This window comes from Nycticebus coucang, chromosome 5 (assembly GCF_027406575.1).
Source record: "Nycticebus coucang isolate mNycCou1 chromosome 5, mNycCou1.pri, whole genome shotgun sequence".
In the NCBI taxonomy this organism is placed as follows: Eukaryota; Metazoa; Chordata; class Mammalia; order Primates; family Lorisidae; genus Nycticebus; species Nycticebus coucang.
Window position 1 is genome coordinate 94,064,516 of NC_069784.1, and position 72,089 is coordinate 94,136,604.

At 36.7% G+C, this 72,089-nt stretch overlaps 1 protein-coding gene across 1 annotated transcript; it reads left to right on the plus strand.

Moving 5' to 3' along the window:
• The first annotated feature begins 1,173 nt into the window (after positions 1–1,173).
• On the plus strand, positions 1,174–59,030 carry RFX6 (regulatory factor X6). The gene is made up of 19 exons (XM_053591943.1): positions 1,174–1,427; positions 1,712–1,868; positions 4,427–4,550; positions 6,269–6,330; positions 17,097–17,174; positions 18,550–18,577; positions 36,977–37,084; positions 41,369–41,446; positions 41,563–41,676; positions 43,279–43,328; positions 45,374–45,533; positions 46,395–46,539; positions 48,578–48,687; positions 49,290–49,407; positions 50,739–50,861; positions 52,185–52,382; positions 53,452–53,964; positions 54,820–55,032; positions 58,200–59,030. Exons 1-19 carry the CDS (start codon positions 1,223–1,225, stop codon positions 58,373–58,375), a joined length of 2,760 nt encoding a protein of 919 aa, XP_053447918.1. The 5' UTR covers positions 1,174–1,222; the 3' UTR covers positions 58,376–59,030.
• Positions 59,031–72,089: the final 13,059 nt, after the last annotated feature.

Below are 72,089 nucleotides of genomic sequence, written 5' to 3' on the forward strand. Positions count from 1 at the left end.
AACAGTGGTACTAAAAATGAGAGAGGTTCAAATACACCTATAATTCTAGCTGCTTACGCTTTATTACTTAGAAGCATTCCCGTAATTCACCCTTCAGTCACTCACCACTTGGGGGTCCCATTTTGTTTTTTTCTATGTTAAATTTCAATGTAATGTAGTTTAACATTGCATTATAGTTCGAGTGATTTCTTTATTCCAAGAGAAGCGTTGTCGATTGTGATGAGGCAATATGAATTTAAGTTTTTCCGGGGAAGGTACCAGGCACATATCTTTGGCATATCTGTCAAAAGACCAGAGGATGGCAGGCAGGCAAGGTGGTGTAGCAGTCGGGTAACACGAACCCAGAGGCTTCACTGCCTGCTCCTGCTTTTAAGAAAGTGCAGATTATCGTTTTCCACGACTCGCGATTCTCTTGTCATTTTGGATTAGAAACTTATTGCAATTTCATTTTTTTTCACGTAAACGGACGTCCATTGAACTCCTGCTAGGCATAAGAGATGAGGGATCACCAGGGATGCGTATAACTTACAAAATACTATAGATGGGAGGGAGTGGATCTTTCCTGCGAGCTCAGAGGCAATGTGGGCCTGTGAGCAGAGCAGGGTGCGATGAAACCGGGTTCTTTCCTCAATCTAGTGAGAAGAGCCCTCAGTAATTCCTCAGATTATTCCGGTAATAAAAAGCCGGCCCAGGTCGTGCAAAGACCCAGCGGGACTCTGGGGATCCCCTTTCCCTGTCCCGGGCGTGCAGAGTCCAGGCTGCCCGGCCAGGCACCTCGATTCTGTCTCCCGAGAGTAGGAATGGGGCGGGTTGGAAGGCTTTCTCCCCAGCAGAGGAGCGCGAAGCTTCTCCACCTTCTCCACCTTGGTCGCGGCTTTGCTGTGGGAACTGTCCTTCGCCCCCTGGAGCAAAGCGAGAGGACGGGAGAGGACGCGGGAGGCCAGACCGCCAGGCTCAGGGGCGACCAGGGCAGCTCGGGGAGAGAGTCGGCCCGGACGCGGACAGGGAGGGACGCAGACCCCTCGGCCAGCCGGGTCCGGGCCGTGGGCTCTGGACCTGAGCTGAGTCCGCTCCAGGGCGCCCGGCGAGTCCCCAGCCGGCAGCCTCCTCCCCCCACCTGCGACCGCAGGTCCCGCCCCGCCCCGCCCCGCCCCGCCCCGGCTCCGCGCTCAGCTGGGGAGCCGGCCGCGCCGCGGGTGCCCAGGTCTCGGTGGCCGGGAGGATGGCCAAGGTCCCGGAGCTGGAAGACACCTTCCTGCAAGCACAGCCTTCGCCCCAACTCTCTTCCGAGAGCCGGGGAGCGTGCTGCCTGCAGCTCCTGGGCAAGGGCTTGCTGGTCTACCCGGCGGCCGAGGTGCAGCCCGGGGGAGAGCAGCGCGGCGGGGACACCGGGGACGGCCCCGAACCCCGGGCGGGCGTGAAATCAGGTGAGGGCTCTGCCGCGTCTGGCCGTGTGATTGGGGCGAGGATGTAGTCTGCGCAGGGCAGCCGGTAATAAAAACAACACATCCCAAACGCACTTACAGGGTATGGAGAGCGTTCTTTCCGAATTCCTGGGGAAAATGCCCAGCAGAGACTGTTAACTGTAAGGGGTTTGCTCAGCTGTCCCCCCACCCCAGTAGGCTGCCCCTCTGAAGTTTCGGTGCTGAGAAGCTGCTTAGGTAATTTTTATGTTCTGTTTTTCTTTGTCATCCCTTCAACTGGCCATCAGAAATGCATCTAAACAATGCCAACTTTTCTTCTGAAGAAGAGGATGCGGACAATCAGGACGGCAAACCCAAAGCAGCGGATCAACACCCCTCTCAGAAGAAAACCATCACGCAGATCATGAAGGATAAAAAGAAGCAGACGCAGCTCACGCTGCAGTGGTACGAGCGCCCCGGGGCGGCGGGGGCGGCCAGGGCTGTGCTTCCCAACCGGTTTCTCCTCGAACTCTGTGGTGAAGTTTACAACATCGATCAGGACTTAATCCAGATTTTTTTCACTGAATATAGAAAATATAGAGGCATATTTAAAATATTGATGAAAAACAATCTGCAATACAAATAAAACAACATCGCTTTGTTCATTATTCACCAAACTGTAAGCAGCGATGAATGTTCTCATGCGTTACTTAACGTGCAGTTTGGTCCTTTTATTAGTTTTTGTGTTTGTAAAGTAGGATTCTTAAAGAACAATTTGAAAAGAGGGAGCATGTTAACGCTGGCTTTATCCGTAAGATGGCAAATTAAAAATAGTGTATTTGCCACAAGATAAAATGCATTTGAAATAGAAGATATGGGACAATCAGCTAAGATATCACTACTGACTTACACAGATGTTCAACTGTTCCTATGGCACCTGTCCTATGCGATTATTTTAGTGAAATCACAAATTGAATGTTCTAAAAAATCCTTCAAAACGAGGAGCCTATCAGTAGTATTTCAAATAGAACTTGTAATATTTAAAAGAAAGAGAAAGCTAAACACATAATACTAAACTTCCCTCTTTCTTCCTAGAAAGAAAGAGGAACATAAATTTACTCCCAAATTCTAAGTAATAAACAAATTAATATAAAGAGCTACTTAATTACTGATTAATGGCAAAAACTATGTGCAAAGTATAATCTAAACCTTAGAATAATAGTACAATGAAAAATTTATGCTCCAAAAATTAGTAATTTATTTGTATTTAAACATTAAACCCCTATTTGAATCTATTATTTTTTGTGATTATATGATTGAACCTTTCAAATATATGAACTATAAACCAATGTTCCTCTAAAGGTACAGTTTAACTATTGAAGTTAATGTCTTGTTACTGGTTAAAAATACACAAAAGCAGTAAATAATTGAGTGAACTATCTGGAATATTTAGGATACAACTCTTTTCATTAGGATAATTGGGGCAAAAGTGTTTTGATTTCAGGTATATTTATTGAGATGTTTTGAATGATCACTTTCATTGTTTTCCATTCAGATTGAGTCAGTGGAGACAACTTTGGGTTTTTAGTTTATAAATCTTTACACATGAAGACTAAAGAAAAATACCTCAAATTAACAGTTTAGTTATTTCTAAGATTTTGAAGATAAAAATAATGCCTACAACAATGTCACAATAGCTAGATGAAAAGTGGACATTGTATGCATGTAATTAAAATACAATTTTAAAAAGGTAAATTTTTCTTGTAATAATTTTTATATTTTTGAAACTGGAAAACATTGTCTTTTTTTTGTTTAAATTTTCCACACTCTCTTCTAGGTAATGAGTGTTATGGATTAAAAAAAAACTGAATTATTTGTATTTTCCTTTAAGATTATAGATTACCTTGGGAGTTAAAAACTAGAACTGATAACCAAAAGTAAAAAAGCTGGATGATTAATTCCAATTTTCACTGTCAACCAGGTGTTTGATTTTCTGTATGCAAATTAGTTTCATAAAAATATTTATAAAATATTTTGCATTTACATGTATTTTACACCGTATCTTACTGGCTTTTGATCTTTGTGTCTTCTTCATAGAAATGCTTTACCTCCTTTAGCTTTAATCTTGTGCACATTGGGAACATGTTAAATCAGAAGTCTTGAAGGGTTTCATCAATTTCAATCTAAATGCATACTTTATGTTGCATTCTAATTATGATCTTACTATGTATAAAACTGGTGTAAATTTTAGTCAAAATTACCAACTGGACTGTTGGAAAAACTGAGACTAGAATCTAGACAGTCTGATTTGTAGATTGCTATTCATGTCGTAGCAACACAAATATGTAATTACAAATCAAATAGAATTACTCTAAAATGTCAAAGTTGACATACTTATTTTTATAATATAGAGCTGCAGATTTATAAGTTGTTTGGAGGCATCGATAGAGATGGAAACATTATATTTCAAGTGTATAGGATGTCACAGATAATTACAGTACTGATCACAGTAAAAGGTGTAGAAATAGAAATAGCTGAGCAATAGATGAGGCTTAAGTAAAATGTTTATCCTTTTGTATTTTGCAAGTAAATGCGTTATCATCCTTTCCCAGCTATGGAAGGTTCAGAACTAGTTTGTGAATGAAAGTGAGAGAATATAAGCATTTGCCAGCCCTTTAGGGTCTAGCATGTTCTTTAAAAAAATATATATTTGTATTTATGTATATCATGCATAGATCAAACCATAAGGCACAATGAGGTTTAGACAGAAGTAAAACATAGTATTTGTGATGTGCACCAGGCAAAAATGGCAGGAATGAACGAGCAGGTTCTTGATTTTCTAACATTAATCCCTGTGATCTGATTTTTAAAAAACATTCAGAAAAAAGGAAGTGCCCTCATGTTTACCTATTGACTCATTTCCATAGAGTCTATATTCAAAATGGGTGTTAAGTCAGTGAGGAAGGGGAAAGTAAAAGAGAAATGAAGAAAAAATTGGCCTAATTTTTGGCCTTTCTTCTTAGGCTGGAAGAGAATTACATTGTATGTGAAGGGGTTTGCTTGCCACGGTGCATCCTTTATGCCCACTATTTAGATTTCTGCAGGAAAGAGAAATTGGAGCCAGCCTGCGCTGCTACCTTTGGAAAGGTAAGTGGGCACATATTGGCCATATTGACTTTCAACTAAAGTCTTGTTGGGTAGACAACATGAAAACAAAGTCATCTGATCAAGTTCTCTTAGAGAATATGAAGACATTTGCTTTATAGACATAAATGAAATCTCTCAAGGACTGTGTTTGAAACTACGCTATGTTTATACCTTGATTTTGAGTATCAGAACCCTGGCTATCGGAAGATCTAATGTGAACTTAAAGCAAGCTGCATTTACCATTTACCTTCAAAGAGGGAATATGTTAAAATAATAAATGAATTAAAGAGTAGGGCATGGTGCATTGAGACGCAAAGTTAAATGGAGGTGGCGAGTCTGTTGTTAATGCTATTAGTAGTTATGATTGTTTAGGCAGAGCAAATATATGAGTTTTTTTTTTTGTTTGTTTGGTTTTTTTTTTTTTGTTTTTGGCCAGGGCTAGGTTTGAACCTGCCACCTCCGGCATATGGGACCGGTGCCCTACTCCTTGAGCCACAGGTGCCACCCAATATATGAGTTTTTAATAGTTTTTTTATTCTATTACTTAAACAATTCTACTAATTCTCCATTTTGCTTGGAGTATGTTTACATCCCCAAATCCATATTTTATGATGAGATTAGTTAAATTTCTTTGATTTAAAAACATTTCTTTCTACCCAATATACATGGTTAGAGTAGGAATCTATAGAACTAATGTTACTATACTTAATTATGTTGTCATCCTTTTGAGAATTAGGGAACAATACCAATCTTTTGGAAAAGACTTATCCTTTGAGATTCTTGTCATGCTCTGTTGTCTGAGAACCTAGAACATCCCAGAAAAACTGTAGGAAGCTTGAATCTCAAATATTGTATTTCTCATAAACTGAAATCCAAATTCTAACCTGTAGAGGGACTCATTGTCCAGAAAATAATGAATGCTATGGTCCAACTCCCCAAATTAAAAATAAAATTTATTTATTTATTTTGAAGACTTCCTCTGTTATGGAGGCAGTATGATATTGTGCAGGGTAATCACATGATTTAGATGCTGGCCTAAACTGTGACTAATTTGTTGTGAGACCTTCTGAAAAGCACTTACTCTCTTTAAGATTCAGTTCACTCATTCTATAAGAGGAGGAGGTTGGATAAGACAACTTTAGGTGTCCATGTTGGCATTACCACTTTGTGAGAATTATTCCAATGAGTCCTAACCGTTTGGGGTCATGAAACACTGTGAAAAGCTGACAAAAACTGTAGACCCAATCCCCAAGAAATTAATGTATACATAAATTTTGCCATGGAGCTCTCCGAAGTTCATGTACTGCTCTCCTGAGATCCAGGTTGAAACTCCTGTTTTATGTAGAAGACATTTTTTATTTCTAATCAGATCCTAATTTCAGCAAATTTTGAAGAAAGGAACATACAAGAAAAATTTTTATAACACTACCCTGGAGATCTAGTGAGGTAGAGGAAGTTTCATATGTCTTTTCAGTGTTGAGAATAGGCATTTAGTTGTGGGTAAATTTCTTTATAGGTTATGAAAAAACCCAAGTATTCCCACTTACTATGCAAATAAAGTAATAATTGCTTTGGTAGTAACATCAAGCAGAAGCAGCCATTGGTGTGATCTGCCTTGAAAATTGAGACAGGGCAGTAGAATACTCCCATCAAAAAGTACTTTCCTGCCTCTGCTGATATACATATGTATAACTAAAGTGATTGTCTTTCTTTTTTAGACAATTCGCCAGAAATTTCCTCTCCTAACAACACGACGGCTTGGAACAAGAGGCCATTCAAAGTAAGATACATCAGTGAATGCATATCAAATTTTGCCTTTGTACTTGAGGATTGACACAGATGAAAAATGAGTATTGTTTTTGTCAGTGAATGGAAACACTTATTCTCTTCTTGATGAAACAGGTTCTCACCAACTGTGAGAATGAAAAAGAAAGAATGTAGAATCATGTCTAAAAATTTGGCTCAAAGGAGTAGGGCACCAGCCCCATATGCCGGAGGTGGCAGTTTCAAACCCAGCCCTGGCCAGAAACTGCCAAAAAAAAAAATAAATAAAAATAAATAAATAAATAAAATAAGTAGCAAAATTTATGCTCCCCAAATCATAATATATGGTTCTTTCTGATGAGGTAACTTTAAGCCATTACTGAAGTCCCCAGTGTCAGGAAGGAGAAATGTATATGAGACTCGCTGTTGTGACTAGGCAGACTCTACAACCCTCCTGAAGAGCAAGGTCAAAATTAGGGAGGTAAGAGCTGGGAGTAGGAGGGAGGAAGGAAGCAAGCGCCTTCGCATCCTTCAATTTCTTCCGCATGTTTTCTTTCCCAGCCAACAATCTCTTAATATCCCCTCTTTTTTCTTTAAGACAAATGACATGCACAAATGCCCTCTTTCATCATCTCTTAATATAAATATAAACATAAAATAAGCAGTGAAATATTCCCCTTCTTGGTATCTTCAGCATTTCTTCTCTCTTACAGCAATCTCAGTCTCCTGAGAACCCCTAGTTCCATGTCCTCGTTCATCAGTTGTTTCTTCTGTCCTCTGTGGGGTCAGTTTCTCTTTTCCTTCTGCCTACAGTATATCCAGATCTCTTTCACATCAAGAGAAAAAATCATCTCAGACCTGTTAATGTGATGTCTTCATGGGTGCTCTGTTCTTTTCCTTCTCTTTGCTGTTTGTTGAAAAACTAGCTAGTTGCTCACTTCCTCCAATGCCAATCACATCCCTCTAATCTAATCCATTTCTTTACCTGGGCAGAAAGACAATGGCTCCTTTTCACTGTTAAGCATCTTTCCTGTCTCTTGCCTATCTGTTGGTAATGTCCCTTTAAAACAAATCAGCAAACTTTCCCTGCTATTTCTCTGGGGCGCACTGCCCAGGTCCTCTTCCCGGTTCTCCACCACTCCTTTTCTACTTCCTTCACTGTCTACTTCCAGCCTGACATCTAGTCCAGCACTGTCCAATGGAAGCCACATATACAATTCAAAAATTTCTAGTTGCCACATTTTAAAAAGTAACAAAGAGCAGGTAAAATTATTTTTCATGTTTTATTTAACACAATTTATCTGAAACATTATCGTTTCACCCTGTAATCAATATACAAATTATTAATGAGATATTTTGCATTCTTTTTTTCATACTAAGGTTTTGAATTCCAGTATGGATTTACGCTTCTAGCTCAGTTCAGACTAGCCACGTTTCACATGATCAGTCCCATGTTCAGCCTAGTGGCTACCCCATTGGCTATTGGCTAGCTCAGCTTGAGACACTTGCCAAAAAATAGGTCCTACCTTTTGAATTCTCTTGAGTTTATTTCTCCTCATTCTTACTTTCATAACCTGGCCTTGACTCTTTCTGGTTCATTCAATACAATTTTTCCAAACTGACCTTTTAAAGCTCAGATTCAATTACATTTCTCCCATGTTCAGAAACTTCCACCGGCTGGTAATTCTAACGATTAAAGGCAAACTTTTCTCACCTTGGCATACAGGTTCATTTTCATTTCGTCCTAACTCATTTTACTGTCATATCATCTACTTATCACTTTTCATCATGTGGCCTATTCTCTCAGCAAGTTATTATCCCAGTACCCTTTGCTTCACCCCCAGCTGTCAGTTTTGTTTACGTCGCCTTCCTCCACTAAGAATGCCTTCTTCTCTATACATATGTTGAAACTGTACCCATTTGAATGAATGTCTCATGAACTTCTTCTTCCTTTCTTAGCCTATTGGTTGATTGTAGGCTCTTTCTCTTCACCTTGATAACAGTCTTCTAGGTCTATCCTAATGGGAAATTAATTTATCCTCTCCCCTAAGCAGATAGTATTTTGAGGATAAAAAATTTATCTCTTTCACTTTTATATCTTTTCTGTTAGATACATAATACATTATCAATTAATGCTTATTTAATTAATTTCTATTAATGCTAGCAGTATTATAGCTTGGGAAGGAGGAATATAAGGTCATCTTGAAATAGTCTAAATTAGTCCTTTCCTTCTAACCAAGTAAGCTTTATTTCAAAGTTGACTCAATTTAACTGACTGGTTTCTACTGAATTTGATTCCTACTGAATTGCCCAGCTAGGGGAGCGATCAGATAGTGTTTAAAGTAAATAGATGGGGGAAAGAGGCAAAGCAATGCAGAGAAATCCTCTTGACAGGATCTATAAGAGGGTGGGCTGGCAGGCTGCAGAGAAAGTCAATTAATCCTAGAAGGAGCCTTTAGGATTAGGGATGAATCATTAACTCTGTCCATTGTGACAAAGTGAGGTTCTAGTACTTAGGCTTGATATAACATGTGGTGACTTCTGGCAATTTATCTGAATCTAAGAGCCATAGATGGGCTCAAGGGCAAAGCATTATCATTTTGAATTTTTTCTGCCTTGCTGATGTGCCATTTTCTTTTTATGACATGACTATTAATTTTATTGTAGTATTTTTATATCATGGGCTAAAAATTAATTTTCTATATTTAAACCAAGTATGTTGAAAGATATTACAATGTAGCTGTAAAGTTTGTGTCTCTTGTAAATGGTAAAATTTTGTTGTAATTATTCTTAGGTAGTTTTCTGCCTTTATTTCCAAGAAATATTTTTGAATTTTATTTTGGAAGATAGTATATCAAAAAGCACCATAGTCTAGAGGTTAGGCACACAGAGATTAAAGTTGACCAAATCTAAGCAGGAATCCAATACTTCCATATATAGTTGTGTGACACTGGATGGATTATTTAGCTTTTCATCACTAAAGTGGGTGTACAATATCTTATAAGATTGTTGTGAAAGTTGAATGAGCTGAAGCATAGGCATGAATGATTGAGGCATGATCCTTAATAATATGAAATTAATGGCTTAATGAATAAAAAAACTACAGTATTTATTGAGTTCTACACACACAGACATACACACCCATTATCTCTAATCCTTGTAATAATAATACAAGATAAAAATTACTGTTTTGCAAATGAGGAAATTGCACTTCACAAGGTATTATCTTGCTCAAGGCACACAGATACTACACAATGACAGTGTTGGCATTTAATTCAAGATTTATCAGACTCTAGAGTTTATGCTTTATTCACTAGTAAAATTTGAAAAGCCTATTTTTTCCAATATCAATCAAATCAACAAAATGACTGCTTAGTTGAACTTTTGACTTTTTGAAGTATGTTTTATTAAGATTATTTTTACTGATCTAACAATTCTTAAGATGTATTAATATATTAGTATCTTATTCAAAGACTTAACTGTACTTTATCAAATCTCAACCATAAGTCATTTTTTTGAGATATTTATATTTTATATAAAAGAAAATTTGCAGCACAAACATAACTTTGCTTTTTAAAAATTTTGTCCTAAACATTTCTCTGTTATTATACTATCTTCACAAGCATCATTTGTAATGGCTGTTTAATATTTCATAAATTTACAGTTTATGAAAAATATTTTTATGTCTATAGAAATGCAAATGATTGAATGAAACACAGAATTATAAATGAAGTAAGTATATCTTGAAGAATCAGGAAATCCTACTTCCTCCCAATCTTTTTTTTTTTTTTTTATTGTTTGGGGTTCATTGAGGTACAAAGAATTAGGTTACAATGATTGCGTTTGTTAGGTAAAGTCCCTCTTATGATTGTGTCCCACCCCAAAGAGGTGTGCCATACACTGTGATCTCCCATCTCCCTCCCTTTTCTTTCTCCTAGTATTAATTATTAATTCTTCAAAACTTATTTTTTGTCATTGTACAGTTCAGTGTAGCACTTTGAACATACTGTTGCTAAATATTTACTTACTATTATGAAACATTCATTGAATTATTTAAAAATATAAATAAATTTTCTATTTTTTTTTTGGCCAGGGCTGAGTTTGAACCCGCCACCTCTGGCATATGGGACCGGCACCCTACTCCTTGAGCCACAGGCGCAGCCCATAAATTTTCTATTTTTTTTAGCTTCCTTGAATTCCACATTAAAATTTAGCAATATTATGTTCTGATGATGGTTACTTTAAAAAATAAGTACTCAATGTTTTCCAAATTCTCACAGGAGACCTAGAGTGTGTCCAATCATTTCACTTGAGACTGTCAAACAGAGTTCATTATAGATCATGACAGACTCAAAACGTTCTTCTGTATTATGGGTACATAGCATCCCTGTTTCTAAAACTATTCTTAGATGTCTTTGGGGTTCATGTTTCCCTCCTGATTTTACTGGTCCACGTATGAGATCTAGAGTTTGGAAAATGTTGATCTATGTGACAAAAAGATTGTTAGTAGGGTCTAAAAATTATGAGTGAAATTAGTTTTAAATTCTCTTTTTCTATGTTCTGAAGTGATTGAGTTAATCCTCAGTGATCAGTCCTCGTAACTCAACTCTGTATGGGTTGCTACTTCTTTTCCTCATTAAAAAGTGAAAGATGAAAAAAGTTTATTAAATAAAACTAGCCCCAAATTTATCTAATCATCTATTTAAAAGGGAGAGATAAAGTTTTCAAAACAGATACATTAAAAAAAATGTTTGTACAGAATTTTTGTGTATGTCCAGATATCAAACCCTGTCAAAAAGTAGAAATAATTACAAATAAAGTAATTTGTTTCAAGAAGCAAATCCAGTGTTCCACACAGGAAACCACTGTTAACAATGGTTATGGGAAAAAATCTCTGACGATAAACATGGGGGGTCAGAACGCCTTACTTGACTGTCTAATATGTGGACAAAGCCAGTCAGTTTGCAGGTGGCATTAGCAGCTCAACTTTCTATCTATTCCTTCACTCTCACCATCCCCTCCCTGCCCCCCAAACCAGCAATCCCAGTGCAGAGTCTGCACATTCTCAATACCAAGACAAAAAACTGACTTCATTTTCAAGCTGCTTCTTTTTTTGCCCCTTTGATTTCCCATTAATTGTTCTATTCTCTGGACTCCTTTTATTTAGTTAATTTTTCTTATATTAAATGTGTTTACTCATGTACCCCAAACAGTAACACAGCGTGTTTCAATTAAAAAGAACCCTTGAGCAAAAATGTGTTACAGTCAGACGAAGAAGCAGAGTGTATCATTATCTCGCAGGCTCTGTAAGATTTTTAAGTTTAGCCCTTGAATAAATAAAAATAGAGCGAAATTCTATAGGTACAATGGAGGCAGGAAGAGTGCTTCTTGCATATTTTATGATTATGAATTTATTATATTGAGGATAATCTGTATGTATATTGACATACAAAGCATTTGAGATGCAAAAAATTGTAAGGATACCTGTGGTCAAGGAACTTTCACTATGAATATTAATTATTTTATAAGCATTTTACAGAGGTCTCTTTGCTTAGCCCTAGAATACAGTGGTAAGCAAAAAGAGCCTGTCGACTTCCCTTGCTCAGAATACCTTACCCTCATGAGGGAGAACACAGTTGAGCCCACAAACAGATTTCACGCACATGGTAGACTGATTTGAAGTTACATTTTAATTTGTTTTAGACTTCGGTCAGCCAAATCTTAGTTTTCAGACATGACAGACAAAAGCTATTATCTTATTTATTAGTAGTGATTTAGTGGGTTAATAAAACTGATATGGCAGCTGCTCTTATCGTGGCAAGTTATTGCAAGTCCCTGAACAGCTTAATCCCATCATTTCCTTATCAGTTATCATTTGTGTAGTGTAAACTAACATCAGGGCTACTAGCTCAGTGGGAACATATGTTTCAGCAACTCTGTATAAGGGCTGCAATGGAAAAGAAGAAATATAGGTGCAGGTATAAATTTCTCAGCAAATGAAGAAAATATCAGACACAAAGTAAATCTTTTGTAGTATGAAAGAAGAGCAATGATTTTATTTGTCCTATTCAAGATCTCTTATATTTTATAACATATTAACTTTAAAATGTAACCACAAACATTAATTAATAATTCTTTTCTATTCATGAATTATAGATGAGATCTGTTTTTTGATATGAGGCTAGAGATAGGTGATGTTAATGGATGGACACAGTTCTGTTAGATAATCATAACGGTTATTTGCAAACATTTTCTTGGAGAAATTAGCTAATTATCCTCAGGATTTTTGAGCATGTATCATATATTTTCTTTTTAAAAAATGAGTAGCAGTTATAGAAGAAAAGTGGGAAATGTTTTTATTTAGAATAACCTACAGGATAAGCATTAGGCAGTGGTATACAGATTAAAATAACTAGTTGTCCCATGGTGAGACAAACGTGACTTTATACGTAATATGCATCAGCATATATTCTTGTTATGTTAGAATATTCATGATAAATTTTCCCTGGCAAGATTTACTTTAGAGAAGTCTATTAACAACAACATAATGCTATAAAATGTGGCAAGTAAGATGAAAAATCCATGTATACTTTCCATGAACTCACTCTCCCCAGTTTTATGAGGTTTATCTTTAGCTGTTAGGAAGACAGAGAGCCTCTCATTTATTATCTCTTCTCTCTGTTTTCAAAGTCACTAAATCACCACACAGATGACAACATGTACCTAGTTAGACTAAAAGGAAATTTAAAGGGGAAAGATGATTATATTGGATCCAGAAGAAACTGGACATGAAATGTGCAATCGCATTACAATGGTCATGGCTAAGTTGAGATTTGTGTTGACAGCAACTGTCTTTCTACTTAAATACACAGATCTTATGCCCTTTATACATACTGGTTAAGAACCAAGGTAAAAAGCACAAGGTATTTATAAATCACAGGTAATCCTGATAGTAATAGATAAGTCTATAGAGTACCTGTGTAGGCTTAAAGGAGTTAGTAGACTTCCTCACATCATGTTGGATAAGAGATTCTTTAACCTTACCAAATTTTAAATTGTGCAGATATATGTAAGTATATGACACCATATGCATACCTGTAATTGACAAATTCTTTTTATAGTTTTCTTTATGGCACAGTTACTTTTTTCACCTTTTTCTTATTATTTATTTATTTAACTAATGTTTATTGATTTCCTATAATAAGGGGCTAATATTTTAGGAGATGTCTTTGTTTATATTTGAAATGTCAAATATGAAGCATCCAGATCAGTGGTGTAGGTTTTAATGATTCATGTTAGTTGTCCATGCTTACTGGTTACTCTTGCCAAACTAGAATAGGGAGTTTATGTATGAATGCAAACATATTTGAATTATATTTCACTTTAGCTTTTATTGCAAGTAAAAATGAAGTACAAAATTAGATCCATATTTTGCATCTTGAGTGTGAAGGCAGAGAGTGTTCTGCTGAGACATGGGTTTGAATTTTGCTTTCAAACCTATAGCTTTTTTTGCATAATTTTTTTTTAAAAATCACATAATTTTTGAACCTCTGTTTTGAAATTGGGATAATACTCTCCTTGTCAATTTCTGTGGAGATTTGAGATCATGTGTGCATACAGTTTTTGTGTTGTAATAGGTGCTTTATAAATGGTAATTGTATTATGACCTACTATTACCTGCATTAATTATACCACATACTAATTTGGTGTTACAATTCTTTCTTTGCATTCTTTTTTCCTCTCTGAGACTATCAACCCTTCAGACCAAGTCATTTTCCTCAGTTGCCAATTTGTGTTTGGGTTGATTTATGTTTTACCTGGAAATAAAATACATATATTACTTAAAAAGGATTTTTTGTACAATATTCTTCCATTGTAATAGAGCCCTTTCTTCTCAAGCATCCCTTGCTTTATTTCTTGTATTATACAGAAATTTCCTTTGGTGTCTTATTTCTAAAATCTAATAAAGGAAATATTAATATTCATTTCAGACTCTTAGGTTCAATAACAAATTTTACTAATACACTTGGTTGACTGTCATCTGAATCTGCTAATTTGTTCGTGGTTAAGTCTTTTCCTTATCCATTGCTATCTTCTAGTAAGATCTTTATGACTTAAATAAGCTTCCTTCTGTTTGTTACTATTAGAGATGACTCGGTTTGATATTTTGCGGTGTCCATAAATTTCATACTCCTATAATTTCTCCCTTTGTTCCAATGTACCTAACAGGTCCTTTTTCCTTGTCTATGATAGGATTTTTTTCCATATTGTAAAAATGGAATTTTTTATATAAAGCTTCTCTGTTCGTGTTAACAGACTAATATTATTCTTCCACCAAAACTGAGGACTTGAGAACTTCTTCCCAGCCCGACACAATAAAAAAAACTTCATTTACTTTGATCACCCCATATCACTCTTTCTCAAATATAATAAATCTTTCTGAAAATGTGTGCTATTAATATATGCATTTTTAATATTTATTTATTGAGACCGAGTCTCACCATGTCACCCTTAGTAGAATGGCGTGGCATCACAGCTCACAGCAACCTCATATTCTTGGGCTTAAGCGATTCTCTTGCCTCAGTCTCCCAAGCAACTGGGACTACAGGTGCCTGCCATGACGCCTGGCTATTTTCTTATTGAAGTTGTCATTGTTGTTTGGCAGGTCCGGACTGGGTTAGAACCCACCAGCTCCCGTGTATGTGGCTGGCACCTTAGTCACTGAGCTACAAGTGACGAGCCTATACACATTTTTTAATATTTAAAAATCCTTTTCTCTCTAACCCTGAATCAATAGTGGCAACTTTGCTGCCCATAGTCCTGCCCTCAGAACCTGACGAAAGAGAAGCCATCTCCAGGTGCTTTAGAGATCTCTGCTCTGGCTGTCTTTCAGCTGGTTCCCTCCCCATGAGGAAGGAATCCATAGCCTGAGTGAATGTGCCTGCCTCAAAACCACATGCCCCTTTTAGGGTCCCTGGTCCCCTGGAGTTCCTTATCCAGATAGCCCCAAGACTTCTTTTTTCCTGAGCCTACGTACAATATGTCCCCAATCCCTCCTCAGGAGACCATACACCTCCACTATGGCACACAGTCCTAGACTGGTGAGTGCCCAGGGAATGGCTGTTTTGGGTGGTGTGAATAGATCTTGGATGTACATTCCCCTCACAATGAACAAAGGAGCAAGGTCTGAGAATTGGGGGAGGTGGGTCTTCCCCCTTACAATGTTACCACATAGAGCTCCAGTATCTGAGAATTCTAAATTTAAATATGCCTACCAGGTCATTATGGAGGTAAGTTATTAATGTAGGAGAATAAGAAAGACTATTTAGCAGTTTGTTAGCTCTCTCTATACTATATGTTTTTCAAATATTTAAATACGTGGTAAGTAGGCTTCTATTTGTACTCTTGTCCTAGGCTCTGACAATGTTTAGGGGTGGAACTGCTTGGTCAAGTCCTTTCTTTATTACTGAGGTCCAAAAAGGGGCTTGGCACTGAGATCCTTCATTGTCTTTTTTACTTTAAACTCAGATAGTGATGCTAACACAGGACATCTTCAAGTATTGTTAGGCTGGAGTCCACTAGAAACCCTTTAATTTTCTTTTGTTTCATTTCTTTCCAGATCTTAGATAAATACAAATTAACAGGGTAAGGAAACAGTAGGTAGAGTTGCTTCATGGGGGAGAAAGAGGGAGAGAGTGGGGAGTGACCAGAGAAAGAGGACGTTCGAGGATTCCAGCCACTCTCACTAAATGCAACTTGTCCCACTAGCTTTTGTACCAGTGTGTGTACTTGGGTCTGTAATATGTCAGCAGTCTCCGGTGGCTCTCATCTTTAATCCTAGCACTCTGGGAGGCTGAGCAGGTGGATTGCCTGAGCTCAGGAGTTCGAGACCAGCCTGAGTAAGAGCAAGACCCTGTCTCTACTAAAAATAGAAAAACCAGCCAGGTGTGGTGGAATGTGTACCTGTAGTCCCAGCTACTTGAGAGGCTGATGCAAAAGGATTGCATGAAACCCAAGAGTTTGAAGTTGCTATGAGCTATAATGCCATGACACTCTACCCAGGGTGGCCTTTGTCTAAAAAAACCCCCAAAAGTCTGCAGTTTAGGAGAATGAGCTGTAATTTGCCAATGGCTGAGATGTTACATTTGCAGCTCATGATCCATTGGTATATTTACAACAAATGACTGATAATACCGCTACTTTCCATGTGTTGTGTTTCTACTGATTTGTGACATCACTCTTTTTTCCACTATTGCACAGCTGTTTTAAGTGAAAATGGTGATGAAATGGGTGTTTCATTCCTCATGAGGGTCATGTGTTCATACACAGTCTCAGCATGACATCACTGTCTTCCTTATTCATAATGTCACACTGCCTTCTCCATTCAATAGATAAACTATCAGAAAAATACCATTTTCTTATTCTGTTGACTAAATTTAGGTTGAACTGAGCAATTTGTGAATTGATGCAATCAATATACTTAGAGCTAATGCCTTGGGGGACTTGAAAGCAAATTTTTTAGTGATATAAGGGGATTAGCAGTAAGTGAGTCTCCTATCTTTTTCAAGCTTAGAGCCAGAAATAAATCCAAAGGTAGAATTAGTGACTCTCAAAGAGGGATTTAGCACATTAAGATGCTACCAACCTAAAAAGTACTGGGAAAGGAAAGTCAGCAAGGGGTTGCAGTTCTTGCTTGTGTTTACTTCAGTTATATCTGAGCCTTTTTCCCCCCTTCAGAAATCTCCTTCATTAACACAGGGCTGGTTCCTGTCTGTGTTCTAGGTATCATTACTATGGGATTGGCATCAAAGAGAGCAGTGCATATTACCACTCCGTTTATTCTGGAAAAGGCCTAACGAGGTAGAGTTACACCATCTTCAACGCAAATTCTCTGAATTTCTTTAAATATGCATGATGTCTATTGAATAAAATGACTTCCTAATCTTCCTTACGAAAATGTTTTAAGTGTCAGACTTGAACATTGACTTTGTATGGGCATTTATATAGTTTAGAAGACTGGGAAAATTACGTGATTTGTAATAATTAATGAGAAATTGGTGGTAAATAGGTGTCCTAGAGAGATAAAGAGGAGCAATCAAGGAAGCAGGATTTCCTTGGCATTTATATTTACACACAAGGCTGATTTTCAGGCTGGATACAATAAAATGAAGGTGGGAAATGTAAATGTAATTTTTTTCTAAGAGACAATCTGTTTTAAGGATCTATGTGCTTGACTAGTACCTTACCAAGTACTTTGATATCCCTTATAAGAATATCCTACTGACCTGTTTGAGTCTCTATGAAAAGAAAAACATAGGTGAAAGTAAAAAGCACATTTCTTTAAGCTGCTGTAATTAATTAATTAAGAAATTAAGCTCCTGTAATAATTAATATCAAGAGAAGGTTGTTTCTAAGTAAAGTGACGTCCAATGAAACCAGTGATAATATATAATTTTTTTAAAGCTGAAATTCTGAATAATTAAATCGACACCTGAGATTGCTTTATGTTATTATTTATCGATAACTGCCCTTAGCTGAAGAATAAATTGTTTTTAAAAGTAAAGTGTCTTATGGAAAACTATAGTCACCCGAGTCACACTAAGGTAAATTCAGATCTTCAAAGGAGCATAATGGCTACTTATTATCTATCACCCACTATAGAGTGTAAATACAGGCTGGAACACACAGAACTGTTTAATATCAAGTGTTCTTTGCTTGCCTCAAATCTCACCTTATTTTCCTAAATATAACTCATTTTACTTTTCCTTAAAGGATTTTTTTGTTTGTTTGTTTTAAAGACAGTGTCTGACTTTATTGCCCTTGGTAGAGTACTGTGGTGTCACAGCTCACAGCAACCTCCAATTCCTGGGCTTAGGCAATTCTCTTGCCTCAGCCTCCTGAGTAGCCCCCGCTACAGGCACCCGCCACAATGCCCGGCTTTTTTTTTTGTTGTTGTTGTTGCAGTTTGGCCAAGGTTGGGTTTGAACCCACCATCCTCAGTATATGGGGCCGACGCCCTACCCACTGAGCCATAGGCGCTGCCCTAAAAGACTTATTTTTTTTAGTAAGTTGAGAAAGATGCTTGAGTTTCTTTGAAAAAACAAACACATTTCTACAGTTTATTTTGCTGATTATGGTATCAAGTTGCTATTTTTTTGGGGGGGTCCTTTGCATATCCATGAATATTGTAACTATAATTTTTTTAACTAATGGGAAATGTACTGATTTTTTAAAGGTTTTCCGGAAGCAAGCTGAAGAATGAGGTAAGAATTATTTTCATCTCTATTTTATATCTGCTGTGTCTTACAAGATGAGCAATATGTATTAATCTTCTTTGTCGGCATATATAGAAATAAATGTTATTTATTAGGAACCCCTTGAATAACTGAGGACTTTAGATACAGCTAAATTATATTTGGGGTAACAACTGAGTCTTTACCAAAGAACTTCCAGTTAACCTAGGAGAGGTAAATTTTTAGTTATTCTTACCAAATAGCATGTACCTAGGAGATTGCAAAAAGAAAAAAAAAAAAAAGGACTACCATTTGTCTAAAAGTTTCCACATAAATGCAATAGAACCTCTGTAAGTTGATCATCCGAGGGACTGTAACAAATTGGTCAACCTACGGAGGTGGTCAACCTAACAAACTAGGCCTGTTGTCCTGATACATACAAGTAGTCATGTCTGGTCTATGAAAATTAGGTCTTTGAGGTGGTCAACTATGGAGGTTCTGCTGTATAAACAAAAAGCTTAAGATACAGAAAGACTTGATATTTGGACTGTAGCCATTTAGACAAAACATTATGTAATTATCAAAAAGCCCAAATGCTTTGCTACACCATGGCTCACTTTGCTACTTTGTACACACACGTGCGTGCGCCCGCACACACAAACACACACAATCTTTCACCCTAGGCTTCCTCTCCACCTCTCCTAAAAGAACAGGTCAGCAAACTGACCTTATCTAAATGAGTTAAACTACCATTAGGGACGGCATGGCTAATTAGGCAAATGATAAGGCCTTCATTATCCTCAAGTTAACTAATCATTTTAAAAGGTGCCACAGAAGGAAGGGCACATGACAATGTGCGGTGGGGTAATTCTGGACTTGGGGTAAAATGTAACTCCATTAGTTTGGTGAAATGATGCAAGCATGTTATCTTAAATACTACAAAGCCCCCAACTTCTGAATGACCATTTCTTTCCACCAGTGCTTTTTTAATACAGTTAATGGCTAATTACATAATGAAAATCCTCCAGATTGTTCATTTTTATCAATGAAATAATGGCTCTTTATTAGGTAAACAATTGTGAAACTGCAAAAATATTGACTTACAAATACACTTCGGTTGACTAAAGTTTATGTCAATAGAGAATTCCAGTCGTTTCTCTCAGTTGTTCTTTCTACTAGTTTGATGAGGCCTTAGGACTAGCAAGCCATCAGTGGATGTGTCATGAGTGCAGCAAGCCTTGCTTTAAGGAATAAAAGTGTTTCCCAAATCTACTTTTTTGTCCTTAGAAGAGTACACTACAAACTTAGTTCTAGATTTTATTAATAAAATTAAAATAAAATATTCTAGTTAGGCAACGTAGCCTATGAATTTTCTACAGATATCTATCTGAAGTAATAATAGTATATCGTTATTCTGAGAATTATAGAAATTGACATAAATGAGGGCTTTCTAAAAGCTTAGAACTACTCTAAATGCTTTAAAAATAATAATAAACATTTTCATAACAAAGTTGAAATGTAAAAATAGTTTGTGTTCAGGGTGACCACAGTTCGCTCAGGACATGAGACTTTCTGTGCAAACATACATATACTTCAGGTCTTCTGAACATTAATAACTGTGAGGTAGGAAGAATAGGTGTTAACATGCTAATTTACAACCAAGAAAAATGAGGGTGAGAAATGTATTTGCTTTTTTAAAATGTCAGAGGGAGGTTCTGTTTTTTAAAACCCACGTTCAAAATATTAATGAGCAGACCATGGTATTACACATCCCAGGGGATAAAGTAGTGAAAGGGCACATTTGGTCCTGCCCTCACAGGGCTTTTCAGTACACCAGGAAAACGTATCTGGAACAAGTAATTACAAGGAGTGTCACGGGAGGTGACCGAGTTTAGAGGTTAAGGATATTCCCCACAGGAGGTGATGTTAAGGAAAGAACTGAGAATAAGTGGGAGTTTGGAGGAGGAGGAGGGAGAATGTGAATGATCCCGACAGAGGGAATGGCATAGGCAGGTTTCTCAGCCTCGGTTCCATGCAAGTTTGGGTCCAGATAATTCCGTTTGTTGGAAATGTCCTGTGTTTGTAGGAAGCTTGGTAGTATCACTATCTCCTTAGCTTCTGCCACTCGGATTTCAGGAGCACACCCTCTCCTTTGTTGTGAGAACTGAAATGTCTCTGACATGGCCAGATATTAACACTGCCGTGCGTGAAGGGAAGCAAGAGGGGCATCATGTTGTAGAGAGAAATAAAAGGAACTTGGGCAGCGCCTGTGGCTCAAGGAGTAGGGCACTGGCCCCATATACTGAGGGTGGCAGGTTCAAGTCCAGCCCCGGCCAAAACTGCAAAAAAAGAAAAACAGAAATAAAAGGAACTTGGCATAGTTTTAGCATGAGAGAAACAGTAGACCTATATAACAGGTAAGGGCGGGATTGTGCATGACCTTATTAGGTTAAGAATTCTGGAATGGCAACTACTGAAGGGGAATGATGTCGCCAGACTTCTGTCTTATAAAACTGGTCCTGTCGTGATGTAGAGAGTCAGTTTGAAGAATGTTAGAAAAGAAGCCAGTGCATCCTTTGGAGGCTATACAGGTAGTCTGGGGAAAAGAAAATCTGGACTAGAATAATTAACCCAGGGATGGAGAGAGGTAACTGGTTTCAGTGAAGAAATATCAGAGGAGACGCAGGTAGAGGAGTAGGAGATAATGAGCTTGGTCTGAGACCTGGCATTTTCGACGTGTTTGTCACATATCCCTGCACATGTGAAGGGGGCAGCTGGATACGTGCGACTGGAAAAGAGGACTTGGAGACTGAGTTTGATGGCGATTGAAACCACAGTAAGATGGACACAAAGACTGGGGGAAAGCTAGTGTGACGAGAAGAGGTTACCAGGAAAAAGTTGTGAAAAGTGGGAAAGAGGAAGAGGAAAATTCAGAGAGGCAAAAAGAGAACAATACAGTGTCACAGAACCCAAGAAAAAAAAAATGTCCAGCAGGAGGGAACGCTCACTACCCTCACTGCTAAAAATTGTAAAATTTAAATGGCAGGAGCCAGTGGACATACAAATGGTGATGAAGGTCATCGAGATAAGGAGGGCAAAGGATCTATGCGATTCGTTAAGTGGAGATAATTTATGATTTCAGACAGAACATATTTAGTGGTGAGCTGGGGGTTGATTGGTTTGTGAAATGAGTGGGACGTGGCACTGAAGGTAGGACATTTAGTCCAGCTGAGGGCAATACTCCAAAAAGGGCTGGTGTTTAATTCTGAACGGTGATTAATGTTCTGATGTTGATAAAACAGATTCAGTAAAGAGCAGAGTCTGCAGGTATAAAAGTAGTGAAAGCTGAGAGCACAAGGCGAGTGAGGAGCTGGGAGGGGAGAGCTTCGAAAGGAAGAAATTGGTTCTGGAGGGAAGGAGCACTTCTTCCATTAAAGCCAGTGAGAGGAAAGGGTAATTCCGTCCCAAGTATGTTTGTAGACTATGTGGCAGGAAGTCGAGGGAGCTTCTGTCTGGTGGTTTGGGGATTTCTCTCCAGGGATAGTAGTTTAGGCCATTTTCTGTGAGTGAAAATTAAGGCAGGAAAGCAGGAGTTTGAAGGGCTTAAAGAAATCTTCATCTATTCTCAGTCAGGATTCCCAGAGAACTTGTGTCCCTAGTGCCCCTAGGTACTCATTGTATGGAAGGAACAACTCTTGTATGCGTGGAGAATGGTACTAGCTAGGTGCTATCCTTGAAAGAGTTGAGAAAATGGTTGCTCAAGTCACGTCCTGTACAACTTAAGTTTCTTATAGATCTTCTATTGCGGGGCGTGGGAACAGTCTTTGTGGAAGACAAGAAAGGCAGAAAATTGTAAAATTCAAATGGTGGGAGCCAGCAGACATACAAAATATTCAGGAAGAGGGTGGCACCTGTGGCTCAGTAGGTAGGGTGCCGGCTCCATATACCGAGGGTGGCAGGTTCGAACCCAGCCCCGGCCAAACTGCAACAAAATGATAGCCAGGCATGTGGTGGGTGCCTGTAGTCCCAGCTACTTGGGAGGCTGAGGCAAGAGAATCGCCTAAGCCCAGGAGTTGGAGGTTGCTGTGAGCTGTGTGATGGCCACAGCACTCTACCCAGGGTGACAAAGTTAGACTCTGTCACTACAAAAAAAAAAAAAAACAAAAAAACCCCAAAATTCAGGAAGAATCATAATAAGGTAAGAATACTAATGGACTAACCATTTGGAAAAAAATACAGGTGTAAAAGAAAATTTTAAATGCGAAGACACACCATATGTCTGGATAGGTATGCTAAATATTATAAATATGCCAATTCTTCCTAATTTAAGTTAGACATGTTATGTTGTAATAAAATTTGAATGAGTTATTAATTTTTGGAAATGGTCAAAATGGTTATAAGCTTAATCCAGAAGAATATACAAGAAGGAACAGTTGGAAACGTGAACCAGGAGAGCCAAGAGCACTTCTTGTCTGGCAGATGTCAAAATACCATGACACAATGACACCGTCTCAGTTGTAGATGAAACAAGGATTAGGTACCTGAAAAAGACCCTAGTTTATAAGGATTTCCTGTATTATCAGGGAGACATTACAACCAATCAAGAAAGAAAAAATTTTTTTTCAATGAGTTGTCTTAAGATTTTTTCTGGAGGAAGGCAGAGTACTAAACAAATAAGTAAAATTCTCTGGGTATTAAAAAAATGGACTGTTTTGAAAAAAAGTTTCCTCACCTTATATCTTATATGAATTTCATATGAACAGTTAAATATAAAAAGATACTTAGGAGGAAATATATGTACCTTCCTCGTTTCTGGATGGGGTAATTCATTTTCTAAGCATGAAAACAATGTACAAAATTTCAAAGGAAAAAGAACAGCACAGACTATTAGAAACTTCATATCAAAAGCTTTAGATACAAAATTGGAAGTCAGAGGAAAAACTGGGGAGAATATCTTCAGCACATACAGCAATGAAATAATATCTCTACTACCTGGAAAAAATCCTAAAATGTATGAGAAAAATATGAAGATCACAATAAAGAGTAAAAAATATCTGTAGGTGATTCTCATATGGAAAAAAGGCTCATATAATAAAAATTAAGATAACATTTTACGTTATAAAAGTTAGCAGATATTAAAAAATTCTGAAGCTGGTGAAGGTATGGTGAGATAGGCTCTTTCATATTCTGCTGGTGAAGGCAGAATGAACCTTCTGGAAAACAGCTCCATGATTTATGTTAACAATGTCCTACTAATTCTACTTTTGTATAAATCTCATAAAAAACAAAAAATGTGAACAAAAATTATGCACAAAATTGTTATTGACTACAGTGAAAAACTATGTATAACTTAACTGACATATTATGACTAATAATAAATGACTACATAGTTGATATACTTTTATAGGAGGGAATACGGTTTCAGTTATTAAAGGCTCTTTTAATGACATGGAGAAATGTTAAGTCTGAAAAGACCCAGACATAGAAGGAAATATATGTATATATGGCCTCAAATATGTAAAAGAAACTGGATATTTATAAATTATGAAGAGATGGCCCCTGACTTAGAATGGTTCAGTTTAATGATTTTTCAATTCTATGGTGGCGCAAAAGTGATAGACATTCAGCAGAAACTGAACTTCGAGTACCCATGAATCATTCAGTTTTTCACTTTCAGTATTCAATAAATTACACGAGATATTCAACACATTGTTATAGTTTTATTAATGCATTTTTTGACTTAGAATCTTTTCAATCTACAATAAGTTTACTGGGACGAAACCCCACCATAAGTTAAGGAGCATCTGTATAAATGAAAGAAAGTTAGTATCTAAAACTGTATTGTGCAACATGGTGGCCACTAGTTACACAAGGCTATTAATTAAATAAATAATTCAGTTTCTCAGTCACAGCATCTACATTTCAAATGCTTAAAAGCCATATGTGGCAGTAGCTACTGTATTGAACAGTCAATATATAGAACATTTTCATTGTCACAGAAAGAAATAGTAGAACACCATTCTATAATATGTAAAGATCTCAGCTCGGGAATGAAAAGACAACCCAATGGAAATATAGCAATGTATGTGAACAGGCAATTCATACAAGGTACAGAAAAAGAATGACAATAAACAATACTGGTGTTCTTGGTGCACGTTCTGATTTATCAGAGTCTATAACAGTCACAACGTATCTCGAACATCATCCCTGCCAATACAAAGTGCTCAATCTAAAGGAAATGCAAATTAAAACCTTCACGAGTAATTATTTCAAAATTAATATATTCGCAATAATTAAAAAATCTAACGATATATTACTGGCAAGAATGTGGAACAAAGGAGCTCTCACAAACAGTGGAAGGGACGGTATCTAATCAAGTTGAAGAAGCACACACTCATGTTATGACAGCTTCCCTAGAGAAGCCTCCACCCTGGGCCCAAGGAGGCATACATGCAGATATTCACTGCAGCACGATTTATAGTTGCAGAATACTGGAAAATAATCTAAATGCTCATTATAATATAATGGGAAAATAAACTTTATATATTTTTATAGTAAAACTATACTGTGGGCGGCACCTGTGGCTCAAAGGGGTAGGGTGCCGCCCCATATACCCAAGGTGGCCGGTTCAAACTCGGTCCCATCCCAAAACTGCAGAAAACAAAATAAAGAAAATAAATAAATAAAATACTATACTGCCTTAGAAATGTGTGAATTGCAGCTATTAGAATAAACTTAGAGTTATTTCAAATGTAAAGTTCAGTGAAAAAAAGAAGAACATTGAGCATACAAGAATACATACTGTCTGGTACCAGTTTTAAAGCAATAACATAGATTATTTAGGAATATTTACAGCAAGGCAAATTTTTACAGGTTAGAACAGGAATGATGTAAACCAAATCCAGAACATACCTTGTTTTTTGTGGACAGAAAGGAAATGAGATTAGGCAGGGATACAAAGGCTGCTTTTAATATTTAAAATGTGTCGCATCTTAATGAGGATGGTAAGTACGTGGGTGTTTCTTATTTTTTGTCTATATCTTTTTTTTTTGGCCGGGCCTGGGTTTGAACCCACCACCTCCGGTATATAGGACAAGCACCCTACTCCTTTGAGACACAGGCGCTGCCCAAGTTTTAAATAGTTCAAAATAGAAAAACAATAAAAGCTAACAACAACAAAAGCAAAACTAAATAATAGTGAGAGGACGGTAAGAGCCATTACCACTGAATAATAATTTGATTGTTTTAAATTCATTATTCATAAATGTAGTTAGTGGTTGAAATGTCAGAAATGTCTTAGAGATTGTCTCAGAATCTTTTAAACTACAGGAATAAAACAAATGAACAAAGCCTAAATCTAATTCTTTGCCTTGATCAAAGAAAGCTTTCTTTTTCTGTAAATCTTCTAGTGTGGACCAGATTTTAAGGAGCTAGTTATTTCAGAGAATGGATCCCTTGATTTCATACATTTCAACCAGGAAGTTTTCTTGCTAGCCAGAGTTTTCTTCCCCTTAACTTCAACCATTCACGGCCAGTCGAACAACTTTGTGCTGAGATAAATATCAAATCCTCCCTTCTTGGCATATGCTTTTCAAATATTTGTAGACTGTTATCGTGCTTTCCTCTGTCATCACTTAGCCAAGCTGTGCAGCTTCACTCCTTTCATCTTCCTTCATAAATCAGACCCTCTTGCCTTCTAATCATATTTGTTTCTTTTTTGTAGGGTCCTTCTTGCTTTCTCTTAGAAATGAGATTCTTAATACCTCACCCAAGAGTACCAAAGTCATCGGCTGAGAACGAAAAATACGAAACAAACCCAGACCTCTGTCGCTGGCCTATGATCTGGTGCCTCTTTTAGTACAAGTGTAATAGCACACACTAGTGGAATTAAAATGAGCGTATTTTATTTTTGTGCAGGTGGTCAATCCTTCCTCTCTTTGTGTGTTACACATGCTGGACAGTCTATTATTATTTGATTTGTGCAATTTAGGATATCTTTGTACATTGTTAAAATACCCAAAGAAATTTAATTTTTAAAATTTTTACTTCTTGTTGATGTACAACATATATTGCCAGCTCTGATCACAGAAAACCATTATTTATAAATATAAGAGCTTTTTAAGAGTATTAAAATATATGTACTTTATTTCTTAATATGTGTTACCTTAGCATCCTAAGATCTTTGGGAAATGTATTATTTGCAACACTTCCCAACACACACAATCACATACATATCCACCTTGTAGCTGAAAAGAAAGAAGTTCCTTGTCACCCACTCAGTCACTTTCTCTTTCTTACTTCTCAAAAAGTCACCACTCTCCAGGGTTTGATGTTATGCATTCCTTTGTTTTTTCCTAAAGCTTCCTAAAGGATATACTGAATATTCTATTATTGTATTATTGTAATATCCTTTTATCCATTATATGTAATATTACATTACATTGTAATATTAAGGCAATATATTGTATTATTCAGTATATCCTTAAGCAATGTATTGTTTATTATTTGCCCAGTTTTATACCACGTCAAGTGTCTTCATTTTTTGACTTCATGTTTTTATTCAGCATTAGGTTCTGTGATTCCACGATGCTAATATATGAAGTTCTAGTTTCTTCATTTGTACTGCTGTATAGTATTCTATTATATGAAAATATCACAGTGCATTTATTCATTACATTGGGTCTGTATTTTTTTCCCTTCAAAAATAATTTTGACATGAGCATTCTCCAGGTATATATCTATAAAAGTGAAATTCCAGACCCTATATGCTCTGGTTTAACATTTCTAGTAAGGTCAAGTTATTAATAGTTTCCAAAGTGGTTGTATCCACTTAGGTCTCTCTAACTTTGTTTTAGTTTTTGCCAATCTTGTGGTTTTCATTTGAAAATTGTTATTCATAATTAGTTCACTTGAATATCTTTTGGATTTTCACTGTTCAATTCTCTTCTGTGAAATGTTTGTTCAGATCACATGATTTTTTTTTTTAATTCCACTATTGGGAGTTCTTTATGTATTCTGGATACTAATCTTTCATAGGTTATGTATTGTAAATACCTTCTTTCTGTTTGTGACATGACACAACACTCTATAGTGTCTTTTGATGAAGGTAATTTTTTTATGGTTGGTGCTTCTGGTAATTTGTTTTTAAAATTTTTTACATATTCCAAGATCATAAACATATTTTTATAAATTATTCTAAAAGTATAAAGTTGCTCTTAACATTTAAGTCATTTTATTTGTAATTATTTTATTTTCATATTATTAAGGTAGTAAAATGTACTGACAAAATTTACTATCTTAATCATTTTTAAGTTTACAGTGCATTCATGTCATTGTAAAATCGTTACCCTCATCAATCTGCAGAACTCTTTTTATCTTGCAGAACTGAGATTGAACAATAACTCCCCATCTCCCTCTCTTCAGTCCCCAGCAACTACTATTCTACTTTCTGTATCTATGATGTTCACTACTCTTGGGCTTCGCTCATTACAGTATTTGTCTTGTTGTGATGGCTTATTTCAGTTAGGATGATGTCCTCAATGTTCACCCACATTGTAACATATGTCAGAATTTCCTCCCTTTTTAAGGTTGAATAATATTCCATTGTATGTATTCACAGTACTACATTTTCTTTATCCATTCATCTGTCAATGGACTGTTTTTCCATTCATCTGACAATGGACATGTGGGTTGCTTTCATGTTTAAGCTATTGTGAATAATGATGCTTTAATTTTTTAGGGGTATATACCCATAAGAAGAATTAATGGATCAGATAGTAATTCTGTCTTTCATTTGGGGGGGGGAACCACAATTCTGTTTTGTACAGAGTCTATACCATTTTACAGTCCTACCTCCAGTCCACAAGGGTTTTCCACATCTTTGCCAATGCTTCTTATTTTCTGAGTGTGTGTTTCTGTGTATGTCTGTGTGTTTATAGTTAACCATCCTAAGAGGTGTGAGGTAGTGTCTCATTGTGGATTTGATTTTCATTTCCCTAATTATTAGTAACTTTGAGTATCTTTTCATGTACTTATTGGCCATTCACATACCTTCTCTGGAGAAATGCTTATCAAGTCCTTTGCTCATTTTTGAATCAAGTTGTTTGGGTTTTTTGTTGTTGAGTTTTAGAAGTTTTTTAATATATCCTAGATATTAATCTCTTATCAGATACATGACTTACAAACATTTTCTCCCACTCCATAAAGGAAATGTACTATATTTATTATTGCACTTTTATTCTGTTTATTATTCTTATATACATATATGTAACTTTTATGCACAAAAGTGTTTCATTTTTATGAAGTCCAATGTCTATTTTTTCTTTTGTTACACACATTGTAAAATCATAGCTAATAAATCATAGCCAAATGCAATGTTGTGATTTTTTTACTCTATATTTTCTTCTAAGTTTTACAGATTTATCTCTTCAATTTAGGTTTTTTTTTTTTGTAGAGACAGAGTCTCACTGTACCGCCCTCGGGTAGAGTGCCGTGGCGTCACACGGCTCACAGCAACCTCTAACTCTTGGGCTTACGCGATTCTCTTGCCTCAGCCTCCCGAGCAGCTGGGACTACAGGCGCCCGCCACAACGCCCGGCTATTTTTTGGTTGCAGTTTGGCCGGGGCTGGGTTTGAACCCGCCACCCTCGGCATATGGGGCCGGCGCCCTACTCACTGAGCCACAGCGATCTATTTTGGGTTAGTTTTTGCATGTGATCTTAAGTAAGGGTCTGACTCAATTAATTTTGCATGTGGATATCCAGTTTTCCCAGCACCATTTATTGAAGAGCCTGTCATTCATCATTAAATGATCTTGGAAAACTTATCAAAAATCATTTGACTGTAGATGGAGGAAGGATTGTTTTTGACTTCTTCATCTATTCTATTTGTCTTTTTATGCCCATTTTTATGAATGTACCTTGCTGTTTTCATTATTGTAGCTTCATAGTAAGTTTTGAAATCAGGATGTGTTAATCTTCTGACTTCGTTTTTCTTGTGCAAGATTGTTTGGCTGTTTAGGGTCTCTTGAGAATTCTATATGAATTTTTTTTTTTTTGAGACAGAGTCTCACTGTGTCACCCTCATAGAGTGCTGTGGCGTCACAGCTCACAGCAACCCACAGCAAACTCTTGGGCCTAAGCAATTCTCTTGCATCAGCCTCCCAAGTAGCTGGTACACAGGCGCCTGCCACAACACCCAGTTTATATGAATTTTTAGATGGATTTTTCCACTTATGCAAAAAGTAACATTGGGATTTTTCACACTGAATCTACAGAACACTTTGGATAGTATTGATATCTTTTTTTTTTGAGACAGAGCTTCAAGCTGCTGCCCTGCACAGAGTGCTGTTGCATCACAGCTCATAGCAACCTCCAACTCCTGGGCCTAAGCAGTTCTCTTGCATCGGCCTCCCAAGAGAGGAGGCCTCCCAACTGTATAACTACAGGCAACCGCCACAATGCCCAGCTATTTTTTGGTTATAGTTGTCATTGCTGTTTGGCAGGCCCTGGCTGGATTTGAACTCAGCAGCTCTGGTGTATGCAGCTGACGCCTTAGCAGCTTGAGCTATAGGTACCAAGCTGATAGTATTGATATCTTAAAATTATTAAGTCTTCCAATATGAACTTGGGATGTTTTCCATTTGCTATGCCTTCTTTAATTTCTTTAAGTACTGTCAGCACTGTGTTTTAGTCTTTATTATTATACGAGTCTTTCACATACGTGGTTAACTCCTGTGTATTTTATTCTCTTTGATGCTATTATAAATGGAATTGGTTTCTTAATTTTCTTTTCAAATTGTTCATTATTAGTGTATAGAGATGAAACTTATTTTTGTATGTTGACTTTGAATCCTGCTACTTTGCAGAATCCATTTATTAGTTCTAACAGTTTGTGTGTGTGTGTGTAAACATTAGGGTTTTCTACATGTAAGATTATATCTGTGAACAAAGGTATTCTTTCTTCTTCTTTTCCAATTTGAATTCCTTTTCTTGCCTAATTGCCATGGCTAGAATGCTCAGTACTATGCTGAGTATAAGTGGTGATAGTAGACATCCTTGACTTATTCTCAATAGAAGAAAAACTTTCAGTCTTTCTCCATTATAAATATGGTATTTTATATGGATTTTTAAATATATGCCTTTAATTATATTGAGGTAGTTTTATTTTATGCCTAGTTTGTTTGAATGTTTTTTGTCATGAAAGGGTGTTGAATTTTCTCAAATACTTTTTCTCCACCAATTGAGATTGATCAGGCATTTTTCCCTTTGTTTGCCATATGTGCTATATTACATTGATTGATTTTCATAAGCTCAACCATGCTTGCATTTCAGGAATAACTTCCACTTGATTATAGTGTATACCTATTCATATGCTGCTGAATTTGGTTTGTGAGTACTTTGTTGAATGTTTTTGTATCAAATTTTATAAGGTATATTGGTCTGTAGTTTATTTTTTTTCTTACAGTGTTATATCAGGGTAATGTTGGCTTCATAAAATGAGTTACACAATAGTTCCTCTTCAATTTTTGTGAAAACTTTGAGAAGTATTGGGGAATATTTAGTAGAATTTATCAGTGAGGTCATCAAATCCAGGGCTTTTCTTTATCAGCAGATTTTTGATGACTGATGCAATTGCCTTAATATTTATAGATATAGATTCATTCAGATTTTCTATTTCTTCATTATTCAGTCTTCATGTGTTCTAGGAAATTTTCCATTTCATCTACGTTAGTTTGTTGGTGTGCAATTAATTGTTCATAGTACTTTTTAATAATTCCTTTTATTTCTATAGAATCAGTAGTACTATCTTCCTTTTCAATTCTGATTTTAGTAATCTCTTTTTAAAGTAAATCTAGATAAATGTCAGTTTTGTTGATTTTTTAAAAACTAATTTTTTATTTGTGTTTCTATTCGGTATTTCATTTAACTCTGCTCCAATCTTCATTATTTCTTTCCTTTAGCTCATATTAGGTTCTTCTTTTTCTAGATTCTTAAGTCTTGAAGCTAGATTCTTAAGTCTTGAAGTTGTTTTAAAATCTTCTCTATTTTTAATGTATTTACAGCCTTTAGCTATAAATTTTCTCCTTACTGTTGTTTTCACTACATCCCCTAAATTTGAGTATGTTGTATTTCTGTTTTCATTTGTCTCTAAAATTTTTCTAATTTCCTATGTGATTTCTTTCTTGATCCATTGGTTGTTTAAGGGAGTGTTTTTTAATTTTCACAAAATTGTGAATTTTCCATTTTTCCTTGTATTATTGATTTTTAGTTTCATCCCATGGTGGCTGGAGAAGATATTATAACGGTATAACATCTGTCTTTCAGAATTCATTGAGTTTTTTTTTCTTTTTTCTTGCCTAATTGCCCTGGCTAGACCTTCCAATACTAGCCTAACATTTGGTCTATACTGGAAAATGTTCCATGTGTTCCACACTTGAGAGGAATGTGTATCATTTTGTTGCTGGGTAGAATGTTCTATTATAGTGTATATTCAGTATAGTGGATTTATTGTGCTATTCAAATCCTCTGTATTCTTACTTATCTTCTGATTATTGTATCTCTCATTGAGAATATGGTGTTGAAATATCTAACTATTCTTTTAGAACTGTTTATTTCTTCCTTTAATTCTTTCACTTTTTGCTTCCTATATTTTGATCATGTGTTAGTAGGTGTCATAAATGATTATAATTGTATCATTTTGCTGTATTGAACTTTTATTATTGTATAATTTTCTTCTTGTTTCTTATGACCTTTTTTGATTTAAAGTTTGCTTTGTCTGACATTAACAGAGCCACTCTGTTCTCTTTTGATTACTATTTGCATGGAATATCTAAAGTGAGTTTCTTTTTTTAAAATTCAGATTATCATGAGGGTACAGATGATTAGGTTACAATGTTTGCATTTGTTCAGTAAAGTCCCTGTTGTAGTTGTGCCCTTCACTCAGGAGGTGTGCTATATACCCTTACATTGTGCCCATTAGGCGAGAGCACACCTACTCCCCTTATCTGTTTCCCTTTTCCCCAAACTTGAATTAAATTGAGTTTTTTTTTCCCCCTTGGGCGTGTATTGTTCATCTTCTCATATGCCCTCTGGTCTACTTGATGTCTGACAGGACTTTTAGGCTCTTTTCTTCAGTCTTTTTCCTTTCTGTTCCTAGAGTCAACAAGATCAATTGTCCTTTCTTCAAGTTTAACGATTCTTTCTTCTTTCTGCTTAAGTCTGCCATTGAATCCCTCTAGGGAATTTTTCATTTAAGTTATTGTATGATATTATTTTGTATTGGAGTGTAATACTAGTGTATTACTCTTTTTTTTTTTTAGCTTTTCTATATCTATATTGATAGTTTCATTTATTTCATTTATCATTTTTTTGGTTCTATGTCTTTTAGTTCTTTGAGCAAATCCTTAAAGAGATGTTTTAAAATCTTTGGTCAGTTCAACATCTGGTATTTTCCATGACAGTTTCTATTGGTCCTTTGAATGTGTCATTCTATCTTATTTCTTTGCATGCTTTGTGGGATTGTTTTTGTTATTGTAAACTGAACATTTGAGTATAATAACATGGTAAGTCTGATCCAGGGTTTGCTGTTTTTTGTTTTTTGATTTGCAGGCTGTCTCCTTTGGGGATCAGCCTGTGGTGAAAATTCTTGGTCTTCTTAGGTCTTTTCTGAGGCAATACATTTCCCTGAGTATATGTGGTGATTTTTCTAGCATCCCCCATAAATGAAGTTGCTTTTGAATGTCCCAGTCTTTAACATCTGACTCCTAGACAGTGAAGTGAAAGGAGAATGAAAAGATGGGTGCTAGACCTTTTGATCCCATAAAAATCACTTCATGTGGAGGGAAAAGAACTTGCAGTTGTATGTAGGTATGGGGGTGTGGATCTTGTTTCCAGAAGCGTGGCCTCCCATCTCTGTGTCTATACCTTTATAATCAGAAGCAGCAATCAGAAATGACAACACAGAAACCCAATATCTGCAGGGCAGGGTCTTCGTTGCCTGTTCTGCCTCCCATTAGCTTTGTATAAGCTGCTCCTGTATCTCATGAACTCCCTGCCATGGACTGGGGATGGGAGATGGTAGCTTCTGCTGAGCTAAAAGATTAAATTAACCGAAATTCACCACAGTTTACTGTCTAAGACATTGTCTGGAAGTTGCAGGTGTTAAGGGTACTCCAGAGTTCCAAAATATTAATAGTTCCATGAGACATATTCTGCTAGTGCAGTTATTGTCTAGGTGGGGAGACTGGTTCCTGGTGCTTATTACTCTACCATCTTCTCAGCATCCTCCTCCTCTAATTGACTTTTGCATGTGATATGAGATAGGAAGCCATATTTATCTTTGCTAACCTGCAATTCCAATTGTGTCAGGTATGCACGGGCCATTTCTAACCTACATATTCCATTCCAGTGGTCTTTTAGCCTATGATTATATCTGTTTTATTTAGTGCTAGGATCACAGGTGTGAGCCACTGCATCCAGCTCATTGTTTTATTTATTAAAGCTATCTAGTCCACATTCAGATCTGGTAGTGGAAATCCTTTTGCCAGCTTCTACTTTCTTGGAACTATTGTATCTGTTCTTGATCTTTTGTGTCTCCACACATTTTAGAATCAGCTTGTTAAACTTATTGGAAAACCTTGATGTTATTTGATTGGAATTACAATTTTTTATTTATTTTTTTTTTTTATTAAACCATAGCTGTGTACATTAGTATGATCGTGGGGCACCATACACTTGGTTCATAGATCGTTTGACACATTTTCATCATGGAATTACAATTGAAGGAAAAAATCAATTTGTGTCAAACCGACATTTTCTCAATAGTGAGTCTTCTTCCATAACTTCTTTAGTATCTTTTGATACAGTTAATCATTTTATTATAAATGTTTTTTACTTTTAAAAACAATATTAGGCATCTTCTAATAGTTGTTATTTCATTTCTGTATCTTTTTTGTTGCATGCAGTTAATGTTTGTTCCTTGATTTAAAAAATCCAATTGAGTTTTAAATTGATGTGGTATCTAGTAAGTTTGCTAAAACATTTCTTTGTTAATCATAACAATTTTTATGTGGTTTAGTCTTAGTTTTTCAATGTAATCAACCATATCAGTGGAAAATATGCTAGATGCACTCTAGTATAGTTTGTTTTTTTTTCTTTTTTTATTATTAAATCATAGCTGTGTACATTAATGCGATCATGGGGCACCATACACTGGTTTTATAGACCGTTTGACACATTTTCATCACACTGGTTAACATAGCCTTCATGGCATTTTGTTAGTTATTGTGTTAAGACAATTATATTCTACATTTACTAAGTTTCACGTGTACCAGTCCTAGTATCATGTGAATAAAAAAGTTGAGATGAGGCAATTTTATTTTATTTGTGATTTTGAAGGGAATTTTTATAGTAGTTTACCCATTAGTAAGATGTTTTTGTGTGTTTTTAATATTCTTTGTGTAATGATTAAGATTTTTTTTCTGTTTCTAGCTGAGAGAGAGAATAGTGAATGAGTGTTGCATTTTAATCCAATGATTTTTTCTGTACCAACGAGGTGACTAACATATATGATACCATTTTTCCGGCTATTATAGTGCATTTTCTTTTTGATCATTCTTATACATTGCTGGATTTGGTTTGCTAATATTTTGCTTGAGACTGTTGCAAACCTGGCGATAAAAAAGATTGACCTATAATTTTTCTTTTTCTGTCCTTATCAAATTTGGCAAATATGTTTTCAAGTGAATTAGGAAGTGGTCTTTCTTTTCTATTGTTTGAAAATTCTTTTAAGCTTCTACTCATCTGTTTCCTGAATGCTTGTTAAAGCTACCTGCTAAATATTTTGGGCCTATCTTCTGTGCTTCATGGAAAGAGTTCTGATTACTACTTATATTTCTTTAATGGGAATGAGACCATTTTCTTATTACTAACTTAAATTTAACCCAACACTATGTCTTATCTCTTTTTGGTTTACATTTCTCTTATTCTTTTGTTCCTTATCATCAAATTACATGTTGGGATGAATAAATATGGCTTTTTACCTAAGAATATGAGGAAAGTATAAACTTTCCTAAAATTAGAATTTATGTTCATTTTTGTTATGTTTATCTATCAAATGTTAGTTTTATATTTTACCTTACCTTTTACTTCCTTTAAAATCTTTTATTTTGCTGCATTTTATTTTTATGTAATATTTCTTTATTAATTTAAAAATCATTTAATCAAAATAATGCTTTGTTATATTTGAAAATACAGACAAATGAGGCTAAGCATTTTTTAAAAGAATTTCTGCATTTTTAATATAAAATTATTTAAGAGCTTCTATCAAATTAGTCAATAGGAAATTAGTTCTTTACAAGTATCTGGTGTTTAAGGACTAAAAAATTCCCCAATGCCCTTCTGCTCTACCTAAATTAAATGTGAAAGGTCTACAAAGGATGGAAAGGCTGGAAGTGACGAGACAGGGTGGAAACACAACCTGCCTTTGTCAGTAATAAAGTTGTTGTCTAGTAAACATTTTCAATATGATAGAGGTACAGAAACATAAAAAGTCTAGAAATAAATGTGGAGAAACTCTGGGAAAAAAGGAATGTTGCCTTTTCCAGGAATATTTTACTTTCTTTACCATATTCCCAATTTCATTTTTGCCCAAACTTTTGATTATCATTCAGTTTGCTAAAGATTTGTTTGTGGAGCAGGAAGAATCATTTATAGCCTGTGGGATTGATTTGCTGCGGCTTTGTTTCTGTCATGAATATGTACTTGTTTTTTCTGTGTGGGTTTATTGTAGGTGCCTGAACACCACTGCATCAAAAGTAATTTGTTACTTTTTCTAATTTTCCGAAAACTTCTAGAGGTGTGATTTCCCTAGCAGATGTGAAAGAACAACAGATGTCTGAACTTAGGGTGGGAAAGGTTGATGTGGGAAGTCTAGAACACTAGTTTGGGAATCAGAAGACAGACTCCAATGAAAATTCTGCCAGTAAATACCTCTGAGACTGAATAAATTAATTTACTTCTAATCTTTTTATTTACTTAACCTGTAAAAGAGGAGATTGAATTTGGCAATTCCTTCTCCTCTTATAGTTAAAATAATTTCAGTAATTCTAGACATAAATCTTCCCAAACTTATGCCTTTATCTGTGATATTAAAATGTCTAAAAATTACTGAAAACTGACAAATATTCAAAACTAACTTCTAAAGTGATAGGAATAATGCCCCAACTGTCAAACCAATGTTTGAAAACAATTTGCCTGAAGTGTAGTTTATTCAGTTATAGAATATAAACAGGATACTCAAATCTTCTAATTTCTTAAGATTTGCAGGGTGAAGAACAGAAAAATTGTATGGGCTTCTATTTTATTAGAATTGTGTTTTGGAGGCATGTAGTTGATAATGTTTTGTTTATTTTCATTTCCTAAATTACAGGGTGGCTTCACTCGTAAATATTCGCTTAGCTCAAAAACTGGAACACTTCTTCCAGAATTCCCCAGCGCTCAACACCTTGTGTACCAAGGATGCATTTCTAAGGACAAGGTATCAATTAAAGATACTTCTCTATTTATTTGCTGATAGGTTGGTTCCATATCTCAATTTTCTGGGACTCATAGCACTGCAGGAAGCAGTCAGAAATCTGCATAATCAAACATAACAGACTGATTTATAGGACAGACAAATGTTAACTCACATTGATTAAACACTTTCCAATTAATCATTTACCTTCTCCATGATAGTATGTAATCAGAAAGTGGTAAAATAAATCTTGAAAGGCTAAAGATTATCTTTTATTAAAAACTCCATGTTGAGGAAGAAAATACTAGAATGTGTTTCTCATATAAAGTTTCTCCAATTAAAAGTTATGTTCCATTAGCTCTATTTTATTTTAACAAGTCATCAAATATCTGTCTAGGACAGAGAATGCTCCTTGCAGTAAGGTGGAAGTAACGATGATCACGAAGTTTCCTTCCAGTTCTAAAATTCTGTGTTCACATTTGCAGTTTTTTTAAAGTTAAGAAAGAAACATTTTCATGGATTCAGTTTATAAATAATCCTCAATATGAGTTTTCAATGCTTATGTAATAAAATTTAAGGCTAACTCCTCTATTTCTGTACTTCTAGAGTCACTTACTGGGGATTTATTGACTATTTAATAGCAGGGGCCATTATTAAATCAGAACTTAATGGTCCTATGTTTTTCTTTCAACTAAATTTCTTTTTTAATTAGCATTTGAGGAAAACACCTTTTATGGTATATTGAGTCAGTTTGTGTTTTTGAGGTGCAAAGAGAGGAATATGATTAACTAATGTCCAGCTGTATTACTTTAGCAATGGGCTTAATGTAGAAACAGGAAATACAAATAATGCATTGATTTTTTTTTTAAAGTTACTGATAGGTAGAGATGCACAGTAACTTACAGGTTCATTTCAATGATAGACATATTCTGCCAGTTAAGAATAGGCAAGAAAGTATTAAAGATAATGCTCAGATGCCAAATCCAAGGGCATTTCCTAAAGAGTGTCCACATCCTACTAAGTGGGTCATTACAAAAGTTTTGAGATAAAAAAAATCAAGAAATGCAAACCGCACAGACAGAAACAAATGAAGCCCTCCCAGCAACACCAAGAAAGCTGACCAAGTTGAAACTTGCACAGGTGAATCAGAAAGGATGCTGCTAACTGTGTGTCTTAGAAGGGAAATAATAGACCCTAACACAGTCTGTCTCAGAACTTTTGTAGTGACCCACGTATTCTACTCTCTGTTACATGCGGTAACATTTCTCAGTTAGCACATGCTTTTTACCTTGTAGATAGAATGTGTGATATTATTCCTTCATGTTTGAAAAACTGCCAGTCAACTTTAGCATATGGCAGTTTGTGGGGAAGGCTGTGGATCTCAGTTCTTTGAGGAATGGTAAACTGGGTCACTTTTGTGGAGAGGATGGCTTACATGCAAGCTTATCATGAAGATATTTAATTTGTAAATATACCTGGTGAGAGAGAGAGAGAGGGACAGGGAGGGCAAGCAACAAAGAAAAAAAAGAGGTAAGGATCAGGCTGCAATGGTTGCTTTCAGTTTCTTTGCTAGCCTCTAAGGAATTTAATACTTGCCAACTTGAAAGACTGGTTTGTAGATCATTTCTCACTCAGATATCCATGTGCTTGTATAAAAGTTTTAACTTTGTTCCCAGGGGACTCCATCATAGGCACCAGGGACTGACACTTTGCTTTGTCCCTCGAGATCAGTTTCACCCTTTGACATTTTTAGCCAGTAGCCAAGTTCCCCAATACTTTGTCAGTTCCTAGAAAGAGGAGTGGTGCTGAAGCCAGGTACCCGTAGCACCTGCTTCTTTAAGGCAGCAAGAGAGGAGACTGCTCTAGGAGAAGCCGTTGGCTGAAGCTGGGGGGCCTGCTTGCTGACTCATCAGACAGTCACTCAAGGCAGTTGCCACCCCCACCACTTGGAGCTGAGTCTTATCTCTGCTCTTGCCCTCTCTAATGTGATCTCTGCTCTCACAAAACTGAGTAAATTTGTGTTTATAAAGAATGCACAGGGTACTATAATTAAATTTAAATTATAAGACTGTGTAGTAAATAAAGTACTAATAGTAAGATTTAAAAATGTTAATGATTTGGGTATAAAGCTAAATTTTGACACAAATAAATAGAAATACATGTGAAGATAAAAGCTTGTTTGTTCATTAGTAGGTTTCAGGGCTCAAAGGGTTAATTAAAAGCTTTTTGTTTTTTATTGATGTGCAATAGATATAAGTATTTTGAGGGTATGTGTGATAATTTAATATGCTCATATAATCTGTACAGATCAAACCAATGTAATTGGGATATATCTATCACCTTAAATACTTGTCTTTTCTTCATACTAGAAACATTTAAATTACTCCCTTCTAGCTATTTTGGACATTGTAAACTATAGTCACCCTACTGACTGATATCAAATGCCAGGTCTTACTTCTTCTAACAAAGTGTATATTTGTACACATTAACCAACTCCTTACCCCTACTCTTCCTAGCCTCTGGTAACCAATCTATTCTCTACCTCATGAGATTCACTTTCTTATCGCCCACCTACGTGTGATAACATGTGGTATTTGTCTTTCTGTGCTTGGCTCGTCTTACTTTGCATAATGACCTCTAGTTTCATCCATGTTGCTGCAAAGACAAAATTTTATTCTTTTTAAGGTTGAATAATGTTCCTTGTGTATATATACTGTATTTTCTTTATCTATTTATCCACTGATGGGCACTGAGGTTGATTCCATAATTTGGACTATTGTGAATAGTGTTGTAATAAGCATGGGAGGGCAGATACCTCCATGATATATTGTTTTCCTTTCTTTTGGACATATAAACAAAGGGTAAATTTTTGTTAACAGTTAAGACTTCCCTTCTATATTTTAAGTAGTTTTCATCCTCCTTTCATTATGACTTGGCAATCCATCTACAAAAATATAACATTGCCTAAAGTACAGAGCAAGTCTCATTTGTGATAATGATGTCATACCCTGCTAGAGGGGTCCTATGGTCAGCAGTCCTCCAAGTAAATAGAGTGGTAATCTGCATGACATCATTGTTCAGCTGTGAGCAGACCACAAAGATGAGTGCTCTCACTGGGCTGCAGGAAGAAAGAGTGGAATGCAAAGGGTTAAGATAGGACACCCGCATTACCACCCCCCCCCATGCTTTTGGGATCAAAATAATTGATATCCATCAATTTTTAAACATGTACCACAGATTATTCCAACCACTTTGTTAATTCATTTAGTCAACAAATAACCCATACAGTTACTGTTATTATCATGTCAATTTTGTAAAGGAGGAAATTAAAGCACATAAATATTAAATAGTGTGTCCAATATCACACAAGTAATAAGTGGCGGATTAAAGCTGGGATTCAAATCCAGGTCATCTGAAGGCAAAATTCATACTTTTAAGCTGAGCTCTAAGCTGAGCTCCTTTTTACATAAAGCACATGACCAGCCACAGACAGGGACGTTTCTAGCACATAAAATAAAGGTTTTAGTTTGAATATTATGAAGCTGGTGGAATATTATCTAATTCAAATTCATTGGAAATTTTAGAATATATTTAAAACCATGCAACACAAATATCCATATTAACTTGGAAATAGAGATTTTTCACAATAGACACTCAATATTTGAATTTGGGGGACGTAAATACCTTATTTGATATTATTACTAATTTCAGATAATATTTTGTAAAGTCTCACTGTGTGCCAGATACTATTGCACGCATAGCACATCTTTTTCATTTGATTTTCTTAACACCACATGAATAATATGTTATTATGACCTATTTAAAGATAAAAGGCTTGAAGCTCAGAGAAGGTAACTTGTAGAGACACACCTGCTAGGGAGCGCAATGGAGCTGGGCCCTCGGGTTCAGCTGACTCCAGAGCCAAAACTTGAAATCATGATGCCACACTTCTCCAAGCATCCACTTAATAAAACTGTGTGAAGAGGGATGTATTTTATCATTTCGCATTTATTTCCCCCAAGCAAAGATAATTTTCTGACTAGGCAAAAAAATCAGGATGCTGTTTTTGACCCACAGCTCCCTGCACAACCACCTTTTCCTTTGTTCCCATCACACTCTACTGCAGTTGTCAACTGACTTATGTTTCCCTCTTCACAAGGCAGTAAACTCCTTGAAGTGAGGATTTGTTTTTGAGTTTTCAGCCTTGAACATACTGTCTGGTATGCAATGAGAATTTTAAAAATGTGTGTTGAATGAATGCACAAATAGAAAGGATGCTTTGGTGAAACTTTTTCTTCCTTGAAATAGGTTGATACTCTCATAATGATGTACAAAACTCACTGCCAGTGTATCCTGGACAATGCAATTAATGGAAACTTTGAAGAGGTAAGGGTGACAAAGAATGCTTTGTTGACCATATGGCATACACTTTCATGTCCTGTTCTTAACGAGTTCATGTTAAGGAAAAATCTTAATGTATACACTGTTTGCTCTGCAATTAGATCCAGCATTTCTTATTACACTTTTGGCAAGGAATGCCTGAGCATCTTCTTCCCCTGCTTGAAAACCCTGTTATCATTGATATTTTCTGTGTCTGTGACTCAATCCTTTATAAGGTAAGCTTTTCCAGATGTCTTAAATTGGAGCTACTTATTTCTTTACATAGTATGCTATCTAAATTCTTAAATGTTCAATTAATTTGTTATTTCTGGCTGGTGATACACCACATTTTTTTTCTGATGTGAAATCAATCAATTTAATAGTGCATGTTTAATAGTGTATGATTTTAATTAAAGTTTACATTAGATAAAACAAACTCAATTTTTGTTTACAACTAAGAATGATTCTATGCATGACATACTTATTAATATATGAATGGTCAGCTCATTTTTATTAACTGTTAAAAGTGTTTTCAGATTTAAATGACACAATTTTTCCCACAAAAATAACTTTAAAAGCCTGAAAACTTTCAGCATAAATGCATTAATACTGTATTCTAATTTTATTCACAAACCAAATAAAAGTCACTAAGTGTCTACAGAAGGATCACAAAGACATCCAGGATACAGACAAGCTGGCTGTTCTCCTAGCCAAGCATTTAATGGGAAATGGAAAGACTAATCCCCAACAGTCTCTCCCCTGGTTGCTGCAAGGTCCAAGCTGAGTATTGCAAGCTGGGTACTTTAAACTGACTTGGACTGTACTTACCTGCTAAATTGTCGTCAATAAAATTAAAATCTTTCCTTTTAAAAAATAATCAGAGTTGGCAAGAAAACCCAAGTTGGATCCTGTTAAGTATTTAAGAAATAAAATCCTTCTAAATTAGTTGCCACTCTAAGGTTTTCAACTTCTCAGAAAACTAAAGCAAAAGCTCCGTGGACTCAGTGCAGAAGAAGCTTTGCAGACCAAAAACTGTTGGGTTGGCTTGAGCCAGAATGTGAGAGCCACATATTCATTCTCTCTTTAGTTCTTTCTCAACACAGGATAAGAGAACAGAGGGGTCAGTGGAGTATATTCTCTGCCTGAGTTCCAGTTAAAGCGGAAGAAAGGCAAGGAGGTTTGAATAAGGACATGATAATTTAGGGAGAAAAATTTAATTTGCACTGACTGTCTGTAATGCTTAACACTGGAGGAAGCAACCAGGAATAAGAATGGAGGTGGCTCCAAAAGATCTGGGCTCACACACACACACCACAACCATCAGAGCAGAGCTGTTTGGACTGTCGCTCAGCTCCTCCAAGAAGTACCCTTAAAACATACCCCTGCAAATGGTTTTTTTTTTTTTAGCCCGTTGTAGAAATCCTGGACTAAGTAACTTTAAACGAACCTGTTTTCTCCTCTTTATGTCACAGTGAGGACACAGTGAGGCAGGGAGGCACAGTGAGCACTGTACATAGAACAATGTAAAATGAGCTTCTAAGAGATTGTCATCCCCCTTTGGAGTGTGGTCAGCTTTTAGTTATAAAACGGCACATGATGACCACGGCCAATCCTTTGTAATGAACGTGTTGGGCATACAATACGGCCTCTTGTTATACTGTCTTACACACTTACACACAACGCATACCAACATTCATTTTAGAAATAAATTTATAACTTTCTGAAAGGAGTTGATGTGTTATTCTCCAGGAAGCTAGGAGGAAAAAAATAATTGACAAATAATGTCTTTCTGTTGCAACAGTTAAGATTTACATTAACACTCTTTTGCTGTGATTAAGGTTCTCACAGATGTACTCATTCCTGCAACCATGCAAGAAATGCCTGAAAGGTGCGTTCCGTTAGTAAAACAATTGTTTCTTCGTGTGGGCTTTCACCTTATATGTTATGTTAAAAGAAAACAGTAGGCAATAATTTATTCATTTATCAAGATTATTTTCTTACTCCGTCCCTTTGTATCAGCTAGAAGAGCTCTTTAATCCTTAAATTTGGACCTCAGTGAATGAAACGGGGTAAACAATTCTGAAATCCCTTTTATTTGAGAGCTGCCAAAATGAAAAATGGATATTTAAGTGCCATTGACCTTCAAGATTCTGAGAAAGCTCTTCAGTGGAAACAAGGTAGAAGATGATAAATGGCGATAATTGACAGAAAATAACTACAATGATAAAAACTATAGGGAAATGTTACATATAATTATTAAATTGGATCTTAATTACAAAATCAGAAAGTGGCATGATAAATTACTGTCTTCTTTTAACAAAGAATAAAATCTCAAATAATTTACTGAGATGAAACCTGAAGATTTTTCACAAAGACTTTTGAGGTGAGAACATTAGAAAGTTGAAAACAAAGCCAGATTTTTCTTTGAAAACAAATTTGAATGAAATGACATTTATTTCAGTATTTTGGGGGGCGCAAATTCATGTAGGGATGGACATTGTTGGTCCTCAATAAGTGGATGTTAATTGATAAAACATTTCTTTTTGTTTTTTGTATGTGTTTTTAAACAAATTTAGTTTTTGTTTATCTTTTCCTCTAATTGTTTTATTTATTTATGTAATAGTTGGTATTCCTGGTTGATTGTTTCTTGTAATATCAATTGTCAATTGTGGTTTTTAAACATCTAATCTCTATTGTGAATTTTATATACCTAACACTTCTGTGTCATAGCAAAATGACTGTACTTAATGGCAGGTATCAAGTCACGTGACAGTTAGTAGTAATAATAGCTTTATTATACACAGCATAGGCTCTGAGACTTTATGTAAATTATTTAATTTAATTCCTCCAATAAGGCTGAAAGGGACTGTATGTTTAATGTCTTAGATTTTTATCTCACAGACTTTTTTCCTAGGGCTATTTGCAAATACACACATCTAAGAAGTGGAACCATAGTATACGTGCTATAGCAACATACTGTAAAAATCTTCCTATATCATTAAAGATCAACACTCTCTTTTTAAATAGTTGCATAGAGTATCTGGAGAATACTATATTTAACCAATTCCTTCTCATTGAACAATTGTATTTTTAAAATCCAGTCTGTCAAACTATTCCAAATAGCTATTAGGATTCCAGATTCACAAAGAAGGAACCTGGGAGCAGAAAGAAATTAATTTACTTTCCCAGAGTTGACTAATTAGTAAGGAGCTGAGCCTAGATGTTAGTGAAAGTCTTTTTAACTCTGACCTCTACTTACTGTTTTCTGCACCATGTTGCTGCTCCTGGTTTATGCACCATCCCAAGTAGATTCAGATTTGTTTTGTTAAAATAAAATATGTGGATTTTAATTGATTTTCAAAATTTTTATATACTTGTAATATATATACAATCAACGTTTGCAGTTTGCAAATTGGGTCTTATAATGTGTATGCTTTTTGATAATTCATCTCACAAATTTATATTTGGATTATAAGACTGTGTTACTAGAAACTAGTATTAGATACATGAAATGATGTTATTACAATCCCAATACAATGTCTCTCAAGAAGCTAAGATATGTAAAATCAAGTGCACACTTATCCTACAATTTTTTATAGAAAATTATTAAATCATGAGTTAATATAAATCATAAAGATCTTATTCATTAAGTACTCCTTTCTGGCCAGGCATTAACCTGGACACTTTGCCTGCATTATTTTATATAATCCGTATAATAATCCTATGACCCAGATATTACCATTATTCCCATTGAATAGATGAGGAAACTGAATGTTGAGGAGATTGAATGTTTTGACCAAGATGATAAATGGCAGACCTAGGCAGAGTCTGTCTGTTCTTAGAATTATAAAATAATGGTAGACTTCCATTAAAATATGCTTACTTAATGGATTTTTTAACAATAATGCCTTTAACACATAGCTTTCTTTGTAGCTTACTAGCAGACATAAGAAATTTTGCTAAAAATTGGGAACAGTGGGTTGTTACATCCTTGGAAAACTTGCCAGAAGCCCTTACTGACAAGAAAATACCTATTGTGCGAAGATTTGTCTCTTCTCTGAAACGACAAACATCTTTCTTACATCTTGCTCAGGTAAGTTGGTAAACCAAAAGTATTTGTCACCAAATCAAAGATTAATCTTCTGACAAGGATAAGTTTGGGGAACTTCTACGAATTGAAGGAAACTAAATAGATAGTAATTAAATAGAATGTGAGACCTGAAAGTGAGTGCTAGAGCACAAAAAGGACATCAGTGGGAAAATTGGTAACATTTTAATTACGTCTGCAGTTCAGTTAATAGTATTGTGCCGGGGTTAATTTCCTGATTTTGGTAATATACAATGGTTATGTAAAATGCTAAGAAGCTGGATGGAGAGTATTTAGAAATATTGCACGCTAATTTCGCAACTTCCTGTGTTTTAAAACTATTTCAAAATAAGAAGTAAAAAAAAAAATCTGATTGCAATCAAAATTTAAATCACTTATTTGCCATGTGAGTCCCATTGGTACAAATTAAGGTTTAAGGAAATGAGTCATTATGAGTGAAACCCACAAACCCAACACATTTTACCCTGCTTAATAACTATGGCTCTCTTACAAAGGGAGGAACAAAAGTGATTCATAAATTAGGAATATCATGTTTATTTATTGTTAAAATATGAAGTTTCTTGTCCCCTGAATGGTAAAAGACTAGTTTGGGACAAGAAATATAACATCTTTAAATCCTTATTTTATGACCATGAACCAGAAAAATTCATAAGTCCAAAAATAATTTTTAAACCTTTAACAGAGATGATTATGGGTCTCAGCTATTGCTTTTAGTTCTAAAATAAGGAAAAAGTTACTAATGTTATCTTTTTCCCTCAAGGAGCTATTATTTTCTTAAAGCTAAAACTTTCCTCCAGACAGACTGTAAATGATACAGTGTTGTGTATTTCTACTTTTTTTGTGCAGATTGCCAGACCAGCTCTGTTTGACCAGCATGTTGTAAATTCGATGGTATCTGATATTGAAAGGGTTGACTTGAATAGTATTGGCTCTCAGGCCCTTCTTACCATTTCCGGCAGCACAGACACTGAATCTGATATCTACACTGAACGTAAGTCCATTCTCTTTGTTGGAAACAAAGTTTCCCAATGTTGGCATTGTTGACATCTTCTTGACTGTTGTGGAGGGCTGTCCTGTGTGCTATGGGATTTTTAGCAGCATCCTTGGCCTCTGCCCACTAGATGCCAGGAGCAGCCTGCCCCAAGTTGAGACAACCAAAAATGTCTCCAGACATTGTCAAATGTCCCTTGGGCTGTTAAATCACATCTCATTGAAAAAAAAAACATAGTTTATAAATAACAATTTTAATAAAAAATAACAGGGCGTCCAAAAAGTTCGTGTGCCATTTACTTTGTTAAACTAATTTAATAATTTAAACTAATTGCACATGAACTTTTTGTCCACTCTGTATTTGTCTTTTATCCAAAAACAGTTGTACTTACTCATTACAGAAAACCTGGAAAATACAATATCAAGAAAACCAAAAGTAATCTATAATCTCATTGCCTAGAAATAACTAAAATAGAAATAACTTGGAAACAATAAAAACGGTTTTATGTTTTATGCGTTTTCTTCCAGTTTTACATCACATGCACACACATTTGCATGTGTTTTATTTATAATATTGTCATTATTCAGTGATTCATTATTTATTCAAAATATTGTCACATTTAGATACGTATAAGAATGATATTTCAGTACAATGTTGTTTTTCAAAGGAAACCCTCTACTTAGGTTTAAATCATCTAACAGGAATTACCAAGCCCATATGTGTGACCAGACAAGTAGACTTGATTTGCAAGGAATAATAACCCACAATTTTTCCCTCCCATTCTCTCTGAAAAGACAAAAAAACCATGATAGCCTCCTGTATAGCAAAAATGATGGACTTCTCTCTGAGGGACAACTTCAACCCCACTTCTTATTTCCTAACATAAAATTTTATTATGCTGGGATTCAGTAAACCTCAAACTCTTTAATGAAGTGATAGTCCTAAACTTCCCCACTAAGTTTTATATGATGGACGGTTATTCATGTAAATGGCTTAATTCTGCAGGCTGAATTTAAATTTTGCTAATATAAAGGACATTTTTAGAAAGTAGAAAATCAGCAAGGCTGATATATACCTATGTACGGAGGGTGCCAAAAATGTATACACATTTTCAGAAAGAAAAACACAGTCTTAAAATTGTAATACTCAAATCATGTTTGACTTCCACAATTACAAGAGAGGCAAGATATGATATACAAGATAACAAATGTCATCAGTATATACTGATTATTACAATTTTAATACAGTCTTTGTATGTATGTTTTTTGGCATCTTTGTGTATTTGCACATATGTGTGTATATATGTGCTTCGGGTTAAAATTTCAAAGAGTACTAAGAATTTTTTTGTTACCTCTCTTTTTTTTTTAACACTCATATTTTTATTTCAAAATACAAATGTTTTTATTACATGGATCCCTTGTATGATGTTTAAGTAGGGCATTTTAGTGTGCCCATCACTGGAATAGTGTTCATTGTACCTGATAGGTAACTTTTTTTTTGTTGTTGTTGTTGTTTTTTAAGTCTTTGCTTTCTTTTTTTTCCCATTATTATTATTATTTTTTAAATTTTATTTTTATTTTTTTATTGTTAAATCATAGCTGTGTACATTAGTGCAATCGCCTGTACCCATTCTAAGATGCACCATAGATGTGGCCCCACGCACTACCCTCCCTCCACCAAAACCTCCCCTCTCCCTTCCCCTTCCTTGGCCCTTTCCCCATAGTCTTGTTTTATAGTTGGGTTATAGTCTTCATGTGAAAGCTGTAATTTAGCTTCATAGTAGGGCTGAGTACATTGGATACTTTTTCTTCCACTCCTGAGATACTTTGCTAAGAAGAATATGTTACCTCTCTTAAAATATGAAACAAACTACTTTTACGCATTTAACTTAATCTGCCCAATTAACTTAATCTACCTGATTAACTTGATCTACCTACTCTTTTATGCTATCAAATGATTGATGATTCCTAGTTTTAGGTTTTCTTTTGTAAGACTTAAGTGCAATGTTCTGCTTTCTTTTCTTTTTTTATTTTGGTAGATGATTCTATCACTGTGTTCCAAGAACTGAAGGATCTCCTTAAGAAGAATGCCACTGTGGAGGCTTTTATTGAATGGCTGGATACTGTGGTAGAACAGAGAGTTATTAAGGTACTTTTTTTTTTTTGAGGTAACGTCTCACTCTGTTGTCCCAGAGTCTGCCTAGCTCACAACTACTGCAAACTCCTGGGCTCAATCCTCCTGCCTCAGCCTCTCAAGTAGGTGGGACCACAGGAGCTCCCCACAAAGCCCTCACTAGTTGGTGTTAGTCATTTCGTTTCAAGGAAACTAGTTATAGTTTGGGGATTTTTTCTTCTGCAGGGAAAACAGATTATCATTCAGGAACCAGAGAAGTCACAGTTAATCATTTACAGAAATACATAACCCTTCCTTCATGCCTTACCTTCTGTGCTTTTGAAAGCTCTGTGAAAGGAAAATTTAAAAATAAAAATATTTTGTAAATTATTTCATTTTGTTGTCTAATTCTATTTGAAAACAAAGCCATATAAAATAAAGACTTGTCACCCTTAAAATGACAGCAGTCACAGCCTAAAATTAAATCCCTGGATAGGTCGTTTTGTTTAATGACATAGATAGCACGCTATGCCATCTGTCCGTTTGTCAAACGTCTGTTTACCTCATGATCTAATGTAAGACGCATGTAGTAAGGAGAGGACAGATTTTATAGTTTCATTTTGTTCCTTTACTTTTAGACCAGCAAACAAAACGGAAGATCGTTAAAGAAGAGGGCTCAAGACTTTCTGCTAAAGTGGAGCTTTTTTGGTGCTCGAGTGATGCATAATCTCACCCTGAACAATGCATCCAGTTTTGGTATCCTGTGTGCTTTATAAAACTTTTATTAAATGAATTATATCCTTCATTCCTCAGTCACATCTCCTATCATTTTTAAACATGTTGCCTGATCACCTCTCAAACTGAATGTGAATGTGAAGCTAGGAGAGAATAGTAGCTGTGAAATTGGCTGGGTCTCAGAGTCAGACCATGAGCAGGGTTCAATCCTGACTGCAGCTCTCTGGCTGTGGGCTCTACCCAAGCCAGTCTGCTCACTGAAGAAGGAGAAGAATATTCCCTTTATAGCCTTGGGTAGGTGCTTTAGTGAGATGATGTATATAAAAACACATTGCTGATTCTCAATAAATGCTTAATGAATAGCAGCCATTATCATTACATTCTATCAGTGCTTGAAAAAGTTTTCATTGTTGAACAAACAAACAATAATTAAGACATTATGTTCCAAAGGGACTATTCATTTCAAAATGGCTGATTTTTGCCCCTTTCCAAGCACCCACATGCTGCACTTAGGAATCAGAGCGGCTTAGATGACACGCACACTGTTACGTTTCCAAACTATCTTTCCTGATCTGTGTGACTTCTGAGACAACCAAGGTCGCATCAGCTTTTTCAAAAATTGAATACCGTCTTTTCCCTAAAATTCTGATGATTCCTATTTTCTAGGTAAAATGTTGAACTAGGGCCAGTAAATTTACCATTTAATAGGTACATTTCAAGAAATCTTCACACTGTGAACTAGATTAAGATTGCTAAGTCATTTTTATTTAATGTTCAATGTAATTAAATAAAATCCATGAACTTGTATTGAAGGATGAACTAAAAGTTAAAAGAAGTTTAAGGTTTCCAGTACATCTTTCCCATAAAAATTATTCTTTTGCTTTTTTTTGAATCAAAAAATATTTTATTTCAGGCTAGAAAGACATCTCCTTACATGATTCTTTTTTTTCAGACCATGTTTGGCTATTATCTAATTATTTAGTACAGAGCAAACAGAAATAGAGCAGAATAGAGCTCATTCTCTTGAGGTTAAAGCTTATCACGCTCCAGTGTGTGCCCTCTCAAAGTATAAAGCATGTCTCACTTTCATCCGTATTTTCCTTTGATGTAATTAGTGGCCAAAAAGCTGGCAGGACAGTACACTCACTGAGCTGGGCAGGCGGTACACAGAAAGATTAGAGACCCCAGTTAAGCATGTTGGTCTTAGCAGGTCATTTAAAGTCCAACAAGTATTTGTTTATTTCACTTGATCCTTGTAAAGTGTTGCGAGATGGTCACAGAGATAACTCTCTTTTTCTCTTTCTTTTTTTCATTTCACAATGTCCTCTCCCCATTCTCCATTCATAATCAAGGCTCTTTCCATTTGATTCGAATGCTTCTTGATGAATATATTCTCCTGGCCATGGAGACCCAGTTTAACAATGACAAAGAGCAGGAGTTACAGAATTTATTAGACAAGTATATGAAGAATTCAGGTAATTTAAAATAAGTATTTTATTTTGCATATTTCTTTCTTTAAAACTAAGTTCAGGAATCTCTAAGTGTTTTTTTTTTTTTCTCTGTACCTCAGAGATAGTATAACATCCCCTATTGGACAAAATGTCACCTCCCTTTCTTCCTAAATAATAAAAATCTAACTATAAATATAGTTTAAGATATAAAACCATGAATATGCATTAACAATTTTATATCCTAATTAGGATTTTAGTATTATTTACAATAACCAAAAGTATTTATACTTTGTAAATGTGTGTGATAATGAATTGGTGATGCTTAATAAAAAGGCAAATTACAGTTGGCTATACAATTGTGCATAATAGGAATAACTTTTATTTTTATTTTATGTATTTATTTACATTTATTTATTTATTTATATATTTATTTATTTATTTTGAGGCAGAGTCTTACTGTGCTGCCCTTGGTAGAGGGCCGTGGCATCACAACTCACAGCAACCTCAAACTCTTGGGCTTAAGCAATTCTCTTGCCTCAGCTTCCAGGTAGCTGGGGACTACAGGCGCCCACCACAATGCCCAGCTATTTTTTGGTTGCAGCTGTCATTGTTGTTCAGCAGGCCCAGGCTGGGCTCGAACCCCTCAGTCTTAGTGTATGTGGCCGGCGCCCTACTCACTGAGCTACGGGCGCTGCCAGGAATAACTTTTATTTTTATGAAAACAGAAAATAAATAAATCTTATAAAAACACACACATACACAATGAGTTTATAATAGTTTCAAAAGTTTTCTCCAAACACATCATTACTAACACCATATACCAAAGCTCTTGGAGCACTAATTTTTCTTTCATAAATTTATACATAGAGTAGTCAAGGTGTTTATTGGAAACTCTGAAGGATATAAAATTGATGTTCTTAATTGCTGGAAATTTAGATGAAGTTGGAGAAGTGGCTATAATTTAAAAAAATAACTAATTCAAGACAATACATGTGGTATACTGCATATACAAATGGGGTAGAAATAAGGTTCATAAGAGTTCAGAGAAGGAAGGGTACACGTATATTTGGCATGGGACAATTTGTATTTTGAAGCCTTCACCCCCAAGTGGATTATTTGGCCCCACTCAGAACACACCTAAATCCACAAATACACAACTCACAAAACCCAGCATCATTGCCAAGAACAAAGGTCTGCCAGCCTTGCTTCCTCCATGGAGCACATTGCTTAGCAGTTTTTAGACTAATTACTCAATCATGACAAATTTTTGGTTTATTTGACTTGGGTTTATCTACTAGAAATATGGGAATAATCCCAACTTCCCCATTAAAAAAAAAATCTTTCCAGATGCAAGTAAAGCTGCCTTCACCGCTTCTCCGAGTTCATGTTTTCTGGCTAACCGTAATAAAGGAAGCTTAGTTTCCAGCGACACAGTGAAGAATGAAAGCCAGGTGGAGACCACCTATCTTCCGCTGTCCTCCAGTCAACCTGCTCCTGCCCTGCACCCATTCCCTGCCGGGAAAACAGACAACATGCCGCTCACAGGTACCCTGTGAAACAACCGGGAGAACCACTTAGGCTTGAACACACCCCAGAGGAGCCTATTCCTTTATTTGTCTTACAAATTGTCACTTACAGGGATTCCAAGCATAAAAAAGGATTATCACAACTGGTTTTTAACACAGATTTATAATATTTTTGTAATTTTCAGCAGTTATCGTTCAGTGAATGCCATTATTAACATAGCTATCACATTTTGGCAAACTTGTTAAGTCACATTAGGAGTATGGGTAGTATCTTTGTCTAATGGAAGAAAAAATAAGGTCAGATGTGCATAAAATCCCTCAGATGCTTTGAAAATCAAGAAATGGAGTTGCTTATTTATTTCCGGCTTCCGAAGAGACTTTATTTCTTGTCTGTTAGAAAGCAGATTTAGCCATTTTAGGGTTACCATGGCAATAATTTTCCCTATTGGTTTGTGGTCTTCTTTGTGTCAGAATAAATGTTTACTGGCTTCAACTAGTTACTAGGGAGTACTTTAAATCTGCTTATTGCCTTGTGTCTCTTTTGATATCCTTTAATATACATTACTTCATTGACCATACAGGATTTAAAAACTTGGATCCAATTCCATGTATGGAAAATAGAGGCCCAGAGAGTTGTGGCATTCATAAATTGTACTGTTCATCTGGGATGTTAGCATCACACTTTGAATTGACTGCTTTGAAGTCATGGCCATTTTGACACTAGTCCCTTTTTCTTTTACTCTCAAAATCAAACCATTTAATATTCAGCTTGTTATTTAAAGTGGAGAAATGTGAGCAGCAGACTCCTATGCCCTTCCTAATAAGTCCTGTCTTCACACCCGCGGAAGCCTGACTCCCTCCCAGATGTTCCTCTGTAGTTAATAACTTCACGTCTCCACTGTGGTAGATTTATACATGTGTTGCAATTGCATTTTTTCAAATCTGAATTTTTGGATTTGAAAACTCCAACGTTTTTTCCCAACTTTTCCAAATTGGAAAAAAAGATACATTAATAAACTTTTTGAATATTTTTAAAAGATGTTGGTATGTCTACTTTAATATGACACTAAGTGGTAATTTTTTTACAGGTCAAATGGAGCTTTCACAGAGCACTGGTCATCTGATGACACCACCCATTTCTCCAGCCATGGCAAGCCGAGGAAGTGTCATTAACCAAGGGCCAATGGCAGGGAGACCCCCAAGTGTGGGCCCAGTACTGTCAGCTTCATCACACTGCTCGACATACCCAGAGCCCATTTATCCTACTCTCCCTCAGGCCAACCACGACTTGTATGGGACCAGCTCTAACTATCAGACTGTGTTTAGGGCACAGCCCCACCCCGTATCAGGACTCTATCCTCATCCTGCTGAGCACGGTCGATGCATGGCCTGGACTGAACAGCAGCTTTCTAGAGACTTCTTCAGTGGCAGCTGTGCTGGATCTCCATATAGTTCCCGGCCACCTTCCAGCTATGGACCATCCCCGCATGCCCAAGATTCACACACTATGCAGTTTTTAAATGCAGGAAGCTTCAATTTCCTGAGCAACGCAGGGGCTGCCACCTGCCAAGGAGCCTCATTGCCTCCTAGTTCACCTAATGGTATTGAAATTTTTAAACACATTTTTATGGCTTTTGAGGCGGTTGATAAGAAAAAAATCAGACAATGAGCTCCACCTCTGCTGAATAGCAAGTCATCCCATGTCAACTTTGTAACAATCAGTGAATCTTAGACATTTCAAGCTAATTCCTGCTACCTACAAACATATTCTCTTATTCTTATGTCTTTACTAAAGTTGCCCTGCTAAATGTCACATACGATAAAAAAAATTACGTCAAACCATATGCTTAAGACTAACTTTAATAGCTCCAAAGAAGAATGTTTTGTCTTTTAAAAACATTTTTAGTGGGTAATATTTCTTCCAGAGAACTAAAATCAGACTTTAATGATGAAGAACAAAATGATGACCCCACTAGGATTAGGTTGATAAAAACTTAAAGTTAGGAGAGCGAGGTAGACCTGTGGACACCTTCAGATACCAAAATAGGCTTTGTGCATAAGCTACTTGGATGCCTTCTTCCTAAATGTAGGCCAGTCTTTTTCCTATAAACATGAAGCTATAAGTAAAAACAGTATTTTCATAAGAGGCTAATAGGGCATTTTTTTTCTTAATAAGCAGATCTTATTAATTTAAATAAGGGAGATATGAGAGAGAGATAGTCCGTGTCTCAAAACTAACAATGTGACAGTTCTTTTTTTTAAAACAAAATCCCAGCATAGTAAACCATATCCATATATAAGCATAAATCTGACACTATAACAAATACAAATATAAATGGAATATTTATGGTTTGATACTTTTAAGGCTCTACCTCTGCCCAAATAGTCATTTTTATTCTTTCCTGAATGTTCTTTGTAATAAGTTAACAGCACATTCTCAACACTTTCTATTATAGGATACTACGGGACCAACGTCAACTACCCAGAGTCTCACAGACTTGGATCGATGGTGAATCAGCACGTTTCTGTCATCAGCAGTGTTCGCTCACTGCCTCCCTACAGTGACATCCATGACCCACTTAACATTTTAGATGACAGCAGTAGAAAACAGCCCACCTCGTTTTATGCAGACACATCACCTCCAGTTGCTTGTCGGACTCCAGTACTAGGTGAATTGTTGTTGTTGTTCTAGAAAACATTTTAAAAAGCCATTGCCATTGACCTTGGGTGTGCAGCATTACTTGAGGGAGATGTGTTGAGGTGAACTGAGCACTCACAGCCCCACATTTGATGTATCACTTTGAATCTAAGTTTTGTTTTTATATCTGAGTATACACAGTTACTGTTTTCCATTTCTTTTTTTTTTTTTTAATTTTTTTTATTAAATCATAACTGTATACAATGATATGATTATGGGGCATCATACACTCACTTCATAAACCATTTGACACATTTTTATCACAGTGGTTAACATAGCCTTTCCGGCGTTATCTCAGTTACTGTGCCAAAACATTTACATTCTACATTTACCAAGTTTCGCAAATACCCCTATAATATGCACCACAGGTGTGATCCCACCGATTCCCCTCCCTCTACCCACCCCCCCCCTTTCCCACTTCCCCCTATTGTTAAGTTGTAGCTGGGTCATAGCTTTCATGTGAGAGTCCCAAATTAGTTTCATAGTAGGGCTGTGTACATTGGGTATTTTTTCTTCCATTCTTGGGATACTTTACTAAGAAGAATATGTTCCAGCTCCATCCATGTAAACATGAAAGAGGTAAAGTCTCCATCTTTCTTTAAGGCTGCATAGTATTCCATGGTATACATATACCACAATTTATTAATCCATTCGTGGATCGATGGACACTTGGGCTTTTTCCATGACTTAGCATTTCTTATTCTATACAGCACTATTATGGAGCCTACCATTAGATCTATTATTATTTCAAAAAATAGCTGGCATCTATTATTTAAGCAAAAATTAATGTAACCTGTCAAATGCAGTCTAAAGCTATTAGTTTCACAAGGGCAGTAAGGGTGGGTTTTTCTCACCCTCTCTTGATTGCTGTTGGACCAGCCCACTTGTAATACCAACAAGTATCTTCGAGCCTTATAATCTTCATTGTTCCTGAGAACCAGTACAGGTTTTTATAAAAATGGTATCCTGATGAGATTGCTGTGAACTATGATGACTCCACAGTACTCTACCCAGGACAGAGTGAGACTGTGTCTCAAAACAAAAAACAAACAAACAAAAACATGGTGTCCTGTGGTGGAGGCTATTAGCATTTTCTCTACCTTATGTAAACATGATTCAATTCCTCTGTAGAAAATGTTGCTAGTTTCATTGTTTTACAACATACAAATTAATGAGAAATAAGCAAAATAATGCTCTTGCCATGAAATCTCCTTGAATCATCAGGTTACAGTCTCTAAGTTTTAGCTATGAAGAAATTCTGCAACTTGAAATAGGTGCATTGCCAGCACTTAGCAAAAAGTGCCATATGTGTATAGTAAGACTTCAGTTATCAGTGAGGGGGGAAAAGAAGTAAAAACTAAATCTACATGTACATGTAATCTATACAAATTAATGAATATGTTATTACTAATAACATAGACTTCGAGACCAAATAGAGGTATTGATTTAGTTTCTAAAACTACTAATTAGGTATCACAGAAAAAATATATATTTGTTAAGGATCAAGTCCAAGTGTTAATCTTTATATGAGATGGTTGAAATCTCCCAATGGAATTGATTTCAGACTAATGTAAGTAAAGGGCATTGACACCCAACTAGAGCATAAGGGAAAATGAAATAAATTTCATCTGTCCTCGCTCAGTGTACTTTTCCAATAATTCAATAGGAAGTACTTCTTCCTTCCTGTTGATCATCACAGATGTTCCCTGAGCAGAGTCTAGCAGCTCATCTCTTGCTATCTGTAAATGGTCATTGCTTCTAGGTTACTCTAATGAAGCAGAAAATTCCACTTCAGGAAGTTTCCTCACCATGAGACTAAAATGTACTGTGTTGCTATTGTTACTATTAGTTCTGTTTGCTTGTAGAGATAGTGGAAGCTTTGATGAAACATGGGTTGTGAGTAGGGTAGATTCTAAGAGTTAGTTGTCGGAGCTGGCTTACAAGTAGATTGCAAAGGGGGCTTTAGCATGAAAAGAAGAACTAGAATAAGTGGGTAAGGGGAATCAAGAAGAATGCAAGGGGAATCATAACCCACTGTAGGCTTCCTTGGTTATGAAGCCTGGTTCTTAGTGACAGGAAACATGCCATGTCAGCTATAAGAGGGCAACATATATTAGGGAAATATAGAGAAAGAGAGCCAGTTAGTGAATATTTTTGACAACCTACTATGTGCCAGACTCCATTCTAGGGTGTGGAGATATGGTAGCAATCAGGCCATAGTTCCTGCCTATAAGAAGTTCACATTCAAGAATGGAAGAGGAAGGCAACAGATATTCTATAAACACATGCATTAAAAATATAATTTTAGGTACGGGGGGTGGGATTAAATAGGGTAAAATGGCAGGTAGTAGTCAAGGAGCTGGGTTAAGGAAGTTGGGAAAGGAATCCTGAGGCAGAAACATTTGTGTTGAAAGCTGAGTGAAGAAAAGGAGGTAATGAATGACTGAATACCCGGGGGTGGAGTTCATGGGCCGAAGGAAGAGCAAGTGCAGAACCTCTGAAATCAGAACACAATTGGAAAGATCACTGGGTGGGAAGGAGGCCAGTGTGGCTTAACCATGGTGACTGAAGGAGAAAGTGGAGCAAAATAAATCAAAAGGCAAGGATCAACCCACGTGGGGTTTTATGAATTAGGGCAAGAAGCTTAGATCTTGTTCAAGAGTATGTGAAGTCCTGGTAGCATTTGGGAAAAGAGTGGAATTTGATTTGTACTTCAGCAAGATCATTCTGACTATTGTTTGGAGGCTGAGAGGAAAAGACAAAGGTGAGGGTCATGGAACCAGTTAGGAGGCTGCTATGTTGATCCAGGTAACAGAAGATGGTTGGTTGGAACTACAGTGGTGAGGGTGCAGATGAAAAGAGGAGGTAGATTGGGGGATATATTTTTGTGGTAGAACTTAAGTTGAAATTGAGTTTTCTTTGCAAAATAATGCGTAGAAAAAATAACTTCTGAAAGAATAGCAAGTGGGAAAAAATGAAAGAAAAGATTATTGCATTGACAAACCATACAAACTCAAATTTAGAACAAGTATTTGTGCTAAACACAAAAATAAAAACAAAGGCTTACAGTGAGTGGAATTTGCAAAGAAAAACAAATGTCAATCAATTTTCAGTTGCTGATTCTATTTTCCCTTCCAGCTTCCAGCTTGCAAACTGCAATACCCTCCTCCTCATCCCAGTGTATGTATGGAACTTCCCATCAGTATCCGACTCAAGAAACCCTGGACTCCCACGGAACAAGCAGCAGAGAAATAGTGTCTTCTTTACCACCCATCAACACTGTGTTCATGGGAACAGCAGCTGGAGGCACTTAACCAACATTGTTGGATGGGGGTTGAAACTATAAAATTCTCTGCTGTGCACATGTCGTTATCCATTTATACTTCTATGACAGTAAAGAAAGTGGAATACGCAGTGGCTAGACATTGTTTTTTAAGTCATTTGTACTCTGGATGACTCCAAAGTGAATGGAGATACTTGCAAAGTTTGCTTGCACACGAGTGGTTTAAAATGTGATCTCATTATTAATCATAGTTTCAAAAAATTATGAAATGAAACCAGTGGAGATTTGAAGTTGCAAACATTTCAACTATGAAGATTTACTATTTCATTTTCTAATTTATTAAAAATTTGTGTGCTCTTTCATCTTTGGTTTCTATAAAAGAGAAACATATATTTAATGCCTTTACAATATCTGTAATTTATTAGGATTTCAGAATCATTGTTTACTATCCCTTATTTGACAAAAAGTCAAATGTGTGTGTTCTACCTCCTGTGGAAATGTTTACAAGGTCAAGACTTAATTCATTTCAAGCTAGACCAAAGTGGCTTGACTTCCAATTCCTGTGCTTTAGAGTGATAATTTCTGTTACATAGTCCTATATCAAGTTTATGTAACTGAATAGAGATAATAAATGCTTTCACCTCTTTATTTAAGAAAGGTGAAAAAAATAAAGTAATGTATGGAAATATTTTTAAAGGCTTTATTTCTCTCAGGGCCGGTACTGTTTGTGAAGAGTGCTGAGGATTTGCAGGCAAAGCTCCTTTGAATATGGAATTAAGGAGGCAATCTGGTTGACCAAACACTATAACAAGGATATTTGCATATCAGATCCACGACTATAGATATAAAGATATTGTGACTTGTAGAGTTGAATTTCTTCAGATTTGGAAGCAGGCTTTTATCATGTACTTTGCTTGTAAACTGAGAGTGAATGAGTATTCCAAGATCATCTGTACGCAAAGGCTAATTCAGATTACATATGAATTAATACAGTTTCATAGCACCATCTATCTAGCTCTGTTTCTTTTTCTTTTCTGTATGTTCCACTGAATTGACTGTTTTAAGACTCCTGGCCTACAGTAGGGAACTTCTATTAACTTTACAGGTTTCTCCTGTAGTCATAAATCAGGCTTCATATTATGTGTATTAAGGCTTAGGCTATATCATGAGCTTGAGGTACATAATAAAAGAATCTGTAAGTCCCAAATACCCATCGTACATCATGATGTAATTTGGTAAAACAAACTGTGGAATTGTTTCAGCAAGCAATAAACAATTATCTCTGGACTTGGTGGAGTGTTGCTACTATTTACATAGTTGTGTATTCAGGAGTATGTAGTTTACGATCTAATTAATTGAGCAGAAAAAGATTGCAGCAGCAGGAAATCATGAGAAATAGCAAATTAAATTTTCTATTCTTTTTTTCTAATAATATTGTAGGAAGTCAAAGGAGGGTATAATTAATAAAGGCTTGAAATGAAATATAGAATAAAACAACTTAAATAAGTCAGCATAATTCACTGTTGCAAAGATGTGGAAACAACCCAAGTGGCCTCCAATATAGGAGTGGATTAATAACATGTGCTATCTGTATACCATGGAGTATTACTCAGTCATTAAAACAGTGGTGATCTAGTATCTTTGTAACAACCTGGATGGATCTAGAGAACATTCTTCTGAGTGAGGAATCACAAGAATGGAAAAACAAACCACATGTATTCCATACCAAATTGGAACTCATTGATCAACACTTAATGTGCACATAATGGAAGTAAAACCTCATTGGAAATTAAGCAGGCGGGAAGTGGGTGGAGGGCCTGGGTAAATTCACACCTAATGGGTACAGTGCACACTTTCTGGGTGGAGGACAGACTTTTACCTTTGACTTAAAGTGTACAAAAACAAACCATGCAACTAAAATATGTGTACCTCCATAATATTCTAGAAAAGTTTGCTTGCACACAAATCCTTTAAAATATGCTCTCATTATTAATCATAGTTTACTATACTTTACTAAAAGTAAAACAAAACTAGTGTTTGGTCATAAATTTTGGAAGTTAAGAACCAAAATTTCAAAGTATAATAATTATATATAAGTATATATATATCAGCACCTACTATGTGTCAGACAGTATATTAGACAACATAGAAAATACAAAGATAAGAAATCACCTTATCTTTAATACGTTTTGGTGTAATGATGAAAGGGTAATGTGATAGGAAATGGAAACTCCTTGAAGATTTTTGAGTGGAAAAACAATGTGGGGAAAGTGATCTAGCAGCATAGGAGGGAGGAGGTGGATTGGACAGAGGATGAATTAGCCTGAGAATGAGCTATTTGGGAGGTGGTTTCTCTTCATCTAGGTGGATAGCAGAAGAGCACAGAGAATATCTGGAAGCACAAAAATTAGATAGGGGAGAAGGAAAGAAGCATGAGCACCATTTCAAACAACTTCATTGAAGGATTTTCCCTGACCCTATTAGCAAAGCATTGCAGTGGAAATAGTTGACCCTAGATTGAGGCCCCCTTTGTAAATAAGGGAAAACAATCTGGACCAGAGAGAGGCTCACAAGACATGTGAACAGTGTCCCTGGGTCTCACGCACCTGGCTGATAACAAGGTACTCGATCTTGACGTCAAGAGACAGATGACTAACTTGCTCTTTTCCCCAGATAATGGGATTGGAGTTTATCTCTGTCACATGCATAACAGACAGGGTTTCTCCATGCAGGCACTGTTGGTTTTCAGGCAGAACAGTTCTTTGTTTTGTAGGATCATATGCACAATGGTTGCACTAGAGTTAGTATCCCTGCACCTCAAGCACTAAATGCCAGTAGAACCCTGTTTCCCAGTCTTTGTGACAATCAAAAACACCTCATAAATTTTCAAATGCCCTTGGAGAGAAAATACTCATCCTCCATGAATTAAAGGTGACCGCATCTTTAATTTTACCTAGAGGAACATGAGATAGCAAACTACTTCTCTGCCCTGTTCTTCAGTTATACTCATCATTTAAGGATTGTTTCCTTCAAGGACCTAAAGCTCAAGGCATTTTCTAATATTTTTGTTGTTAGTTTTAATATAGTCAAAGGGCCACGTTTGGTGGCATATGCCATCCCAGAACTTTGGGAGGCTGAAGTAGGAGAACTGCTTGAGGCTGGGAGTTTGAGACCAACCCGAGAAACAACATAGAAGGACCCATCTCCACAGAAAGTGCCTAAAAAATTAAATAGAGGGGGGAGGGAGACAAGATGGCGGACTGAAGCCAGCTTTCAACAGAGGCTCCCGTCCAGAAGGAGAGTTATGGGACAGGAATTTAGTAAGTATCCTGGTGGATTTGAGCCGCACCAAGAGAGAAGGTTGAAGAACACACATCAACACTGCTGAGGCAAGCTGTGATCACAAGGACGCAAACAAAAGGTACAAAATCCATCACCAAGTGGATGGGAGTCCCCCTCCCCCATGAGACCGGCTCAAGAGCCCCACAATTAAACAAATGGGCAGAAACAAAGGCCCTCCCACTACACTCCACGGGAGAGACCTTCTAAAAACTGGACCTACCTCCCCTACTAGGGTGCCATGGCGTTCTCCTGCCAGGCATAAAACTGTACAAAACTTTAAAAATCCTTTGCCGACAACCCTGAATCCCCAACACTCCCCTCCTGCTCACTGAGGTCTGGAGGCCTGTCCCCCAGGAGTTCGAATTCTTGGGTGATTTCTCAAGGGGAGTGGATAGTCCCCGAGCTGCAACTGGTCAGCGCTGACTCTGAGGCACGCGAGTGTGGAGAGGGCACCGGCCTGAGGGGGAGTCACACCTCGGTGGCACTTCCCTGTGGTGCGATGCAGCAGCCCTCCCCATGCATCAATATGGCCAGGCATAAAACTGAATGAAGCTCTAGCTTCCCCGCTGAGCTCTCAGCACTCCCCCCCACTCTCACTCGGGGTCTGGGGGCCTGTCCCTCAGGAGTTCGGATCCTTGGGTGATTTCTCGAGGGGAGTGCACAGTGCCCGAGCCGCGACTGGCCAGCGCTGACTCTGAGACACGTGAGTGAGGAGAAGGCACTCCAGGAGAGGGCACTCGGCTGAGGGAGAGTCACGCCTTGGCGGCACTTCCCTGTGGTGCAGTGCAGCAGCCCTCCCCAGGCAACAATACGGCCAGGCATAAAACTGAATGAAACTCTAGCTTCCCCTCACTCTCACTCGGGGGTCTGGAGCCCTGCCCCGCAGGAGTCCGGATTCTTGGGAGATCTCTCGAGGGGTGTGGACAGAGCATAAACTGTGGCTGCTCAGTGCTGACTCTGGGGCACAAGACAGCGCCCAGGAGAAAAGGGTCGGCTGGGTGCCCACACCAGAGCGGCAGTTCCTGGAGGCAAATCAACAGCCGTTTTTTCTTTAACAGCAAAACGGCTCACTTCTGGATATTCTGAAGCCACACCCCCTGTCTCCCTGGGCAACCAGAGGAGGCCACCAGTGAGCAAAGGATTTGCCTGACGCTGCTCACAAACCCGGGAAGCTTCCAGGGCAGGGCCGACACAGAGAGGTAATCGGACACAAACTTCCAGGAGCAAAGATGTTTGAACTCAGAACAGCCCGTCTTCTGTAGGCGATTTTAGCAGAAACAGAGACAGAACCCCGCAAACTTGTCTGTTCTGTTCTGTTCTGTTCTGTTAGCAACATCAATCAGGGACCGGGCTAAGCCTGAGTGAACACCTCCCTCCCACCACCTGCATCAAGCACTCAAAGATGTCAGGCCCCATGTCCTCCTACTAGATAGCGGCAGACTGCAGGGGCCTGGCAGACTTCCTTGCAATTCAGGCAGGTGCAAACCCCTGGAGTATCTGTTCACTACAGGCAACTGGGTTAGCCATCTGCAGAGATACCAGTGACTGGGTCCGATGGAGGGGCAAAGTGGGGAAGGAGACATCAACCTTCATAGACTGATCTATTTGTTAGGTGGCTCCTCCTGACTCCACGCAGCACTGGAGTAAGCCATATCAGAGGAGTCACCAGACCCCTGTGATCCAGTTCCCAGAGACCTCTTGAACTCTCCCACCCGAGACAGGTGCTGATTGAGACAATCGATTTGGACCTTTTGAACTGAACTAATAGACTGAGGACTTTTCAGGCAGTGCCCTGGGTATGTGGTTGTAGGAAGGTTTGATTTTCCTTTTCCAACTGGTGCCAGACGTGGGCGGGTGGGGTGACTTAATTGCTGGTTTTTCCACACAGCTGAGACTTCAAGCCAGAGTAAACGTTATAATAGGATCGAATAGAAACCAGCTGAAAATAAGACAGAACCACTTAGCCCCACCACACAAGACAGGGCCCCAGTTTCTCAGGCCACAACACTGTACGGGCCCTCGATAAAGCCCCAGGGGAAAAATCAAAGGGAGTAAAATAACCATGGGGCAGAATCAGCAGAAAAACTCTGGTAACATGAATAACCAGAATAGATCAACCCCTCCCCAAGAAAAGATACAGCAGATGTGATTGAAGATCCCATTCATAAACAACTGGCTGAGATGTCAGAAATCGAATTCAGAATTTGGATTGCAGACAATATTAATAAAATGGAATTAGGAATTCGAGGAGAAATTCAAAAGTTGTCTCAAGAATTTAACGAATTTAAAGACAAAACCACCAAAGACTTAGACACACTGAAGCAAGAATTTACAGCCCTCAAAGATTTGAAAAATACAGTAGAATCCCTCAGCAACAGAATGGAGCAAGCAGAAGAAAGGATTTCTGACATCGAAGATAAAGTCTTCAAATGCTCCCAATCTCTCAAAGAGGAAGAGAAATGGAGAGCAAAAACGGATCACTCGCTCAGAGAACTCTCAGATAATTTGAAGAAAAGCAATATACGAATAATTGGGATTTCGGAGAATGATGAAGTGGCCTCAAAGGGCACAGAGGCCCTTCAGCATGAAATTATGAAAGAAAATTTTCCAGACATGCCTAGAGAATCTGAAATTCAGATAGCAGACAGCTTCAGAACCCCAGCACGATTCAACACCAATAAGTCATCCCCCAGGCATATCATAATTAGCTTCACTAAAGTTAACATGAAAGAGAAGATTCTCAAAGCAGCCCATTGAAAGAAAACTATTATGTACAAAGGAAAGAATATTAGAATAACTGCAGATCTCTCTGCTGAAACTTTTCAAGCCAGAGGAGGGTGGTCATCAAATTTTAATCTCCTAAAGCAAAATAACTTTCAACCCAGGATCTTGTATCCAGCTAAACTGAGTTTCATTTATGATGGAGAAATTAAATACTTTAATGACATTCATATGTTGAAGAAATTTGCCATAAGTAAACCAGCTCTTCAGGATATTCTCAGACCTGTCCTCCACAATGACCAACCAATCCTATACCACAAAAGTATAGGATCACTCAGAAGTATTCTGATCACTCAGAAACTTCGGATCAAACTCCAACTTCCACACTGGTGAAAGGATTAAAAATGTCCACTGGACCTTTGAAAAACTCGATACTCAAAATTCCACCAGACTTATCAATACTCTCCATTAATGTGAATGGCTTAAACTGTCCTCTAAAGAGGCATAGGTTAGCTGACTGGATACAAAAACTCAAGCTAGATATTTGTTGCATACAAGAGACACATCTTAACTTAAAAGACAAATACAGACTCAGGGTGAAAGGATGGTCATCCATATTTCAGGCAAATGGTAATCAGAAAAAAGCAGGTGTTGCAATTTTATTTGCAGATACAGTAGGCTTTAAACCATCAAAAGTAAGGAAGGACAAGAATGGGCACTTCATATTTGTTAAGGGTAATACTCAATATGATGAGATCTCAATTATTAATATCTATGCACCCAACCAGAATGCACCTCAATTTATAAGAGAAACTCTAACAGACATGAGTAACTTGATTTCCTCCAGCTCCATAATCGTCGGAGATTTCAACACTCCTTTGGCAGTGTTGGACCGATCCTCCAGCAAGAAGCTGAGCAAAGAAATCTTAGATTTAAACCTAACCATCCAGTATTTAGATTTAGCAGACATCTATAGAACATTTCATCCCAACAAAACTGAATACACATACTTCTCATCAGCCCATGGAACTTACTCCAAAATTGACCACATTTTAGGTCACGAGTCTAACCTCAGTAAATTTAAAGGGATAGAAATTATTCCATGCATCTTCTCGGACCATCATGGAATAAAACTTGAATTGAGTAACAACAGGAATCTGCATACTCATACAAAAACATGGAAGTTAAATAACCTTATGCTGAATGATAGCTGGGTCAGAGATGAGATTAAGGAAGAAATCGTCAATTTTTTGGAACAAAACGACAATGAAGACACGAACTATCAGAACCTCTGGAACACTGCAAAGACAGTTCTAAGAGGGAAGTTTATAGCATTGCAAGCCTTCCTGAAGAGAACGGAAAGAGAGGAAGTTAACAACTTAATGGGACATCTCACGCAACTGGAAAAGGAAGAACATTCCAACCCCAAACCCAGTAGAAGAAAAGAAATAACCAAAATTAGAGCAGAATTAAATGAAATTGAAAACAAAAGAATAATACAACAGATCAATAAATCAAAAAGCTGGTTTTTTGAAAAGGTCAACAAAATAGATAAACCTCTGGCCAACCTAATCAGAAAAAAAAGAGTAAAATATCTAATATCATCAATCAGAAACAACAAAGACGAAATAACCACAGACTCATCAGAAATCAAAAAAATCCTTAATGAATATTACAAGAAACTTTATTCTCAGAAATATGAAAATCTGAAGGAAATAGACCGATACTTGGAAGCACGCCACCTTCCAAGACTTAGCCAGAATCAAATGGAAATGTTGAACAGACCCATATCAAGTTCAGAAATAGCAACAACTATACAAAACCTCCCTAAAAAGAAAAGCCCGGGACCAGATGGTTTTACATCAGAATTCTACCAAACCTTTAAAGAGGAATTAGTACCTATATTACTCAACCTGTTCCAAAAGGTAGAAAAAGAAGGAAGACTACCCAACACGTTCTATGAAGCAAACATCACCCTGATCCCCAAACCAGGAAAAGACCCAACAAGAAAAGAAAATTATAGACCAATATCACTAATTTATATAGATGCAAAAATATTCAACAAGATCCTAACAAACAGAATCCAGCAACACATCAAACAAATTATACATCATGACCAAGTTGGTTTTATCCCAGGGTCTCAAGGCTGGTTCAATATACGTAAATCTATAAATGTAATTCAGCGCATAAACAAATTAAAAAACAAAGACCATATGATTCTCTCAATTGATGCAGAAAAAGCTTTTGATAATATCCAGCATCCCTTCATGATCAGAACACTCAAGAAAATTGGTCTAGAAGGGACTTTTCTTAAACTGATAGAGGCTATCTACAGCAAACCCACAGCCAATATCATATTGAATGGAGTTAAATTGGAATAATTTCCACTCAGATCAGGAACCGGACAAGGCTGCCCATTGTCTCCATTGCTTTTCAACATTGTAATGGAAGTTTTAGCCACCACAATTAGGGAAGAAAAGGCGATCAAAGGTATCCATATAGGGTCAGAAGAGATCAAACTTTCGCTCTTCGCAGATGATATGATTGTGTATCTGGAAAACACTAGGGACTCTACTACAAAACTCCTAGAAGTGATCAAGGAATACAGCAGCGTCTCAGGTTACAAAATCAACATCCATAAATCAGTAGCCTTTATATGCACCAACAACAGTCAAATTGAAAAAGCAGTTAAGGACTCTATCCCATTCACAGTAGTGCCAAAGAAGATGAAATATTTGGGAATTTACCTAACAAAAGACGTGAAATATCTCTATAAAGAGAACTATGAAACTCTAAGAAAAGAAATAGCTGAAAATGTTAACAAATGGAAAAACATACCATGCTTATGGCTGGGAAGAATCAACATTATCAAAATGTCCATACTACCCAAAGCAATATATAATTTCAACGCACTCCCTATTAAAGCTCCACTGTCATATTTTAAAGATCTTGAAAAAACAATACTTTGTTTTATATGGAATCAGAAAAAACCTCGAATAGCCAAGACATTACTCAGAAATAAAAACAAAACAGGAGGAATCACACTACCAGACCTCAGACTTTACTACAAATCGATAGTGATCAAAACAGCATGGTACTGGCACAAAAACAGAGAAGTAGATATCTGGAACAGAATAGAGAACCAAGAGATGAATCCAGCTACTTACCGCTATTTGATCTTTGACAAGCCAATTAAAAACATTCAGTGGGGAAAAGATTCCCTATTTAACAAATGGTGCTGGGTGAACTGGCTGGCAACCTGCAGAAGACTGAAATTGGACCCACACCTTTCACCATTAACTAAGATAGACTCTCATTGGATTAAAGATTTAAACTTAAGACATGAAACTATAAAAATACTAGAGGAGAGTGCAGGGAAAACCCTTGAAGAAATTGGTCTGGGCGAGTATTTTATGAGGAGAACCCCCAGGGCAATTGAAGCAGCTTCAAAAATACACTACTGGGACTTGATCAAACTAAAAAGCTTCTGCACAGCCAGGAACACAGTAAGTAAAGCAAACAAACAGCCCTCAGAATGGGAGAAGATATTTGCAGGGTATATCTCTGACAAAGGTTTAATAACCAGAATCCACAGAGAACTCAAACGCATCAGCAAGAAAAAAACAAGGGATCCCATCGCAGGCTGGGCAAGGAATTTGAAGAGAAACTTCTCTGAAGAAGACAGGCGCACGGCCTTCAGACATATGAAAAAATGCTCATCATCTTTAATCATCAGAGAAATGCAAATCAAAACTACTTTGAGATATCATCTAACTCCAGTGAGACTAGCCTATATCACAAAATCTCAAGACCAGAGATGTTGGCGTGGATGTGGAGAAAAGGGAACACTTCTGCACTGCTGGTGGGAATGCAAATTAATACATTCCTTTTGGAAAGATATATGGAGAACACTCAGAGATCTAAAAATAGATCTGCTATTCAATCCTGTAATTCCTCTGCTGGGCATATACCCAGAAGACCGAAAATCACAACATAACAAAGATATTTGTACCAGAATGTTTATTGCAGCCCAATTCTTAACTGCTAAGTCATGGAAAAAGCCCAAGTGCCCATCGATCCACGAATGGATTAATAAATTGTGGTATACGTACACCATGGAATATTATGCAGCCTTAAAGAAAGATGGAGACTTTACCTCTTTCATGTTTACATGGATGGAGCTGGAACATATTTTTCTTAGTAAAGTATCTCAAGAATGGAAGAAAAAGTACCCAATGTACTCAGCCCTACTATGAAACTAATTTGGGGCTCTCACATGAAAGCTATAACCCAGTTACAACCTAACAATAGGGGGAAGTGGGAAAGGGAGGGGAGGGAGGGAGGTGGTGGGTAGAGGGAGGGGGATCGGTGGGATCATACCTGTGGTGCATCTTACAGGGGTATTTGCGAAACTTGGTAAATGTAGAATGTAAATGTTTTGGCACAGTAACTGAGATAATGCCAGGAAGTCTATGTTAACCATTGTGATGAAAATGTGTCAAATGGTCTATGAAGTGAGTGTATGATGCCCCATGATAATATCAATGTATACAGTTATGATTTAATAAAAAAAAAAAATAAAAAATAAAAAATTAAATAGGTGGGGTGGCACCTGTGGCTCAAAGGAGTAGGGCGCTAGCCCCATAGGCCGGAGGTGGCGGGTTCAAGCCCAGCCCCAGCCAAAAACTGCAAAAAAAAAAAAAAAAAAAAAGATTAAATAGGTGTCACATGCCTTTATTTCTAGCTACTCGGGAGGCTGAGGCAGGAGGATTGCTGATGCCGTGTTTTTGAGGTTGCAGTGAGCTATGATTGCACCACTGAACTCCAGCCTGGGTGACAGAATGAGAATATCTTAAATATATATGTAGGCAAAGAATCCTGCCCATGTTTTTAGTGTTTCTATTTTCAAAGTAAATAAAGTATTCTTCCAGTTGTTTTTGGAAGTCATGTAACATCAATTATAAAGAAGTGACCTGTTTAATGCTTATGTGAAATACAAAATTAAGAAATCAAAATGTTTCCTTTAAAATTCAATTATTATAATACTAGTTTTTAAATTTTATGGTGGACACTACAGATAAAATACATATTGACAAATAAATGCTCTAATTAATTCTGTGGATTTTAAATACAATTTAGAGACCAAAGCCCTGTTATGTAACAACGTAAAACTCAGCTATGTTCTTAACATGGAATCAAGATCGTAAAGGACTTAGTGTGTTTTTCTTCCTCCGGGTGGTGTTGCACAAAGAAAAATTAGAGTTATCCTCAGCTAGACGTTCCCAGGTATGCTTTCAGGTCAGAAAGATTTATTTAAAAACACACACACAGAGAAGATAAGCTAAATTTCAATCACATTTGTGATGAAAACATTTTTCTCTTTATTCCTGCTTCAGGAAAAAATACTCTGTGAGGCTCTCGGAGTCTCATGCATTTTGGAAATCCAGAGGGGGTAGTAGCCACCCTGTCTAAAGAACACAGGTTCACAACATGTGGGACATATCTGCACGATGATTTATCCCACTTCAATAGCCAATATAACAGTTCTGTAAGGCATGAAGGTAGACCAGTCGGCTATGAGAGGATTGCCCCCCAATTCTGCCCAATAGTGGTGTTTTGGATTATATAGCGTTTTACGTAGTGTCTAGTAATCCCATCAGATGATCCCCTCAGGAACTGTGACTGGGAAACTCACACACACAGCCTAGAGAAACAACAGGCGGAGAGACAGGGCTGGAAAGAGGGAGTCAGAGAGAAGCTGAGGGAGAGAGAAGCTGAGTTATAAGAGGGGCTTGTGGCAGCAAAGGTTGGGACCCTCTGAGACCCTGAAATGACAAGTTCCCAGACCTGCAGCAGAAACCCAGAGCTATGGCTGGGCTATCCCGACAGTGAGGAGCTGTGTCCGTTTCTCTCTGGAGAAGTAGGTGGATGAGGTGCTCTAAGCACACAACCCAGTCCACACTGCAGTCTGAGCTTACTCCTCTGCAGGAAAACTCAACCACGAAATACAGGTTCATGGATTTCTGTTTTTGAGCGACTGAATCTATTTTCATACAAATGCAGTCTATAAAAATAAGACAAAGAATAGGGCCAATTATTGAAAGTCAGCGGAGGTGGGGGGTTTGTCCTCCTTCCTCCTCAAAAATGAAAAAAATAAGAAGGACTGCAGGGAGAGAAGGACTGAGGGAGGGAGGGCGGGAGAAAGGAAGGAAGCCTTCGAGATGCGTGAATTCTCAAGCTCGAACCCAAAGCGCCAACTTTTTAAAATAGGAGGAAAATGAGAGTGATAATGTTTGAACTCCCTGGACAGGAATATCGCAGAAATTCAGCTTTCTGTATAACAGAAGATGAAATTAATTGCCATACAAGATGCACAATAGCAGCTACGAGCTCTTCTAAGGCTTGAAGTAGTAAACTGTTCACGCTGAATTTTGAGGGCAGATTTACACTCCAGGATGAGTTATAGAAATTTAAACAAAAACCTTCCAGAAAAGTAAATAAAAATGATTATAGCACGTAGGACATTTTGTTCTTTGGAAAAGATAAGAAATGATGAATTTATATAAAAGGTTATTGTACCATCTCATTCAATTATTGAATTCTAAATTAAATCCTCGAGTTTGTAAATGGCAGAGAACATAACCTGTCTGTTCCAAAAGCATACTGATTAAATGAAAAGAAAATAAATTTCAGTTATTCCTTGATTATAAGCATGAGCAATGGCTGTAAAAGACTGGTAGTTGTAAGCAGACTCTGATGACTAATCTATGCACTAATTTTGAGATATTTAATAATAAATAAGGTCTTCTGTCTGTTCTTATTGATAAAAGGTTTTCAATAAGTTTTCTTATATCAAAATCCTATAAATTGTGCTTAATTTTTACTAATCTTGGTTATATAATGCCATGATGGAAATGTTTTTTACTATAAAAACAATGTATTTTCCAGAATAAACAAAATAATTTTTAAGCTTTTTGGGGGGTAGGATCTAATTCAGCTGAGAGATCTCTGATTTTGTCCCCAATCTCTCTTTAATGTCTATAGTTTCAATCATATTAATACAGATGTTTATGAGGATAAAATTGAACACTCACTAGTTTGATCCTTTTACTTATCATACAAAAGGTTCTTGTAGAAGCCTCTTCTATCCATTTATAGTATGGTAAGATTCGGACATATAAATATAGACTACCTTTAGATTCCTGTTTCTATTAAAAATTCATCTTGTTATTTACAAATATTTCATTTGCTCCCAAGAATTTGTATTTATTGCTTGAGTATTTTTTTCTTTTCTTTTTAAAAAATTGAATTAGAAAATCCAGTGCTTAAGTATTCATCATGAAATATCTTGGTAGTGTTCCTAGGCTGGGTGGTTAGGTTTTATTAAGGCATTAATGTGCTGAAGGTTCCAAGAGATAGTCCTTTTTATCTCATATTTTCACAAATATGTCTGCTCCTACTTTTCACACTTTCAATGAACTGTCTCTTACTTATAACCAATTGTGCAAATATTTAGCTTAATACTGCACAAATTCTGTCCTTTCTCATAAACTATTAGCTCTATTAGGGGAGGAAACTTGCCTGTCCTTTCAAACGTCAATGATTACCTTAATGATTTATTAACAAAACATAAGAAACTTGTATGATTGTGAAGATCTGTGAAGAATTAGATGTGGTTTGGC

Excerpts from the sequence above, each read along its gene's own strand:
- RFX6 (XM_053591943.1), top strand. The coding sequence starts at position 1,223 with ATGGCCAAGGTCCCGGAGCTGGAAGACACCTTCCTGCAAGCACAGCCT. Across the intron at positions 45,534-46,394 it reads CTTTCTTACATCTTGCTCAG|ATTGCCAGACCAGCTCTGTT; the intron begins GTAAGTTGGTAA and ends TTTTTTGTGCAG. Across the intron at positions 52,383-53,451 it reads AGACAACATGCCGCTCACAG|GTCAAATGGAGCTTTCACAG; the intron begins GTACCCTGTGAA and ends ATTTTTTTACAG.